This window comes from Lathyrus oleraceus, chromosome 2 (assembly GCF_024323335.1).
Source record: "Lathyrus oleraceus cultivar Zhongwan6 chromosome 2, CAAS_Psat_ZW6_1.0, whole genome shotgun sequence".
Taxonomy (NCBI): domain Eukaryota; kingdom Viridiplantae; phylum Streptophyta; class Magnoliopsida; order Fabales; family Fabaceae; genus Lathyrus; species Lathyrus oleraceus.
In genome coordinates this window covers 269,442,175-269,514,263 of record NC_066580.1, presented here as the reverse complement: position 1 = coordinate 269,514,263, position 72,089 = coordinate 269,442,175, and the positions used below count along the sequence as shown (strand labels likewise).

Genomic DNA, 72,089 nt, shown 5'->3' with positions numbered 1-72,089 from the left:
GATTTGATTGAGATCTGATTGAATTAAGTTTTATTATAATTTTGACTTAGTTTAGAAATAGAAATTAGGTTTAAATTGTAACTGAAATACGTGATGTATGTAGTCTGGATTGCTATGTAATTCATAATTTGAATGTGAATGGAAAGTTTCGATTGAAAATGAAAATTGTAGGTTTTGATTCAATTTTTTGGTTTTCCATTTTGAAAAATTATGGTTGGGAAATTGGGGAAGAAAGATGAACAGGGATATGGGTAATGGACTCGGGTCTAGATGCCCACAGGTTCTTCTTGACCCAGTCAACTTTTGGGTCATTCACTTGGACCATTTGATTAGGGATGTGGGTTGCCCACTTGACCAATTTTGAATAGGCCTGGACCGGTTTCAAATAAGTGGACCCAAATTAACCTTATTTCTTATGTTAAACATTAATTTAATTAATCTGATTAACATCCAAATCAGCTTAAGTCATATAACCTAAAATAGTCCCATTAATCTAATTTAAATAAAAATGATGATAACTCAATTAAAAACTAATTAGTTTAATAACCCCAAATTAATCAACATTTTATTGATTTAATTACATAAAGAATAATTAAATTTGTCCCTAATATTTAATTAATCCAATTAACCCTATGTTTAAATAACCAAAATAATTAGTAACCAATCTAATTCATATAATAACATTAATTTACTCATAAATTGATGAAGTTCAATTTAACCCCGATAATATCGAATTAATATGAACACCATAGACAATAGAAACTTCAACTAATAGTCTTAATTTGAATAATTTTACTAATGTTAAACAAAGGCCAATTACTGGTTTAGAAAAAGTCAAAATGGTCCTCCTTTGACTTTTCAGGTCATTGGGGTTAATCGGATGATATGTATGGGAATCTCAATATGTTGGTGACTCGCGCCCTAAGTCTCTAGTAAAGATGAATATGGTGGTCAAAATTTGGGGTCCGTCACATAGTATAAAATTTGGAGTATCCCCATGAAATGTCCACTAACTTGGTATTTGTCAAGGTCGGCCTGACCCTTGAAGCCATTTCACGCCATCTCTGTGCATGTTCTTTAAAAGTTTCATTAGATCGTTGGGCTTGATTATGAAGTTGTAACCAGGTAGGGGCAATGTATATATTGTACTTGTACTGGTTCAAAAAAGCATTAGACAAATCCTTCCATGATCTTATCTTCCCTGGCTCTAGATTCATATACCAATCCAGAGATGCCCCAGACACACTGTCTTAGAAATAATGGATTAATAATTCATCATTATCAATGTAAGAGGTCATCTTTCTACAGTATATGGTAATGTGATTGCGCGGACAACTCAAGCCTGTGTACTTGGGTAGATCAGGTACTTTGAAGTTTTTAGGGAGCACAACATTGGGTACCAAACACAGTTCTCTTGCATTCAAACCGAGAGCAGATAAACCTTCAATGACACAGATCTGCTCCTCCAAGAGTTGATATTCAGCAGGCCTAGGATGATCGATCATAGGTACCCTTTGAGTAGCAACTCTAGAAGGAGGTTGAACTGTATTTTGAGCAGGCATTTGTTGCATAAACTAAGGAAACATACGATACGTCATAACCAGGTTCAAAGTTTGGGCAGCTGGAGTGTCTTCTTGAGCAATCTGCCCCCAGGTTGCACATTTGGAGCAAGAGGTGCCATAAAATAAGCACACTGGAGTGCAACATTGTTAAGAAATGGTGGGACCATAACAGTATAAGCATATGGGTTTGGTTGAATAGGTAGAGCAGAGATGTGGAAATTGAGATGAGGACCCCTATACTCAGGTTCCTGGTCTTCAACATTATCAACATTTGCAGTAGGTGTCTCTTATGTTTCAAGCCCTTGAGCTGAATAAGGATTAGGCATTCCCCACGGGAAAGCAACATCATTCACATTGGCAGGAGCAACAGCAAAGGACTGGTATGGCATGAACAAATTTCCAGTAGAAAACTGAGGATTGTAGGTATGAGGCATCCCCCACGGGTAGGAATCAACAAAACTACTAGGAGTAGCTTGAGACAAAGGTTGGCTAACAGCAGCGGGTTGAACAACCAGGTCAATATGATCCATCACAACCAGAGTTGTGTCAGTAGCAGAAGTCACCATAGTAGCATCAGCTTTATTGACAACAACAACATTGTCTCTCTAAGTCTGCAGATGTTCTAGGATGGTACCCATATGTCCTTGGAGAAGATCTAGAGCCTCCCTTTTGCAGCATTCTCTTATTCAAAATCAGACACAATTCTCTGTTTGCGGGATCTGGTGAAGTACTGTTGGGTCATCGCCTTTCTGAAGAGGATGAAGACAGATGTAAGCATTTTGCATTTCGGATAGAAAAGTGAATATGAATGAATGGGATGTTTATGTAAAAATATTTTGGATTATTATTTTCCAAGGAATTTTCAAGTCTTTATTTGTCGTAAGTAATCATAAAGCATAGGAAATAGAGGTGCAAGATAAAACTGATAATGAAACGAACCCTTATATATTCATAATAATGAAACAAAGAGTACAATTATTAGAGCTTCTTCCCCAAGGGATACATCAAGTGTGTTCAACAAGATAATAATGAAACCCCCCCAAAGATGATTAAGCATCCACTAAAATCGGGTTAACCACCACTGTGTATCCTCAAAGGCATAGACTGCATTGGCCTACTGAAAAGTTCTTGTAGCACAACCTTCTTCTGATCCAAGAGACCATGAAAATGATGACTGTTCCTTTCCCATTGTGTAGCTTATTTCTGAAGTTGATCAATATCTTTTCTACTTTGATGTGCCTGATCCTTAAACCCTTAAATCTCTTCAAACTGCTTGTTCAGTTTTGTTTGGTGTTGAGATAAAGAAACATCCAACTACTTAGTACAAATCTTTTCTTCCTTCAACTCCTTCTTGATATCCTCTAACTATTCTCAAAGCTTCTTGAGTTGGGCGTTGGTGAGTTGTTTCTTCTTGATAAACAAACTTTCAATGGTCCCATTCAAAGCGTCACCTGTTTTCCTCCACTTGAAATGCTCCTCTTGGGCTTCCTCCACTACTTGGGATGTCATGGCTCTCTTTTGGTTGAGGTTAAGCTCCAAGTCTCCCTTCTCCATTATAAGCCTACCAAGATTAGATCTAAGATCAACATTCACTTTCTCTAAGCTCTTGATAGTCTCCTAGAGTTGCCCAACCTCATAGGTAGGAACAACTTCAAGCACAGGCTGTAGGATGTTCATAGATGGCTCAAACAAAAACGATAATAGAATGTCGTCAACCCTGTCCTTAACCCATTACGTGTAGACTTCCTTGGCAATACAATTCTTCTTCCCTAACTCAGATCTTCCTTGACGAAAAACTTTTCTCCAAGATCTAATAATCTTCCTTGGCAACTCCGGATTGTCAACCCTTTCACACAAAACAAACTCCTCCACATGCTCGGAATCTGGCTTGTATAACAACGGATAACCCAACTGACGTAAAGCTAACTTTGGATTGTAGTTGACTCCACCCTTTGTACTTATGAGGGGTACATTGGGGAAACTTCCACAATTCAGGATAACCTTGACATCATCATAAGTTGTAGCGTGCCACAAAATATCATAAGTGGTCAGAGACATGATAATCTGAGACCACTTGAGATTGTCCTTGTTCTCGATGAAAGGACCTTTAATGGGTAGGTGCAAAATAATCTACCTATACAACAGAGGAACACATCATACAATAATACCCTTCTTCTTCTGAGTCCTCATATGAATAAAGTAATAAGTGTCAGCAAGCAGCGTAGGAACCAAATTCTTGGACAGGAAGATGTGAATAGATGCAAGGTCCACAAAGTCTTCCATACTAGGAAACAACATACTCATATAGATGAGCAAAGCGAAAACAACATTGAAAGCTATCCAACTCCTAACATCAGTAAACCTAATGGCCTTCTCAACCAAAAACTTCAGAGTAAAACCATGAGTTCCACCCTTAGGCTTAAGGTTAAGCTTCATTTTCTTCTTCTCCAAATACAAAGCTTCGGCTAAAATATGAGACTTTGGTAGTTTCTTGATAAAGAAAAAAGGAACCTAATCCTTAATTCCGACCTCTAAGATATATAAGTATTCCTCAAATGTTGGTGCCAACTAATAATCCCGGAAAGTGAAACACCTCAAAGGAGGATCATAGAACTGCACCAAGGTATGGAATTCTGTAACATTCACTTCAGTGTTGAGAATACCTAGGAGATTCCCAATAGGCTTTCTTGAAATCCTCTCCATGATCTAGATCCAAACGAGTTCCCAGACCCTTCAAAGCTTTCAACTTGGGTTCCACAAACTTGTAACTGAACACACTTCTTCTACCCGGATTCATGCGATCTCTGGGTACTCGACAACAAACTAGGCTCTGGGATTCCATGGAAATGCATATGCAAAAAGAGTTACATGATGTAAATGATGTTTTATGATATGCAACAACATGGCCACATTCTGGATAATTTGAACATTTTGCTTGAAGTAGTATCAAAAGATTGACATTACAAGAGAATAAAGGGTATGTAGGAGCTTGGTTTCCTGTAAAAACCCAATATCCCACTCACGGGTATGAAATAGTCTTCAAAAGGTGATCCTAAAAGGATTCCCAGAGTCATGGAATCAAGTGAAATTACTTTAACATAGTGAATTCTCACAGGACAAAAGTACCCCCAAGTGAAACTAGTTTGAGTGTTGGTCTTGGGCCATCCCAACATACGAAATGCAGGTCATCACGACTATTCATGAGTTTATCCTATGTATATACTCAAGCTCAGGTATAGAGCTTCTATGAAATAACATCATCCCCAATCCAACAACAACAAAAATAAGATAATCTAGAATGGGTTAGTAAAAATGCAAAATATAAAGCAATAAAACATGCAACAAACATAAAATATAGAAATAGGAAAACATGAAGATAAACACCCAAGCAAACAAGAAACAAACAAAACTAAGCTCGACTCTTTCTAGCAACTAGGTTTCCGCCCCCAGCAGAGTCGCTAGCTGAAGCTAGCTAAAATATGTCCACGAACGTATCGCACATTCGAAGGTACAACAAAGTCTCCACCGAACTTTATTTATCCCAAAAGAGGGAATGGATAACATTGAGAAAACCTAAGGGGGAAAGAAAACATAGAAAAGGTAAGGGAATCGATTATGCAAGGGGAAGGTATTAGCACACCCTCACATCCATGGTACTCCATGGGAACCGTCTTGAATGCTCTTGCTTGGATGGGTGTTACTATATTCATGTACCTGCAAAATAGAAAAGGGTTAGAAAAAGGGTGCTTGAGGAGGATTGTGGCTCTCATGCTTACGTATTTTCATAGTGCAATGAGAAATTCAGAGCCTCATAGTTTGGAGAATAAAGACTGAAAAAAGAGGGGAACAGGAAGAAGTATGGAGGAAGGTGCTCACCAAGGACTCGCATCCTCATGCCTACGTATCCTTATAGTGAAATAAGGAAGTCAGAGCTTCATAGTTCGAAGGACAAAGACTAAGAAAAGGATAAGATTGGGGGTGGTGTTTAAACCAAAGGAAATGGATAGGGGGTTAATTGTAAAGGTGTGTTCCAAAGGAAAAGGAATTACAATGGTGTTTAAACCAACAGAAAGGAAACTTGTTAAAGCCAGAGACTCACATGACATGGGTCTTACCAAAGCACTAGGTATAACATGGTAATGAAGGAAAGTAGGAACTTGTCAAAGTCGAAGACTCGCATGGCAAAGGTATTACCAAAGAACTAGGTCTAACATGGTAATGGAAAGGTTTTTAAAACAAGAGAGAGGAATAACCATGAAGGTGTCAACCTAGGGAATAACCATGAGGGTGTCAACCCTAAAAAAGGAAATTGAAATGGTGTTTAATCCAAAAGGAAGGAATAAACATGAAGGTGTCAACCCAGGGAATAACCTTGAAGGTGTCAACCCTAAAAAGGAAAAGGGTGGGAATAACCATAAAGGTGTCAACCCAGGGAATAACCATAAAGGTGTCAACCCTAAAAGAAGGAAATTGTGTCGCTGTTTAAACCAAAAGGATCTGAAAAGAGGAGCCACGGGGAAAGGTGCAGACCCGATAGTGAATTAACTACAATTTCACTAAAGCCTATGAATAGAGGCAAATAATATGAACAACTGTTTCATTCATCCCGTACTCAGAGATATTCTAGACAAGTGTAGGTAAAATCCCCTATTAATAGTCTCTATTGCTTGAGGCTCATGGCATGCAAGCCGAGTCAATGACTTACACGTTGTTTGAGCAGGTTCCAAAAGATGCTTATGGGGATGAGTCAGATGAATGATTATTGATGAAAGTTATAGTCCATTGAAGGTCTCGAACTTCTTGAGAGGTTGATGCTCCAAAGTAACAGAGGCAAGTCCTATCAAGTGACCAAGGGACCTATGGTCACTTGACAAAGACAAAAGGGAAGTGTAACAGATGAAGGGATTTAGCTGATCAAATGGGAATTCGATCAAGAAAAAAAAGGGAGTAGGATTGATGAACAAACAAAGATGCACGATCATACAACATTAGCCTAAGGTCTCATTGTTAGGTAGCCCAAGTGAAAGCCATATGGGTGTATGACTGTGCTACACCTAAGCAGGTGAATGAATTAGGTAAGAGTCATAAAGCACATGAAATAACACATAAACCCAAGGGTTCAAGAAGAGCTAAAGCAAGTCAATGTGTCCATAAGGTATCAGGGCTAAGGTTACTCCAAGTCAAGCAAAGGTCCTAAATCCTAAGTCAAAGTCCAAAGTCCAAAAGTTCTTCAATACTCCAAATCAAGCATAGGATTAAGATTAGGCACAAGTTGCTTTATGATGTTTTTATTCATTAAGATTAATAAGCAAGCAATCAAACAAGATAAGAGCAACAGATGAATATGGTAAGATGAGTAGAGTATGAAGTGATATGATGATATTAGAACATAAAGTTAAAGTGCATTAAGCAAATGACATAAACTTAAATGACTTGAATTAAATGGCAATAATGTAAAGAACAAGAATTAATGTTAGGAGTTAATGGTTAGTCAATTGTGTCAGGATAATCTAGTGTTATGTTAAGCAATCGTAAGTAGGCTTATGTAAAAGTCATGCCTATCCGAGGCCGATCAATAACAATGTATGTGTCAGACAAGTTAGAGAATTAACACAAACTTAATCTCAAGATACATGTCACACTATGATCAAAGTAAAAGAAAGAGATGAAGATGGAAAGAAGTGAAAGGGAGAATCAAGGCAATTACATAGGGATCATTTTATCCTCAAATCAAAGGACTAAAAATATGGTGCATCGAGGGTTAACCTATCATTGATGAAAAGTATTGAAGATGATTCACAATTATCTACCAATAGTTTTGGATCAAAGAATGTTGATCAACCTTAAGTCCATCTATCAATGATTTGAGATGAGAAAGATCTCGCCAACCAAGCAACCAAGTTACCTCAAAACATCAAGTGATCAACAAAAATAAAAATAAAATGACTTAAAAATGATTTAATATTGATTAAATAAATAAAATAAAAGGAAAAATAACAAAGAGGGGTTAAAGCATCAAATAAAAGCCTAATAAAAATGTGGAAGGTCAACAAAAATATGGTAAATTTGACCTCAAAAGCTGGGGTCAAAAATGTTTTAAAATGATTAAAAGAAAATTGCAAAAATAAAATTAAATGAAGCATAAAAGAAAATATGCAATAAATGCAAAAATGATTTTAAAAAAATGCAAAAAACTGGTATGTGATGGAAAATAGTTTTATGGAATTATAGAAAAAATTTGGAATAAAAGGAGCTATTTAAAATTAATTTTAAAAGAAAAGGAAATAAAATGAAATAAAAAATAAAATAAAAACAATTTGAATGTAACAGGTAGTTAGGTGGCGCGCGCTGATTGGTTGGGACATTTGAATTTCGCTCCAACGTATGCGAAGAACTTCATCTTCAACCTCTGGATTTGTGATTTTTCAACTTCATCAACTCGTGTTTTCAACATAAACCAAGCATGGATTATGTTACTAAATACTTCATCGTTCATGTCTTCCTGCATTAGAGCCCTTGATTTGCTCTGAGAAGGGAGAGTTTGCTCAAAAACCCGAAGAACCCTAGCTTTTCAAAGTGAAATTAAATGGTGAATACTGAAAATAAATGACAAGTAGGTTATGGCTTTTGAATAGTGGAACCACAGGAAGAGAATGGAAACTTGTTTGCTCAAGGTTGTAACTCGTATCTACCTGTTCGAAGGAAGCTTTAGAAGTCAACAATGGTGGATCTGGAAGCTAAGTTACAGAAGGATTTAGACCAAAGAAAAGCTTCAAACACCTCTAGAGGATGCCGATGAAGGATTTTGGGCAAAAAATTGGAAGGAAAAGAGGTTGAATCGAAAAGTAGCTTGATTGGTTATTTCAGGTATCAAACTTCAATGGTGGAAGGGTTTCTTTGGATTTAAAATCTTGAAAATGATGGAAAAAGCTTCCTCTATTTATATGGAATATGTTGGGATTCAAATACGTGTGAATTGGGTATGAATTCGTGTGAATTGACTTGGAAAATTTGAGATCCCGATCATGTGAAACTTTGGTGCCAAACTCGTGATTTTTTAGTTTCTCAAGTCTTTTCAAGTTGTATTCATATGATTTTGGTCATGGGTAATTAGTTTACACGCGTGAAAAGTGGTCCCAATTTCATTTGTGCATGATTCAACATTATAGGTCACATACCAAAATAGAGTTCAGGTCACCATGTTCAAACTTAGGCCAAATCCAATCCACTCATGCATTTTATGATTTTATTTGATCCAAATGATCACTTCATGGATTAGAACAATATGAAAAAAGAATAAATCCAATATGAGGTTTGAGGTGAAAGTTGTAGGCTTGTGAAGTTAAGGTTGTGACCTGAAAATTGGGTCGGGCAATTGGTCAAGCACTTTGCATAATGTTTGGTCATTTTGAGGTCCCATGTTCATGATGTCATAACTTTTGATTCCCTCATGCATAATCTTAATTATTTTTTACATAAGCTTAACAAAATGCAAAAGAAATGGGATCAAAAGAGTGCTTGAGTTGAAAATGGTAAGGGTGGAAAGTAGGGGTCATGGCAAGGTTTTGGCCCATCTTGGAAACTTCGCCCTTTGTACAAATGAAGTCCTTAATGAATGAATTTTGGTTAAAACTTGAAAAAAAAGTTGTATAGTATCCCAAAAGGCACATTTTACTCAAAGGAACATGGAATTTGGATGAAAAATGAAGAAGTTACAAAGTTTGGACCAAAGGCATGGCAATAAGTCAAACCAACTTGCCCCCTTTGTGCACACTTGAGGTTTGCTTGCATTTCAAGCTATGATGATGATGGAATAAGCATCCCTTTATGAAATCGTGATTAGGGCATAAGTGACTTTGAAGATAGCTTGAAGATTGAGTGATATAGCATGAATATAAACACATGAACCACCTTTGAATCAAAATGAACAAACTTGCATTTGCTTTGGTAAAAATATATTTGTCTTGCCTTGATTTTAAGCATGAACACCTACATGAGTAACAAGAACAAACAAGTACCCACTCTTCATGAAATTAGGGTTAGTTAGAAAGTAAAATAAAATAAAACCCTAGTGTTAAGAAACAAACCAACAATGTGGCCATGCTTGAGATGCCATGACCAAATGCAATGGTCATGCATCATATGATTAGATGTATGCAAGTTGGATACACAAAAAGGAAAAAGGAGGGTAAATTTTGGGGTATGACAAGTAGTAGTGAAGAATCTTCAAAGGAGGAATAAATGAGACTGTTTGTTATGCATTGCAATAGAAACACGAGGAAAAATGGTCTTAAGCAGTATAACAAGAATCTAATGAAGTTTAGAAATTATAATCCATTGAATAAGTTGGAAGACAAGAAAATGGAGTAAAGGAAATTAACATGATATGAATATAGTAAACTGAGACACTACAAGAGTGAATGTCCAAGTTTGTTGAAGTGCAAAATATAATAGTTGTTCCACAATAATAAGGGAAATAATGCCAAAGGTTTTAGAGCATACATCGCTTGGGAAGAAGATGGTGATTCCTCTACTTCTTATAGCAACTCACATTGAAGATGAATAAGCACATGTATGTCTGATAGCGCGTCATAAAAATATATATTTAGAGGAAAGTGATTGTGATTCACATTTCATACCTTCTTATAATGAGATATCAAATTATTTCCATGAAATTAATGAAGAGGACTTAAATTATTTTAAGAAAATCTTCTCCCAAAAGAAAAATATTTTGGAACATGGGTAAGAAATCTTAAAACGTAAGGACGCTCTAGAATTCTTGAAAGAGGATCATGCATCTCTTATTAGTGATCAGTTGTGTTCTCCTCATACTTTAGAATAAAATATATATTTAATTGAGTGTGATACTTGTCCTAGTTTAAAAGTTGAAATTAAAAACTTGAAAGGACAAATAACACAACTCTCCAAACTCCTACTATAATTTTTATTTGTCCAAGTGATGAAAGAAAAAGTTTTTGAAACATTTTAAGAAAGTTTCCCATGTCACTAGGAAGAATACAAATAATACTTCTTCTCAAGTGATTTATCACTATTGTAGTGAAAAAGACATATTAGGACTCAATGCCAAAATAGAAATAACTCCTATAAATAATATCTATCATTATTATTACTATTGCATTGTTATTTATATTAGGTTGGCCCTTTGAATTGGATGCATTTAGCAAAACAACAACTTGGACAAATGTCAAGATTGGTTTAACTTGCTAAAGTTTTATAAAGCTGCAAAAAAGACACGTTCGGGGTGCAATCCTCCAGCATGTTGGTACGACATCTTGGACTTGTGCAAAAGGCACCAATTGTTTTGTTTTAACCAAATCTTTTTAGAAGATTTGTTAAAGATTTCATTGTTATTGATTTAACAATATGATTAGGTGATTTGTTTGATAGTTGGATGAAAATTTATTCGGATTTAAATGAAGATTTAAATTTGAATTTAAGGTAAAACAAATCATATCTTGTTGGAGATATTCAAGGAACAAATCAAATATCCAACAAATTCTGCATTATTTCAGAACGAAATTGAAGATGCTATCCAAGGAGGAAAGCCCATAGTTATCTTTCTATAAAAGGAGCTTAAACCTACATTAGAAAGCAAGCGGTCCAATTGAAGACCTTAGAGTGTTAGGGTTTACAAGAGTCCTTGTTATTTTTATGTTCACCTCTATGTTTTAGTAACTTGGATAGAAGGTTTATCTAGTTGAGTTGTAAATTCAACATTGTTATGTACACCTCTATATTTAAGTAACTTTGCATAGAAGGTTTGTCTAGTTTAGTTGTATTATTCAGCATTCTTTCATCTTATTAAGATTGAAATTGATCACTTGGGTTTAGTGGTTGGTTGCCTATGCAACTGGTTTTGTGGCAGAGAAGAAAGTGAGTCAGTTTTCATGTTTAGGGGGGAGGCTATAAATAGAAAGTCATCGGGTAGTGTTAGGAAAAGGCATTGGAAAACTTATGGTTTATCTTTTATTGTAATACTAATTATACCAAACTACTAATAAGTGATTTTCCTTTCTTGGTCAAATTTAGCATGTGGGGAATACTCTAGCACTAATGGGAGAGTATACAACCAACCAACCATTGGTCCCTCATGACATTGGATCGAAATAATAAGTCTTTCCCCATTTTGTCTCAATCAGTCCCTTATTTCTATTGTTTTGGTCATGATTTATATTTGGGCCCGATTGACACTCCTAGCTCGTGCCCTTGTCATAGGATCTCCTAATTGGTCAAAATTGCTTCTTAATCAATTAAACACTTGCCATAATTGGTTTTTAGAAGAAATATAAAATAGATGGAGATTTAAAAGACTTTAGTGTGTTTGTGTATCACATAAGTACGTTAAGACTTACTTTGTTCGCTAGGGCTCAAAAAGTTTAGGAGAACACTAAAAGTGAACCAGAGCTAACATAATGATTTTTGAAAATAAGGGTGTCATTATTTTTCGTCTCAGTTGGAATTTATAAGTGACGAAATAGCTAATTTAAATTTTAATAAATAAATAGAAATTATGCTGACTTAAACGAAATATAAACATAAAACATTAGTTGCATGGAGTCGAAGCTTGACCCTTAGTGACTTTTTCCCTCAATTTTCAGCCTAACCGAGGCAACATATATCTTCTATTGTAGACACATAAAAAAGAGGAACAATAAGAAATATCATTTACAACTTCTTATCATTGACCATTTTATTTTTGAGATGCAATATATTCTAAGAATGATTAGAAGTAGGTTATTTAATATTGTCATTCAAGGAAAGAAATAAATTGTTGAATATATGTCTTAATGACAATATTGAGAAATTATTCCAAAGAAAAAAACAACAAAAACAACAATACAACAATACAACAACATCAACATCAACAAAACAACAGTAACAATAACTAAATTAACAACATAAATAACAACATAAAATAGAGTTTTGTTTGGGGGAGAAATATGAAGTTTTAAGGCAAGAGTGAGAACGTGGTGCTTTACATATAAATTTAGAGTAACCTTTTCCCTCAATTTTTCCAAAGAAACGAGGGGAAATATTCTTTATTTTTTATATTAAAATTAGAAGAAAAAACAATATGGCATTATAATTATCCTGGGACGTGCAAAGACTGTCATACCCTAATTTTACCACTAAGATTCCACTTGTCATATCATTTGCATTTCAACCAAGATCACAAGCACGGTATCCTTCCAACCTTCACCTCTTTGGGTTTGCCTTTGTGGGAGATCATCAAGCATCCTTTGTGTTTTATTTTACCTTTTCGCTTGCTTGCATTCTAACTTTGCTAACTTTATTAAAAATACAAAAAAATATGTGTTTTCTCCTTTTTCTTATTGTACAAGGTAGGGACTTACAATCAAAGGATCAAGCTTGGTTTCTAAATTAGGGTTTTTATTCCCAAAGTCAAAGGTTGGTCAACAAGTGGTCCACAAGAGCTTTTACTTCAAGGCATGACCTATAATATTAGGTCATATTCATGTCAAGCTTCATTTAACATCATTTGATCAAGATAAGGTCAAGTTGGGTCCATAATTTCAAAGTATATTCAAGTATGGTTCATGTGTTTATTTCCATGTCATCTCCATCCAATTTTCAAGAAATCATCAAGATTATTAAAGGGACAATCAAGTTTCCTTCATTTGGTATTCAAGTGTTCATCATTGGGCCTTTGGATGTAAGAAATGGCAAGAAAACACAAGTTCGTACATGTTTGGTTGACCTAAAATCAAGTATGGCATGTCATTTGGTCCAAACACCATAACTCTCTCATTTATCAACATTTTTGGAATCTACTTCGAGCCAAATGTCACATTTTAACTCCTTAACAACTTTTCTTTAAGGGTCAAACATCAATTTTACCTCTAAGTCCATCCATTTTGGAATTTCTAAGATGCCCATGTGTGCACAAAACTAGGGCCCAAGACCTGGTTGACCTAATGCATGGCCTAGAATTTCAGGTCACGACCCCAACTTTCCATCCATGCCATTTTCAACTCAAGCATCCTTTTGATTTGATTCTTTTTGCATTTGATTCTTCACCATAAGCAGGTCATTTGGCACAAACAATATCTCAAAACGCATGAGTGGATTTCATTTGAGTGGTCTTTTTCCTCTTCTTCAAACTTCTAAAAAGACAAAACGCATGAGTGGTCTTTTTCCTCTTCTTCAAACTTCCACTTCTTCAATTTTCAAAACGTCTCTCTATTTCAAAAACCTCTTGTTTTCAAAATTCACATTTTCTTAATAAACCTAGACTTTGTCAAGTGATCCAAAATAATTTTTCTCAATAAATGCTAAAACAACTAAGCATACTTAAACTATATTTTTTCTTCAAACTTCTAAAAAGACAAACCTCATCAAACTTCTTTATGTGTCTTTGTGCACTTTCCGTTAAGATCCCTTTTTTTGAAAAGATTGGATATTAGTCCATTCCTGAAGGATGCAAACCATTATACATCTACGATATGTTGAGAAATGATTGACATTTTCCACTTGAATGTTGAGACGTGCCTGTGAGAAAGTCCAAGTAAAAGTTCTCCATATCAAGATGATGCAAATTCTCAATTCCTCATACTTGTGGGTAGTAAGTTGAGTTTTTCCACCCGAATACGACAAAATGTCTTTTCAAATTAAAATCAATCAACAAACAACCCAGGTTTTGCATAAACACATATTTTCAAGTGATTCATATGGAGTACCATAGATGTAAGGGGATCTAATACCTCCCCCTTGCATAACAAACCCTCGTATCCATATTTCTCTTTTGTTTTACCTTTTTGTGGATTTTGTTCGACCTTTTTCCCATTCCCTTTGGAAACAATAAAGTTCGGTGGCGACTCTTTCTTTTCTGAGTTAAGTTAACCAATAGCTTAATCTCAAATTTTTCCCTCCGCGAAAAGGCCCAGATGTTTGAGGCCCAAATCAATGTAAATCCACTCCACATGACCTAAGGTATAATAGTCATCTCACACAAAACTCAAGGGACACTTTTTGATTTCCACCTTTCACTACAATCATCTCGAACTGACATGGGTGTTGGAGTGCTAACCTTGTAGGTCTGCCCTGCGCCACCGTATCGAAGATCAATACCACTGGTTCATTATTCTGCATCAACTGATTACATCTTATTCCAGTTCCACAAAGTGTGAAGACATGACTTCTCAAATGTTTTTATGACGACAAACTTCTCTACAAGTCTAAGATTGATTAACAAAAAGGATTGATCAAGATTCAAGCTCATGGAGGAAGTTTTCAACTAAATGATCAAGTCTCGATGAAACTCATGAAGATTTGTATTTCAAATGAATAGGTATAACACTTGACCTCTAGATGATTATACAAGTGTTCAAAACATGTCTCATTCATGCCATAATCATTGGAAGTAAATTTATGCATCAAAGAAATCATAACACTTCATTTTTAAGCTATTTTTCAAATCTGGGATGAAGTAATCGATTATCCATTTTAAGGTAATCGATTACTCTGTGAAAAATTCAAATATTTTTGCACGTTGGAGGCAAGTAACCGATTACCCATATTAAGGTAATCGATTACCACTGAACTAGAGGAAAAAATCAGTGCATCTCTTCATGGAAACTTTTCTATTTTCTTTACCATGAACCATGGCATCCTTTGGGTAATTGCATCCATTTGAGGAGGTGTTTAGACAACATATATACATCATTTTTTTCAGATTTTAAATTCACCTCCTTGCAAAAATTTCAAATCAATTACTCATATTCTTTCAAACATTTTTTAAGTGTTCTTCCAAATTTTCTTAAGAGTGAAACCTTGCATAAACCTTATTTTTAAGCATCATAGTTTCATTCCATACAAAGAAAACTTGTATAATTATTGTGAGAATTAAGTGTTACAAAGGAGAAGATCAATTGATAAATTGATATACTTCAAATTTTCAACTATTTCATCTTCTACAAAAATTCAGAATTGTATCTCTTGATTACAACTTATTTTTAGGATTGTTAAGAATAAGTTTGTAAGGTTTTATCCTTGCTATCCGGTGTATGGATGCAAGATGTCCTTTTGTGAGAATTTGAGTCTCGATTGGACTTTAAACATTGTAAATCCAAGAGGATTGTTCTTGGTGTGTTAGAATTAGATAGAAAGGCCTTAAGGTGTCTTGTCTAGGAATCTAACATTATAGTGAATTCTCTTTCGTGTTGAAAGTGGAATGGAGTACTCTCGATCTGTGAGGGGAACCACTATACATCATGGTGTTCTTTACTTTCCGCATTTTACCGCTTTTCATCATATAAGCATCTCAAGAAGTAAAAATCAATAAACCGTAAAAAAATCCAGAAAATCGTCTAAGTGCCTCATTCACAATTGGCATCAAAGTAGGTTATAGGTACTCCTTAAACTTACAATTGGCATCAGAGCAGGTTATAGGTAACCTGTTCCTAAAAGATCCGCATGGCTTCCGCAAGCATGAATCTGGTTTTCAAAGACGATGGAAGTAGTAACAAACCACCACTTTTCTCTGGAGAATATTTTGATTTTTGGAAGATCCGCATGAAGGCACATCTAGAAGCCCAAGGAGAAGGCATATGGGAAGTCGTTGAAGATGGTCCGCATAATCCTATGAGTGTGGTCAATGGCATTGGTACTCCAAAGATAAAGAGTTCGTATGATGAAGATGATAAGAAAAAAAATCTTAAGAAAGCAATAAACATTCTTCAAAGTGCTTTAAGAATGGACAAGTTCTTCCGCATATCTCAATGCAAATCGGCGAAACAAATATGGGATACCTTAGTGGAGACACATGAAGGCACCGCCGAAGTAAAGAGATCAAGGTTGAACACATTAAGTCAAGAATATGAGATGTTTAGAATGCTGCCCGAAGAATCCATCGTGGCGCTACAAAAGAGATTTGTTCACTTGACTAACCACTTGATTGCTCTCGGAAAAACATTTACAAATGACGATCTCAATCTTAAAGTACTAAGATCATTGACTCGAGAATGGAAACCGAAGGTGACGGCTATCTCCGAAAAGAAAAGTCTTTCAAGAATGACGTCCGCATCACTCTTTGGCAAACTTTAAGAACATGAGTTAGAACTTGGTAGGCTTGAGAAACATGAAAGACAAGAAAAGAAATCTAAAGGAATTGCCTTGAAGGTAGACTCAAAAGAAGATAAAGATGATGACGCATTGGAGGAAGATGAGAATTTCATGCTCCTTGTTAAAAGGCATGGTAAGTTCTTTAACAAAAATGATAAATTCTTTAACGCTAAAAAGAATAGACATTTCAGGAAAAAGTAAACCACCATATCTACGCAAGATATAACATGCTACGAATGTGGAAAGCAAGGCCACATAAAGCCATAATGTCCTAAACTTTCAAAGAAAGGCGGATTCAAGAGCAAGAAGGATTTCACGAACAAAAAGGCATATGTTGCATGGGAGGACAACGAAATTAGTTCTTCATCCGGATCGGATAGCGAGGAATGTGCAAACTTGGCGCTAATGGCTTCTCATCATTCCGATGAAGAAGAAGAGGTTAGTAATGATTTTTCTCTTTTTGATGATGATGCACAAGGTGCAATTAATGAATTGTTAAATGAATGCAAAATTCTTTATAAAACTATATCATCTCAAAAGAAACAAATTTCTTCCTTGGAAGAAAAGATTGAAATTTTTGAAAAAGATTTTGAAAATGAAAAATAAAAGATGATTAGTGAAAATAAGAATTTTGTATGTCTAAAGTGTGAGTCTCTCTCTTTCTAAATTTTCCAACTTAAAAGAGTCCTTGAAAGGTATGAAAAAGGACAAATTGGTTTGGAAAGGGTTCTTAGCCAACAAAGGTACTCAAATGACAAAAGTGGACTTGGTTACTTCAAATTTTCTAAACCAAGTTCAAATAAAACTATCTTTGTTAGGCCTAAGGATCAATCTCCAAAAGAAAGAGTCAACACACCAAAAGTTGTGCATCAACGTCCTAAAAATAAAAGGTTTACAAATAAAAAGTCTTATGTTCCTAGATATAAAAGCAATTTTGAACCAACTTGTTTTTATTGTGGTATTATTGGTCATACACCTAATGCTTTCTATGTTAGAAACTTTAGTATAACAAAGGGGCATTATGTATGGGTTGAGAAAGGTACTAATTATGAAGGACCCAGAGCAATTTGGGTACCTAACAAAACTTAATTTTGTTTTGTAGGTATGCTTGAAGTCCACATCAAATCTTTGGTATTTGGATAGTGGGTGCTCCAAGCATATGACTGGTGATGTGCACAAATTTTCAGATCTAGTGCTTAAGGCCAAGCATAACAACAAAGGAAGAATTCTTGGCATAGACAAAGTAGGTGCACCAAATTTCATATCCATCAAAGATGTGCTATATGTCGAAGGGAAGCACAGCCTCTTAAGCATAAGCCAACTTTGTGACAAAGGATTCAAAATAAGGTTCACAAAAGATGAATGTTTAATTGAAGACGAATTCACACAAGAGGTAATGCTTATAGGTAAGCGAATTAATAATATTTTCATGATTTCCCTTGATGATGTTTCTTTGAAGGTTAAGTGTCTTGTGGAAAATAACAACGACTCATGGTTATGGCATAAGAGATTTGCTCACATTCACATGGAGAACTTGAATAAGTTAGTAAAAAATGACCTTGTCATTGGATTGCCAAAGATAAAATTCATCAAAGATAGACTTTGCGATGCTTGTCAAAAGGGGAAGCAAACCAAATCAACTTTCACATCCAAGAATGTAGTGTCCACTTCTAGGCCACTACAATTGTTACATATGGACTTATTTGGTCCATCAAGAACAAGAAGCTTCGGAGGTAACTTATATGCTTTAGTTATTGTTGATGATTATTCTAGATATACTTGGACATTCTTTTTAGTGCAGAAAAGTGATGCATTCAAAGCGTTCAAGAAGTATGCAAAGCAAATTCAAAATGAGAAATCATTAACAATTGCCTCCATAAGAAGCGATCATGGTGGAGAATTCCAGAATACTTCTTTTGAAGACTTTTGTGAAGATCAAGGAATATTTCACAACTTCTCGACTCCAAGGACTCCTCAACAAAATGGATTAGTTGAAAGAAAGAATAGGTCATTGGTGGAACTTGCAAGAACAATTCTTAGCGACTCAAATCTTCCTAAGTATTTTTGGGCAGATGCGGTTAGCACGGCATGTTTTGTAAGTAATAGAGTTAACATAAGACCTATCCTAAAGAAGACTCCATATGAACTCTTCAAAGGAAGGAAACCCAACATTGCTTTCTTTCATATCTTTGGATGCAAGTGCTTTGTCCTTAACAATGACAAAGACAACCTTGGTAAGTTCGACAAAAATCGGATGAAGGTATTTTTCTTGGTTATTCTCTTACAAGTAAAGAATATAGAATTTATAATAAAATAACTTTAAATATAGAAGAATCCATGCATGTTAAGTTTGACGAATCTAACCCCTCGAAAGAGGAAATTTTTGTTTATGATGATGATGATGATGATTTTGTACAAATTCCTAAAGAAGATACTTCAAACAAGAATCAAGAAGAACCGATTCAACAAGAGTCAAAGGAAAATGATATACCTAAGGAATGGAGGACTCATAAAGATCATCCTATTGATAAAGTAATTGGTGACATTAGTCAAGGTGTTGCTACAAGATTTAATCTCAAGGATGCACGCTTAAACATGGCGTTCATTTCGCAAATAGAATCCTCTAAAATTGATGAAGCTCTAGGAGATGATCAATGGATTGTTGCTATGCAAGAAGAATTAAACTAATTCGAGAGAAATCAAGTTTGGGAACTTGTTTCTAGACCAAGTGGTAAGCACATCATTGGACCAAGATGGGTGTTTAAGAACAAACTTGATAAGAATGGAATAATTGTTCGAAACAAAGCAAGATTGGTCGCTCAAGGGTATAATCAAGAAGAAGGAATCGACTTTGAAGAAACTTTCCCTCCGCTTGCAAGGTTAGAATCTATTCGTTTATTACTTGATTACGCATGTTCAATGAATTTTCAGTTATTTCAAATGGACGTCAAAAGCGCCTTCTTGAACGGCTACATCAACGAAGAAGTCTATGTCAAACAACCCTCGGGCTTTGAAGACTTCAAGCATCCTTCACATGTATACAAATTGAAGAAAGCGCTATATGGATTAAAACAAGCACCAAGGGCATGGTATGATCGTCTAAGTAATTTTCTATGTGAAAAAGGTTTTTAAAAAGGCAAAGTAGACAAGACTTTATTTATCAAGAATATAAAAGGGAACACCTTAATTGTTCAAGTCTACGTAGATGACATAATCTTCGGTTCAACCAATAAAGAACTATGTGAAGAATTTGCGTTGATAATGTAAGGTGAATTTGAAATGTCTATGATGGGAAAGATGAACTACTTCCTTCGATTGCAAATCAAGCAACTAAAAGACGAAATCTTTATCAACCAATCAAAGTATTGCAAAGAGTTGTTAAAGAGATTTGAAATGGATGGTTGTAAAGCAATGTCAACACCAATGGGCTTCGGAACCTATGTTGATCAAGACGAATCGGGTGTGTCAATTGATATTACGAAGTATCGAGGTATGATTTGTTCTTTATTATATTTAACGGAAAGCCATCCTGACATAATGTTTAGCGTGTGTTTATGTGCTAGCTTCCAAGCAAATCCAAAGGAGTCACATCTCACGGCGGTCAAAAGAATCATGAAGTATCTCAAAGGAACAACCAGTGTTGGCTATGGTATCCTAAAGGTAGTGTTTGTAAGTTAATTGGTTATTCTGACACGGATTATGCAGGTTGTAAAATAGATAGAAAAAGTACTAGTGTAACATGTCACATCCTTGGTAATGCATTAGTCTCATGGTCATGTAAGAAACAAGCGTGTGTTACTCTTAGTAAGGCTGAAGCAGAATACATAGTAGTGGGTAGTTGTTGTGCACAGAATCTTTGGCTAAAGCAACAATTAAGTGACTATGGAATCGATCTTGGATGCATACCACTCCGATGCGACAACACAAGTGTGATTAATATTACAAAGAATCATGTCATGCACTCAAGGACCAAACACATAGACATTCGACACCATTTCCTTCCTGACCATGTGCTTAAAGGCGATGTTGAAATTACCTTTGTCGATACTCATAATCAACTAGCGGACATTTTCACAAAACCACTCGCAAAAGAACCATTTTATAAGATTCGAAGAGAACTTGGCATTTTGGATGAAGGTGATAGATAAATCTTCCATAATTATTCACTATACATTATAATGAGGCAAAGGTACACAAGTTTTTAATTTTTTTTATTTGTGAAATTTCTCTTTAAAATGTGTATATGAAATTTTTTGCCTTTTGTTCATTTTATATTAGGTAAATTTAATTTTTTGATAAAATTTTTTTTACTCAAAATTGCATTAGTATGTATATTACCTTGTCAAACTTAAAAGTTTTGAAAATCCTTCATATTTTGGGTTGTGCAAAGCTACTGTTTTTTCACTTTTTTCTTAGAGTAATCGGTTACTCCAAATTGGATAATCGATTACCCTGCCTGTTTTTGCCTTCCTCACGCGTTTTTCATCTATATAACTGATTACCCTTTTTAGAGTAATCGATTACCACTGTTTCTTCCAGAATTTTTTTAAAAAATTTTAACACACGTGAGTTTTTGTCATAAAGAGTATTTTTGGTCTTAAGTGTTTTTTCTTGTTTTTTTGCTTAAGTCAATCACTTCAGCATTGGTACTCTATATCTCTCTCTTTCCAACCTTCACATTCATCTCACTCTTCCATCTTCTTTCTCCTCCATTAACTCTATTAACTCCATTCAAAGCAAAATTAAAACCCCACTCACATTATCACTCTCCATAAACTCCATATCTTTTGTTTCATTCTTGTGTTATGTGGTGTTTGGTGTATGTTGTTTGCATATTGTTACTTATTTCACCCTTTTTGTTAATGACAAAGGGGAAGAAGAGATTGTTATTGTGTTATTTCTTTATTTTCAGTTTCTCTCTAACAAAATGTAGATTTCAAAAGACTCCTTAAATCATAAATTAAGGGGGAGCATCAATTAAGGGGGAGCATTTGCTAGAGAAACATGCTTGGATCGAACTTTCATTTTTTTTTGTCATCATCAAAAAGGGGGAGATTATGAAGACATGACTTCTCAAATGTTTTGATGACAACAAACTTTTCTACAAGTCTAAGATTGATTAACAAAAAGGATTGATCGAGATTCAAGCTCATGAAGGAAGTTTTCAACTAAATGATCAAGTCTCGATGAAACTCATGAAGATTCGTATTTCAAATTAATAGGTATAACACTTGACCTATAGATGATTATACAAGTGTTCAAAACATGTCTCATTCATGCCATAATCATTGGAAGTAATTTTATGCATCAAAGAAATCATAACACTTCATTTTTTAAGCTATTTTTCAAATCTGGGATGAAGTAATCAATTATCCATTTTAAGGTAATTGATTACTCTGTGAAAAATTCAAATATTTTTGCACGTTGGAGGCAAGTAACCGATTACCCATATTAAGGTAATCGATTACCACTGAACCAGAGGTAAAAATCAGTGCATCTCTTCATGGAAACTTTTCTATTTTCTTTACCATGAACCATGGCATCCTTTGGGCAATTGCATCCATTTGAGGAGGTGTTTAGACAACATATATACATCATTTTTTTCAGATTTCAAATTCACCTCCTTGCGAAAATTTCAAATCAATTACTCATATTCTTTCAAACATTTTTTAAGTGTTCTTCCAAATTTCTTAAGAGTGAAACCTTGCATAAACCTTCTTTTTAAGCATCATAGTTTCATTCCATACAAAGAACACTTGTATAATTATTGTGAGAATTAAGTGTTACAAAGGAGAAGATCAATTGATAAATTGATATACTTCAAATTTTCAACTATTTCATCTTCTACAAAAATTCAGAATTGTATCTCTTGATTACAACTTATTTTTAGGATTGTTAAGAATAAGTTTGTAAGGTTTTATCCTTGCTATCCGGTGTGTGGATGCAAGAGGTCCTTTTGTGAGAATTTGAGTCTCGATTGGACTTTAAACATTGTAAATCCAAGAGGATTGTTCTTGGTGTGTTAGAATTAGATAGAGAGACCTTAAGGTGTCTTGTCTAGGAATCTAACATTATAGTGAATTCTCTTTCGTTTTGAAAGGGGAGTGGAGTACTCTCGTTCTGTAAGGGGAATCACTATACATTGTGGTGTTCTTTACTTTCCTCACTTTACCGCTTTTCATCACATACGCATCTCAAGAAAGTAAAAATCAATAAACCGTAAAAAATCCGGAAAATCGTCTAAGTGCCTCATTCACCCCCCCCCCCCCCCCCTCTAAAGCACTCCTTAAACTTAGACAAAGGACCAATAATTATAAAAAAACACAAAATTGTATTTGTTGGGAATTAAATCTTGTCCTTGATATATTTTTTCCCTCAGTTTTTCTCTGAACCGAGGGAATATGTGGCATATTTTTTAAGACTAAAATTAAAATTAAGACATGTAATAAAATTGATTTTATCTTGGTTTGTTGGTTAATCAATATAAACTTTTGTTAGGAAATGTAGTATTTGTAGTAGTGATATTGTTTGTCATCTCATTGCAAATATTTTCATCTTTTGGTTTTAGACATTTTTTTATATTTATGACCTTCAAAGAATTAAGTTAACTTATGATTTTTTTCCTCATTGACAACACTAACACTCTATATACCACAAAAAAACAAATAACCCCTCATCCAAAATGAAGACTCACATTCCAAGGATGTTGTATCTTTACTCTTCATTTTCTTCTTGTACTATTGATACATAGCCCCTATTCTGATCTGGAACTAGATGATGATCAAAAAGAATAGATTTACGGTATGTTGTGGTTCCTGGTTTTCAATATGGTGAAGAGAGGGATGAACGACAAGATTATCACTCTAACTCTTAAGTTAGTAAAATAATGAAAACTGTAAATTGAATGGGAAGGATTTGAATACCTGAAAAATGGCGAGTTTTCCTCTTTAAATATGACAGATGGTTGGTGAGTTGCATGTGTGGGATGCAACCAACTGTTGGATTGATCTAAGAGACTGGCATGGTATCCTCGTGATGGTAATTCTATGACAGAAAGCAAAAAGAGTCTACCTATTATTTTGTGGTAACTTATTACTTTGCTAATGGGTTTCCTCTCTTTGGGCCTTGTGGCCGGTATAAAATAGTTTCCCCACAAGCCATTATCATTGCTTTGTATGACGAGGATTTGTGACATATTTTGTTATCCAACCATGGTAACCGCAGACTCAGACATCCTAGAGGGGACATTGTTTCTCCAGGGAATAGGATCGTTAAGTCTTACTTTTCGACATTGTAACACCTCGCTAGGAGAGAAAGAAACATATTTATGGTCTATCTTTAACATTTCTCCTTCTTTAGAATGCTAGAACGTTTCTGGAATATTTTTTAGAAGATCTCCATCGTATGTCCCTAAGCATCTGAATATGGTATAAAGGATTTCTTGAACTATTCTTTTACCTTTTTTTTCTATGAGCTATCTGTGAAGAGAGTGTTTTTTTCTTCTATTATTGTTTATTGAGAGAATTTTGTTCTATCCTTGAATAAAACTCATATGATATAGTTTATTGATGTTGGTTTCGTATATTATATTGATCCTTATTTTGAGCTCGAAGTTCGTGTTTCCTTTTGTTATTGCGCTCTTCATTGGGGCATAGAGATCGCTCAAGCTCTCTTACTTTGTCGTACTTGCATCAATTTTGATTACAACATACTTTAAACATGGCGACAATGTAAATTTCAACCAAGAATGTTGATACGGATATTTTAGGGGATTGGGTGGATTCCAACATATTATGGATTATTTGCGTCTTTGCTTGTGAAGGTACATTTGATTAAGCATTGACATACGTGGGTCTCGTGAGCGATTGAGGGGTATTTCCCCAGGATGAAGATAAAAGGATTTACAGCCAACATGGGGATGTGATATCCCTTTCCTTGAATGTTTGGTTTCCATCATAGGCTACTGTCTTCCCTTTAACGAATTTGAAGTTGGAATGTTAAATCATTTGTTGATCACCGCCTCACAATTACATCTTGTAAGCTGGGAGTTCATTAAATTCTTTTAACATTAGTGCGAGTATAAGGGGGTAACCCGATTGTGACGAAGTTTTTTCATATATTTAAGATTCTGAACAGTCTCGGCTATGCAAATAGTTCTAGTTTTATCTCTTTAAGATATCATATATGGTACTTTGAAGCTTATTAAGAAAACATGATGGATTTTAACGACTGTTTCTACCTAGTTACTCCTCTGAACGAGGAGGCGCATAGGAAGGTGTGTTGCTTGGATCCTGGCCCTACTATGCTTGTTCGGTTACCTTTCATATATATTGGACTCAAATCCACTACTTGACTGAAGTTGGTTCATATAATTATAAGGAGGAATACATGTCTCTAGAGGATTTATATTTGAAAACTAAATTGGTATCTTTCTGTAAGGAGCTTAATTATGCTAGTGGTGCTTCCAGGCCCTGCCAAAGAAATGCATTCACACCCGCTAGTTAGTCTATCCCACGTCGAATTAGGGGAGGAAAAGGATTTTTGGCAAGTCGTGTTTGGGCCATATTTTGCTCGTGTCTTATTCTTTAGCCTTTCATAATGCTTACTTACTGGATCGTGTAGATACGATGAAGAGCGAGGATGCCATGCAATAATTGTGAAAGGAAATTCTGGTGGTTGCTATTTTGATTGGAACTTTAATTACCCTTTATGTCGGGGGACCCTCTACCTCAGGTACACCCAATAGAACACCTTCTAGTCCAATCGCCATGAGGGTTATTCAGATAATTACTCCTCATCCTCGTGTAGAAATTTGAGATTTCCCCGCCTGAATCACGATATGGAAGTTATCATACACTCCGGAGATGGAAGAAATTAAGGTATATAATCCTGTTTATAAATGTCTTAGGCTCATTACTATGGAATGGAAAGCCTCTACTCAAATGGAGTCATATTCAATGATTTAGCCCCCCCTGGTCCAATGATGGATTGAGAGTTCAAGACTTTAATTTTTGGCGAAGATTATTCTTATTTATCAGGTCTTTCTAAATAAGCTCAACAAAGGGAATTGGCCAAATTAGTTTTTCATGCTTTTTAGGCGTCATCTATTTTGGTGTTCGAAGTTGTTGACCAAGTAAAAGTTTTCTTTGTTGGCTGCCTCCGACAAGAGAGGGAAAGGCTCAAAGAACAGGCCAATGATCTAACGATCGAGCACAATTGGTACTTGAATGATGTTCGAGGAGATTTAAAAAAATTCTTGGACATAGAGGCTGATGTGGAACATTTCGAATATCCTAGTACTCTGATAGAAAAGGTGCGATGACTTGACTGAGAGGTAGCAGAGAAGAATGATGTTCCGGCCTCTGCTTTGGCAGAGGCCACTCAAGGAGAAGTGAACCAATTCTCAGATATTTCTCAAAGAAGGATATACTAGTTGGATAAGCTTCTGGAAGAATCTTGGGGAAATCAGAAGAAGGCCGAGGGCAGACTTCGTGGGATGCACCAACAAAAACTTAATCAAACCATTGAGGACGGTAAAGTGGTTTTTTTGACGAACTAGCTTCTCCACCTCCTTTTTTGTGTGTGTCCTCGTACTCGGCACATTTGATGCTTTTTCATTTTCATCCAACAATGTATATGTACACTTCAATTTATTTATTTATTCATATTTTACCTGATTTGTGGTGTTACTTCTAGTCATGAGTTCATTTTTCTAGGAGTCAACCTTTCCTCAGGGTTTTGCTCGAAGTTTATTGGATGTCTCTGGGGATAGTACTTGGCCAAGGGTTGGTACCCCTTACCATGCCCCTAGCTGAAAACCTAGTTTTGGGTTGACGCATTGGTGGACCCACCACTACCTCTAAAGTGGCTAGCTACCTAGAAAGGGGGAGTGAACCGATTATTTTCCATTTTTGAGGCTTTCTTTCTTTGTTGTGTTAGTTGGCATCATATGGTTTTGATTTCTTTAGTCGTACGCATGTGACATTTGTGACACTATCCTAGAGTCTTTGGATGGGGCTTTGATATTTTGGTAGTTTCTCAGACTCGTCGTTACCTTTCATAATCACAAAGGTGAGAGATAGTTTAGTTAGGGGAAATTCCTTTCTTGTTTAATTGAATGATTGTAATACATCTTGATATTACAAAAAAGGAAACTGAATTTAACATTATTGGGTGACTTAACCATCACTTAATGATAACGGGGTTTGTGACAGTTGTTGTTCGGATCAGTCAGAGTCATACACTTCTTCTTGTCAGGCTCATACAACTTTATTTACTCAGATGATGCTTGATGGCCATATCTTTCAATTGTTCGATCAAGAGGCCATGTTTATTTCCATGGACTTAGCTTTACCATCTTTATGATCTTGATGCATGGCGTTATAGATCTTATTGGCTCCCAAAATATCAACATTGTTCATTGTCGGCTCATCGTGCACGTTGTGGCACTTCAGCTTGAGGTGAATCGGGGAAGCCAACGCATTTATATTTGATGAAAAGGTCCACCCGATGATGAAGTTGAAAATGATCCTACAAAGAATGACTAGGAATTAAGAGTCGACAATCCTGGTATTTATTATCTCCCCCAATGTAACCATCAGCTCATGTACCCCCAGGGGAGGGTTGTAGTGTCGTTGAAGGCCTGCAAATCAGGCCCTTTATATGGCCACACCATTTCTTTATTTAATCTAATCTTCTCTAAGAGATATGAGTACATAATATCACAAGAACTTTCGTCATCAATCAATATGCTAGATATCTTGAATTTGAAGATTGCGGCCATTATGACCAGAGGAAAGATTTTGTTAGGATCTCCTATAACCTTCTCGATATCTTAGAACCCTAGAATATGTCTCTTTGGCCCCTTGGTAGAGGTACTCCATTCCTTCTTATTGATATCCATCAGCTCAACGATCTTTCTCTTTACCTTACTTTTGGACGAATTGCTTACTCTTGGGGAGTCTCTTGTAATGGAAGCATTTTACTAGCAATTCCCCTGGTGTCTGTCATCTTCTCTGCTGCTTGCCCCCTTTCCTTTGTTCCTAGTTACAACCTCAAAAACTTTCTTTTAGGATTGATTCCTCTTAGGGGAATCTTCTTGACCCCTTTTGCAGTCTTTGGTGTACTAAAAAATTGGCCCCTTGATATGTCTTTCAATTGCATCCTTCAGTTGGATGCAATCGTTGGTATTGTGGTCGTGACTCTTGTGGAAATGAAAATACTTGGACTTGTCGGTCCGTGCAAACTCCTTAACCGGTTATCGATTCCTTATTCCACTTTCCTTTAACTCAGTGTTAGCACACTCCTTCAAGTTCATTTCCTGCTAAGTTCTCAAACGAGTATAAGAGCGAACCTATAACAGGGTAGGCGTTCACTCTTCTCTTTGGATAGTCTATAATCCTTGTTTGAAGCCTGACTAGATTAAGTATTTTGCGTTACTCGGCTACCTCTATTGGCCAATAATTTTTCTTCATATTTGATGTATTGATACACCCTACTCAATAAATCTTTCGGGTTATGGGCCTCTTTGGGCCCTAACTTCTTTCGGAATACTTGTACCTCCAACAGCTACCACCACCTTGATGAAGCGATCCAAATATGTGTGTAGGGTATTTTTCCACCATGGGTGACTCTACCGAGAATAGCCATAGTGGTTGATTGTCTTTTTATGGAAGTGAAATGGGAGTTAAAAGCCTCACACAAGTTTGACCATGAATCGATGCTTGATTCCGGGAGGGACTTGTACCAGGCTAGGTCAACCTCAATTAGGGTTAGTGCAAAGAGCTTGCATTTTACATCTTCATTGGCATGTTAGTATTCTAGATGGTCATCTTCATGCTTAATGTTATTATACGGGTCCACAATCCCGTCATATCTATAGAGCTAGGGAGGCTTCTCTAGCGACCTCGAGATTCGGCTTTCTAAGACGTTAGTGGATATAGGGGTTAACTTCTTCTACATTCCTTTCTCTCCTCCTCGGCCAAAAAACTTTGAAAGGAGTATGGTTTCCCCTTCCTCCTTTGGGATTAGGGGAAGGGTTATGAAGAATGAGTCGTCAGCGACTTAGAGATTTTTGGACCTTTTCTAGATCTATTCTTCGCTCAGGGGAGGAGGTTTTATGCAAAGCAACCTCTTGCATAGTGTTTTTCTTCGGATTGGATTCGTGCAAACTTTCTTCAATCTGAGTTAGTTTTTATGGAAAAGCGTGAGAGTTTTGTTGTTCAACCATCTTGTACACGTTATTCAAGAGTTCATTGGCTCCTTGCAGGCCAAGATTAGCTTGCAAAAGCTGAAACCCGTGGAGGGCTTCGCATTCGGTCACGACAGGTTATAGCATAGGTCTGAAAAAAGAGTCTCCTAGGTGGAATTGCACAGTAGATCCTAGGAATGAAGGAAGCTAAGAAGTTCCTTGATATGCCCTATGTTGGACAAAACCTTATGGTGGAGGAATGGTTGTAGCCGTCGTTACAACTTGATGGACCGTCTCTTGAGGATGAGGTGGAAGATTCCTAGAAGCTTCACTGACTTGCCATTTGATGGAAGTTCCAGTGGCATTGGAGGTCTCCATCTGAAAAATCTGATGGTGGAGATTTTGAATATGAATTCTACTGAATTGATTGAGGAACAAAGATCCCCACTTCAGTTGAAGAAGATCTGAAATTATGCAGGAATCAATTTTGTTGAATTGAGAAATAATGGATCGTTGAGATCACAAAAATCATAAGTTGATTCCCATAGACGATGTTAATGTTATGCAATGGAAATAGATGATTACTGTAAAGAGTGGATTTATGATATGTTACATTAGTTCGTTGTTTCTGATGCGGTGGAAAGGGGGATGGTCTACAAGGTTAACTCAAACAATCAAGTCATTCAGATAGTGAAAAAATGGAAATTTAATGGGAAGGTTATGAATACTTTGAGAGTGGTGGAGTTTCCTCTTTAAATAGAGGAGATGGTTGGTAACGGCATGCGTACGTGACGCGGCCAAACGTTGGATTGATCAAGGATATTGGCATGGTATCCTCGTGATAGTCTCATTGTGACGCGAAGGAAACAGAGTTTACCTACACTTCATGTGGTATCTTCTTACTTCATTATTGGGCTTCCTCTCCATTGGCCTTGCAGACGACCCAAAACACCTCTTTTTCACATTTCAACTGAAGAAATAAAGTTCCATTTTTCCCACCTGAATCTGAACTTGAAATAACAATAGTAAATCTTAACTCCTCTCCTCTGCCTCTTAGTCATTTCAACAACTCATCTCATAAATTAAATTTTCTCTTTATTGTTAATTGTAGACGATAATCAATATTATATGCATATGGAGGTACAGTGTCAATTTTTACATCAATGATTTTTGTATCTAGAACTTGAGATACAATGTCAACTTTCACATAAGCAACATGCACGACATGATGTTCATCGACAACGTTGATATTTAAAACAATGCATACCAATTTAATTTAAAAATAGAGTTGCTTTTGGAAACATTCAATTTTGATTATTGATTCTGAGTGCATAATAGGGGTTTGTCATTTGTTAAGATTGTACAATCCGAACTAACATCATATACATTTTTGAATTCTACAATTTGAAGTAAATCAGCACAAACTCACCAACATGAATGAAACATACACTCTATAAAATAACATGAGGAAGTCAAATTACCTTCGCATTCGGACGAAAAATAAAATGTCAGGAGGTCATTGATGATTTGAATATTCTTTAAAATATATCTTTAGTAGGTTTTAGTAGGATTTGAAAAGAATGAGAGAAAATGATGATAATGTGTTTATAGTTCTGAATATATTGAATTATTTCGAAGTCTAAAATCTCGAAGACATCTTTGTCATTTCTAAGAATTTCAAAAAGGTTTAAGAGATGAAAAACAAAGTTCTCCAAAGTGTTTCTAATATATAAACAAATAGACTTATAGACTTGTTTAATGAGGTTGTTGAATAGGTCACAACAAAATCTAATTCTTAAAAGTCGAATGTATAATCAAAATTTTCTACCTAAGTATGAAGATCACACAAAATAGAATATGAATATTACAAGCCTATGCATTCTTTCTTTTCGCATGTACCATACACAATCATTCTCATTTTCTACTTAAATGATGATAGTGTTTGCAAGCCTATGTCCACACAATGGTTCCATCCTATCTCTTTATTACAAGAGTCAACCAAATTAATACATACCAAAAAAATTGAATATGAATACCAAAAGCCTATGCATTATTTTCTTTCTCATGTAGGAGACAAATTCATTCCCATTTGCTTCTTAATTGATGATAATGTTTGAAAACATAGGTCAATACTATGCTCCCATCCAATCTCTTCAACACAAAAGTCTCAACCAGCACATAACATCCAAATTTCTTCCATCCATTATTACTCCCTTCAAATTCATCCACTTTGTTAACTCTAAACTCCTTTTCTTTTCCACCAAGCCACCCAACCCTTTCTTTCTCCCACTTCATTCTCTCAACTATTTCCATGCTCAATCCTATACTGTTCTTTTCTCCAACATTATTCATACTATTAAACCAAGCAAAACTCTCAGCTACATCCATCTTATTATTATCCATCATAGCTTCCCAACCAGCAATTACAACCACTTCCTTTTGAAGAACAGCATCAACACTTACAGTGTTTCCCATCTTATCATCATTATTATCACATGAAAACACTTGTTCCCATTTTTGCTCTAGTGTCATCTCATAAAACATTGATTTCCTCATTTCTTCTTTCAATGTTCTGTGAGTTCCTTCCTTGATAAACGTAAAGGGACAATACCATTTTCCCACAACATCACTTTCTGAAAATCTGTTTGTTATAGAGAATTTGAATTCTGGTTTGCTTGAACGGAGGGAATCATGTACACCTAATGCTTCTCCAAGACTTGAATCACTTGATGTTGAAGCACTCACTTTCCACCTTCTACTTAAAAACCTTGGAGAGTATCCATCTTGAGCAACAGATTTAGCTGAGAAACCACTCCTTAATGTAACTTTGCTTCTACGAGGATAGATCTCAAACTCTTGATATGTGTCACTGATATCTAGAGGATGTAGTGGTTCTTCGGAAACAGAATTGTAGAAACAGAATGTGTCCATATCTTCCTCCTTAGAGTTAATGTATACTTCCCTGCAGAAGAAAAAAAAATTACATCAGAGTAGTCTTTGATGGCGTGCATGTCATGTGCCAAAATTCAAGACGTCTAAACCGTGGCTACAAAGGGTCTGCTAAATATTTGTAACAGTTAAACTATAACATAATAGGGCCTCTATTTGATGGGTAACACTTAAACTTTGGTTAACCTACATAGTGTCTTTGAAAACTTAAATACTTAATTACATAATTTTGTGTAAAGAATGTTAAGAAATTTTCCTTTTTCACAGAAGAAAGACTTACCCTCTTTTCTGTTGGTGATTTTAGTATCATCAATGTATTTTAGTAGTAATGTGATTTACTATAGGCCGATGCAATTATGCGTTAAAGCTTGGAAACGAGTTAGGGGTAGTGCGGAGTGCACGCTCGTCAAGCCAACGTATAATTGAATGCGAATAATTGAAACGGGGTTCCAAGGGGTGCGGGGCAGCGCCCCGTTCGAATTTTTTTTTTTGAATTTCGAATCCTTTCCCAACCGACGTAACCATTTCTAAATAGTTGCGTCTTTTCGGTTTCTGTTATTGATCTCCTATATAAGGAGTCATTTGGCCTCAGTTTAAAAGGATAACGAAACCAAACTTTCTCTCTACATTCCTGAACATTTCTCATTGCCAGAAACAAATTGTTCTTCAAGAATTATCCCCACAAAGATTTCGTGAACCCAGGCAAGAATAGGGTCGAAATACTTTGTTCGGAAAGTGTACGAACACGATTCTTCGAAGTTATCCAGGATTATCATACCCGATTCTCTAACAAACGAACAAAGTATTTTCTGATAATCATGGCTGGAGGAAGCATCGTCAAGGAGATGACTACAAACTTCGGAAAATTGGACAAGTTTCAAGGACAAGACTTCAGGCGTTGGCAGAAGAAGATGCATTTCATGTTGACAACGTTGAAGGTGGTGCACGTCCTGTCTACACCGATTCCAGAACTTCTGGAGGAAGACACGGTTGAAAATCTGAGACGCAGATCAAAATGGGAGAACGACGACTACATATGCAGAGGGCACATTCTTAACGGTATGTCTGATCCCTTATTTGATATTTATCAAAACATAGAATCTGCAAAGGAATTGTGGGATTGTCTCGAATCCAAGTACATGGCAGAGGACTCATCCAGTAAAAAGTTCCTGGTAACCGATTTTAACAATTACAAAATGGTTGAATCGAGGTCTGTCATGGAACAATTCAATGAACTCCTCCGAATCCTTGGACAGTTCACACAACACGGATTGAAGATGGATGAAACAATATCTGTCTCAAGCATCATAGACAAGTTGCCTCCTTCGTGGAAGGATTTCAAACACAATCTGAAGCATGGAAAAGACGAACTGTCTTTGATCCAACTTGGAAGTCACTTGCGCATAGAAGAATCTCTAAGAGCGCAGGAGGATGACAAAGGAAAAGGCAAAGAAATTGCTGGACCCTCGGTTAATATGGTCGAAGAGGGTGGTAAGAACGGTAACAACAAAAACAAAGGAAAGAAGCGTGCTTTCAAGAACAATAAGGGCAGTTTCGGTGCTAACAAGAAACCGAAACTTGAATGCTGGAAGTGTGGCAAAACAGGCCACTTCAAGAAGGATTGTCGTTCCGGCAAAAAGCATGATAACGCGAATGCAAGTGGTTCAGGAAAGGGGTCTAAGGACCAATCCGAAAACCAAGGTCATAAATCAATTCGTGATTTGAATAGTTTGATTAAACATTCGGTTTCACTAAATTCTGAAGCATTCTATATGCAGGATGATGCTATCGCGTGGTGGATTGATTCTGGCGCTACAACACATGTTTGCAAGGATCGTTTCTGGTTCAAGACTCTTGTTCCAGTGGAAGATGGTTCTTTCCTCTACATGGGAGATGATCACTTCGCTCCCGTTGAAGGCAAAGGAAATGTGGTGCTAGAATTCAGTTCTGGAAAGACTATTACTTTGTTTAATGTTTTGTATGTTCCTAAACTACGTAAGAATTTAATTTCTGGTCCTGTATTAAATAAGCTTGGATACAAGCAAGTGTGTGAATCCGATAAATATGTTTTATCGAAGTCTGGTGTGTTTGTAGGATTTGGATATTATAATAATGGTATGTTTATGATGAATTTGAATGGAGTTCCTAATGATTCTGGTTCTGTATTTATGTCCTCTTCGAATGTTATCAATTCATCGTTATGGCATGCTCGTCTAGGACACGTACATTATAAAATAATGCATGAAATGTCTAAAGATGATTTAATTCCTATTTTTGATAAAAATGTAGAAAATTGTAAAACTTGCATGTTAACAAAGATCACTAGGCAACCTTTTAAGATAACAAGGAAATCTGTCATTCTTGAGTTGATACATAGTGATTTATGTGATTTGCATGCTACTCCATCATTAGGACATAAAAAATATTTTGTCACTTTCATAGATGATGCATCTAGATTCTGCTATGTTTATTTGCTGCACGCTAAGGACGAATCCTTAGATAAATTCAAAATTTATAAAACTGAAGTTGAAGTGCAACAGAATGTGTTAATTAAAACATTACGTACAGATAGAGGTGGTGAATATTATGATCCTGTATTTTTCCAATCCGTAGGAATCATTCATGAGACTACGGCACCTTATACACCTCAACAAAATGGTGTGGCTGAAAGGAAAAATAGAGTGCTTAAGGAAATGGTGAATGCCATGTTATCTTACTCTGGTTTGAGTGAAGGGTTTTGGGGAGAAGCTATGTTAACGGCTTGCTATTTGTTAAATAGGGTTCCTAATAAAAGGAACAAGACTACCCCATATGAACTTTGGTATAAGAAACGACCCAACTTAACATTTCTACGTGTTTGGGGTTGTAGGGCCGTGGTTAGACTCCCGGACCCAAAAAGGAAAACTTTGGGTGAAAAGGGTGTAGCTTGCATCTTTGTTGGATATGCTGAGCACTCTAAGGCCTATAGGTTTTATGTTATAGAACCTAATGACTCGATTTCTATTAACCCGATTATAGAATCGAGAGATGCCATATTTGATGAGAATTGTTTCTCTTCTATACCTAGACCAAAGGACTCTATACCTAATTCATATGAATCTCTAAGAGATGATCATTCAAATGATGTGCCAAGTGAGACACTTGAACCCCGTAGGAGAAAAAGAGCTAGAAAATCTAGATCTTATGGATCTGATTTTCAAATATATTTAGTTGAGGGATCAAAGGATCAGATTGACACTCAATACTATTATTTCTATAGTATAGAGGAGGATCCAAGAACGTATGATGAAGCTGTGAAATCTCGAGATTCTGCTTTTTGGAAAGAAGCAATTGACGAAGAGATTGGTTCTATCATGGAAAATAATACTTGGGTATTATCTGATTTACCACCAGGTTGCAAACCATTGGGTTGCAAATGGATCTTCAAAAAGAAGATGAAAGTCGATGGTACAATTGACAAGTTTAAAGCTAGATTAGTTATCCAAGGCTTCAGACAAAAGGAAGGGATTGATTATTTCGATACTTATGCTCCTGTTGCCCGTATCACTACTATTAGATTGTTGATTGCCTTGGCGGCTATTCATAATCTAGTGATTCATTAAATGGATGTCAAAACAGCATTTCTGAATGGTGATTTGGAGGAAGAAGTGTATATGAAGCAACCTGAAGGATTTGTAATGCCTGGTAATGAGCATAAGGTGTGTAAGCTAGTTAAGTCGTTGTATGGGCTGAAACAAGCTCCGAAGCAGTGGCATCAAAAGTTTGATGAGGTTGTTTTGTCTAATGGTTTCATTCTAAACCAAGCTGACAAATGTGTATATAGCAAATTTGATACTTCCGGTAAAGGAGTTTTCATTTGTTTATATGTTGATGACATGTTGATCTTTGGCACCGACCAAAATCAAGTTGATAAAACGAAGAATTTCTTGTCATCAAAGTTCTCCATGAAGGATATGGGAGAAGCGAACGTTATTCTTGGTATTAAGATTAAACGGGAGAGTAAGGGGATTGTAATTACGCAATCTCATTACATTGAGAAAATACTCAAGAAGTTCAATTATGAAAGTTGTTCTCCAGTAAGTACTCCCATGGATCCGGGAGAAAAGCTTATGCCAAATACAGGTAAACCTGTGGATCAACTTGAATATTCAAAAGCTATAGGCTCTTTGATGTATGCTATGATTAGCACTAGACCGGATATTGCTTATGCGGTTGGAAAGTTGAGCAGATTTACTAGTAATCCTAGTAGACATCATTGGCATGCGATAATTAGGGTATTCAAGTACTTGAAGGGTACAATAAATTATGGATTGTCATATATGGGATTTCCTTCGGTGTTAGAGGGTTATTCGGATGCTAGTTGGATAAATAATGCTGAAGATTCATCCTCTACAAGTGGATGGGTATTCTTGCTTGGGGGAGGTGCCATCTCATGGGCTTCCAAGAAGCAAACATGTATAACTGGTTCCACAATGGAATATGAGTTTGTAGCATTAGCTGCTGCTGGTAAAGAAGCGGAATGGCTAAGGAATTTGGTATATGAGATTCCGATATGGCCTAAACCGATATCACCAATTTCTATCTGTTGTGATAGTACTGCCACATTGGCTAAAGCTTATAGTCAAATATACAATGGAAAGTCTAGACATTTGGGTGTTAGACATAGTATGATTAGGGAATTAATCATGAATGGGGTGATATCTATTGAGTTTGTTCGGTCGCAACAAAACTTAGCTGACCACTTGACGAAGGGGTTAGCTAGAGACTTAGTGAAGAAGTCGGTAATTGGGATGGGATTAAAGTCCATTTAAATCTATTAGCTATGGTATACTCAATTCCCTTCTAATACAACATTAGAAGCAGAATTCAATGTGGAAAGATCGTAGTTAGAGATTGGAGCAATTGTGTTTATCTTCCTAAGGTATGTGCTCAGACCTGCAAGTGATGGCTAGGTTGAATTATATCTTCTTAATGGTTCTTTTGGAAAATTGCAAATGCAGGTGCAAGATTAAAAGAATCACCTATGTGAGCATGAAGTTTTGCCGCTTCAAGAAGCTTGGACTTGGCTTCCTATATGCTTATTAATGGATAAGGACACATGGCTTGTAAAGTGTCAAGTATGAATAGTAGAGTATTGTAAGAAACATATGTGTACTATATCTTCAGACACTCAAATGGATTGACGGGTTCAATCGCTATGACACCCCGATTTTCGAGTATTTGGAATGTGTATTTGTACTAAGATGAAAATTCAATCGCAAGACATTTTCATTTATGCATTTGTTTGATCGTTATACCTGTGTTATACCCTTGTATATATTATTGTATATATTGAGTAAATCAAGGATTACACTAAAATGGGGGGGATTTGTTGGTGATTTTAGTATCATCAATGTATTTTAGTAGTAATTTGATTTACTATAGGCCGATGCAATTATGCGTTAAAGCTTGGAAACGAGTTAGGGGTAGTGCGGAGTGCACGCTCGTCGAGCCAACGTATAATTGAATGCGAATAATTTAAACGGGGTTCCAAGGGGTGCGGGGCAGCGCCCCGTTCGATTTTTTTTTTTTGAATTTCGAATCCTTTCCCAACTGACGTAACCGTTTCTAAACAGTTGCGTCTTTTCGGTTTCTGTTATTGATCTCCTATATAAGGAGTCATTTGGCCTCAGTTTAAAAGGATAACGAAACCAAACTTTCTCTCTACATTCCTGAACATTTCTCATTGCCAGAAACAAATTGTTCTTCAAGAATTATCCCCACAAAGTTTTCGTGAACCCAGGCAAGAATAGGGTCGAAATACTTTGTTCGAAAAGTGTACGAACACGATTCTTCGAAGTTATCCAGGATTATCATACCCGATTCTCTAACATTTTCTTGCCATGAAGATGCATCACATAGTATTTATAGGAAGACTGTGGCTGATTAAGAACAGGAATGAATGCAACATGATGGTAACCAATAGTTCTGTTGAGTGAAATGCCTGATCTATAGAACAACTCAAGGTTCATGTTTTGAGGGAAAGGTAACCCCTTAACTTGATGGTACTTTCCCAAGCCAAAACAAGAGGTTGGTTCCAAATCATTATCTTGAATGACCAGAATACCAGAATTAGGACCTTCCGGTGGAGGCAATGAGAGAGCCTCTTCAGACTTGTTGTACAAAGAAAGAGGCCTAGTCACATACATGTTCTAAATTCTATTTTTTTTCTATCTTTATATCAAAGAATAACTTTTTTAATGTTGATCTTAATGGATGAATCAGAATATGCAGTTATATATATGAGATGAAGTTTTATTTTGACATGGTCAATCAATAATAGTTTAACCAAAACGTGTATAAATGCTCGAGTTTGACTGAAGTTAGTGAAGAAAAATAAAAAAAATTCCAATGACCAACTACAGTACTACTACTAATCTGTGGATTTTAAAATATGGTCCCCACATGACAATCAAAGAGTCCATTTTGGTTAGCATTGTTTGTTGGAATGTTTCAACCAAAAAGAGGAGAGAGATTGATTTTGGGATTAGTGTAGGATGCAGAGCTGTCATGTTGAATAGATTGGACCAAGCATGCAAAAGAAAAAACAAAAAATGTTGGGATGTTTTGTAGATGGGGTTCAAGTAGTTCAGAATTTTAACTTTAACAAATCATTTTATGGTTGTTGTCCAAATAGTCCACTTTTCTAATGATGCTTTTTGTGGACAACTCTACACTCATAATTCTCAATAAACATGTGTTGTTCCTCCATTAACTAAAATGACTGTTGTTTTAGTTAAAAAAATATTTTCAAATGAACAATCTTCTCACTTTTCAATGATTACTATTATTTTCTAAATTATATATTTTAATTAGTATTATTTTGTATATTACTTTCAAAATATTTATAAAATTAATTTAATAAAAATATAATGTTTTAGAACAATATTATTATATTTTTTAATTTGAATACAAAAATCTTATACAACAATCATTTTAAAAAGGAGAATAATTATTTGTATTTGTGAAAGTTACAATACAAAGAAGAGTGAAAACCCCCCATCTCACTTTCCAGACACTTTCTTTCATGTAGATGCTACTAATAAGTAAAGCTTCAATTTTGACAAGGGACTTTCCAAGAAATGTGAAGTTCTATCTATTGGATTTACTCAAAATAACATTACTAGACAAAGAAAAATAATAACATGTCTAATGAACAACTACGGACAATTTAAACCACAAACTAAAACTACATTGGAAGTTTTTTTTTTTTTTCATTGTGTTTTATGAAATTTGATCATGTTTTGAACATATGGTCTTGATCTCTTTTCCTTGAATGATATTTGAAAATCCATCTCCAACCATTGATGCTTTTTCTTCTTCCACTTTTCATTCCTCTGTCATTCACACTGATCCTACAAGATGAACCTCCATCTCCAACATTTATGCTTCCAAAACCTGAGCCTGAGAGTGTATTATTATTATCAGACATCTTTGCATTGTTGAAATCATGCTGCTTATATTCTGATGAATAATCAAGCTTCAAGTCAATAAAAGTTGATTCATCCATGCCTTTGAAATCACTCTCTCTAAGGGAAAAAACACGTCTGTTTATGTAGCTTCCATCAACTTCCATTACTCCACTCTTTCTACCATTCTCATATTCATAAAAGAAGTCACTTCTTCTTGGCTCTGCTTCACTATAACCACTTCTCCTACCAGATTCTAGCATCAAACCACCATTCACGCCAGAACTTCTAGCTGCAGAAATAGAACTTCTAGCACCTGATAAAACTGAATCACCACCATCTTCAGATCCAAATATAGCACCACCCCTGAAACTGCAAAGAGATCTTGACCTTGATACACCCCCATGAGGATGATGATCCACCATCCACATCTCACTCTTATTGTCATCAAACCCAACAACACTTGTCCCACAATCCTTCTTCTTGTTCTTCCTAAATAGTTTCCCGATTCTCCAAAAACCATGCCTTTTTATATCAACACAGCTGCTGCTGCTTCTTCTCAGCACCACAACCTCTTCTTCTTTCTCATTCATCTTGGCCTTGGAACTCAAATGCTGTATTAGGTTTGTCTGATTCTTCTCATTCTCAATAAGAAAAGAAACCCTGCCAACACTTCCCACCTCAACAGAACATGAGTTTCTATTTGAAGTGATCTCATCAGAACAAGAACAAGAAGAAAGCCTTTGTTCCCCACAATCTGAACACACAAGCTTCACCAAACGCTCCTTAAGACAGTAAGCACAAATACCACCAGCAGCAGCACCAGAAGAAGAAGAAGAAGGATGTTTCTTACATGGAAGAAAATCAGAAGTAGAGTAGTAACAATCCATGTGATTGGTATAAGCTTCAACACCTTTGTTTCTGTCCATCATGGCCTCACTCTAGATGCAGTTTTTCAAAAGTAAAGTGAAAAAAGAGTGGTGTGAAAGAAGGAACCGAATACTACTTTACTTAGCTTGAAGAAGCAGACTCTAGGTATGAGTATGAGTAATAAAAAGTTGAATATATGAATGAATGAATGAATAAAGGAGAGTATAGAGAGGCGTTTCCTTTACGTTTTGTTTGCAGGAAAAGAAATAAAGCAGTAACTAGCTCCTGCAGGCATTATTGTGTAGGGAAGAGAGTAAAGTCTTTTATGAGTCCATTAATTAGAATGGCATGCATATATGTTGATGATAAGTACTAAGAATGTGCACATCACATACCTACCATGCCAAAGTTGTGAACAAACCCATCAATCTTTGAATGAACTGTCAACAACATTTCCTCCTTTGAATTAGTGGGTTTGAGAAAGCACGCATACTCATTTGTCCACTCTCTTTTTAGCATCAATCCTTGAAACCAAGACATAGACATATAGTAGTCTATGTCCCTTTACTTGTGCCTCATCCACGTGTCTTACCGACACATCTCTCTCATTTTCAATATAACATCACTAGCTCCACCTTTAGTATTCTACTTCATCATGCCCTTATCAATTATAATTGTTCCTTCCAATTCATTAATCTTTTTTATATTCTTATTATTGCATATAAACTTACTTTATCAACTTTTGTTACATTTCTTTATTTGTTGGGATGTATTATTTAAATACAAAACTTATAAATAGTGTCTATTACACCGTATAACACTATAACTCTCCCTCTCAATTGTTTTCTTCATTTTGTACAACTTCCATAAATACCGGACAGTGGGATTTCCTTGATGGGGACGGACTATCATTTTTTTTTAATATGTATATCACTTCTGATGAAATCTTTCATTTTTTTTTAGACATGGAGAGTATATAACTCGTTTGGGAACGGATAAACATGCTAATGGATCCTCTCCGTTCTACTTTCCACTAAATGTTGATCTTGTCGACTGTCATAAATATCGTACTTCAATGCTCATGTGTCACAAACAATGTTGACTCAATGTGTTATGATCACGTGGAGCACGTGATAGATCCTAAATGTGAAGCAATTAAATGAACATCTGCTCAACACATGGATAATGTTGGCGCTTCACGTGTGATCTTTAGAAAGAGGCAACCTTTCACAATCCCTGGTGAAGCGAGGTCAGATTAATTGAAAGTGAGGAAGAGCATGAAAGAAGATAGGATTTTATCTAGGTCTTTAGGTTATAAATACATACCTATAGAGTTAGGTCAAGTATTACATTCACAAATTGCTGACTAAAGACCTCTTCCTTGGTGTATTGTCGGAAGGGTTCATATAATTGAACTCACCGTAAGTATAGTGGGAGGCCACCATCAGTCCGGTAAAAGGTCTACGGGTCACACCTTCTCAACAATAGCTTTCACTTAATCTGCCACCGTTCATCAATGGTGGTGACTCGCGTTTCAAAGTTCTATGGAGCCAATCAAGAAGCCTTGCAAAAAAGGCATGTCACAATGGATGAATTATGTCGCCATAACAAAACCCTACAATCAACCGTCCAAACGATCCAACAACAATTGAAAAAAATATGTTGTGAAGGGGTAGAGCTTGAAGATAACTAACCTCTCTCGGTCGAAGTTTAGGACTCCAGAGTTGTCGTACCCCAAAATTTACCCAATCCTTCACAATGTTCATCTAAGTCACTAACCTTAATTCATATGCATATCTTCATGATCAATCATCTCACTTGCATTAGCATTGTTCAAGACAAGAGGACATTAATCTTAGGTTCAAAGCATAGTTGTGTGTACCTAGTGAAAGCTAGGGTTTCCTAGCAACTCGAGGTTGTATAACCAAGCTAAACCTTAATTTTGGCTATCATTCATTATGTGTGCATCTAACCCTATTTTCATTTGTTTCACTATCATCCATTATGCATGTTTCAAATGCTTGATCAAGATACATTCACGGCCCACTTGTTCTTGGTCTATCACGAAGTTTCATTGGTTTAATTCATTGCAAAGCTTTGCATGTTCATCTTTTGTTTGTTTACTTTCAGTGGCTCAATCTCATCCCATATCCACTATAAGATCCATTAGGGTATGGGGAATCAAATCCCTAACTTAAGCCTTCTTTTTCCTCTATTCCCTGAGGTGATCATTTAATTTATCTTTTGGTGATTAGGGTTCGTGCGCAAGTTTGAATCGATTTAGGCTTTATGGTGTGAATTAGGTAAAATTGGTATCAAGTTTGGATAGTGGAGGTAGAGACGAGGATATTGGTTTGTTGTATTGGTGGTTTTTCTCTCCACCGCCATCGGAAGCTACCTCCAGCGCAGCGGAGGAAGGTGTTTTCAGGCCAGGTGTAGAGAAAAGTCTTTGAGCATGTTTTCCTTTTTCAGTTTGAATCTAAATTTGACTAGCCATCTCTTCCCTCTCACATGTGTGTGTTCGTGGGCCTCAGTCCATTCTTTTCCACTTTTTGCACACACAGAACTATTAACATACCTCCATAACTCAAGACAATGAGAAATTGGGCTTCAACAATGGGACTGCGCCCTAGATTGATTTTTACACCCTATTTGCAGGTCTTACCCCCTCCCTGGTTTTTCTATTTTCCTACTCTCTTTTTTGTAGCGTTTCTTACTTATTTCCTTGTTAATTGTTTTAACTTATTTTTTTGAAATTATAATGATTAGCTATTAGCATGTTTAATTTGAATCTCCATTAGGTTTTAATTGAATCATTTTTTACATTGAGTTTTAATTACCTTTGAAATAACATGATTAACATATGATTACTCTAGGTTCTTGATTAGGGTAAAATTCATTGATTCATTTCCAAATTCCATGATTCCCCACGATAGCATTTTGTTCCTTGTATGCTAATTTTCAATTGGTTTGGTAGTTAATTTTGTATTTAATCTCCCACTAGAATTTAATTCTTTTTTATTGAATATCATGTGATCATATAATTCCATTCACTTTTATTTGTCTACTTTGACCATATATAAATTTAGACCTAGCTTCTAATATGCGTCTTTGTTGCATTTCTCATTTGTATTGTGTGTTTATACTTAAGGATATTGTTGATATTTGTAAATATATAGTGTTGAGAATATTTGTATATAGAATAGTCTCACATCGACTATATCATGTAATTAGTTGTAATTTCTCTATATATAATAAAGTCTCTGTAGTGCTTTTCAAAACACACTGTTTAACCTAAATGTCTCTTAGTCTCTCCTAATTCAATATGGTATCTAGAGCCTCCTAAGAGACAACTCTTCGTCGTGCTTTACCCAGTTGATCCACTGTCTTCCGGTGAGAATATTTTTTGCAAATTGTGTCATCACTCTAGTTTGCCTCTCACTTCTCAAAATTCTCAGGTAAAACCACTTTGCCTCTCACTTCATCAAACAGTCTCGATTTTGTTTCTTTAAGCCATGTGAGATGTTGATTCCGTCTTATTTACTCAAGTTCCACTTATCCCATGTGAAAAATTAATCAGATCAACCAACTACAACATATGGGATCGTGTTGTCGATATGTGGTTTCATGGTCAGTGATATGAAGATCACCTAACCACAAAATTGGATGATGTTGCCGCCGCAAAACTCGCTAAATGGAAGAAAACGGATGCCTCTCTATGTACTGTGTTATGGTTTTCCATCGCATCTAACCTCCAAGCGTAGTATCAAGCCTTCTCTACTTGCAATGAGGTTTGGGAAAAGGCTAAGAAAGTCTTCTCCAACGACGTTCATTGTCTATATAGTGTCATCCTCAAACTCGACACATTGAAGCTGCAAGATATGGATATGCAAGCCTATCTGAGTAAGCGTAATGCATTGAAAGCGAGTTACGCAACCCTCTTGCCTTATGCAAAAGATGTAACTGCTCATTCCGAACAACAAAGTAAATTTTTCATGGTCATGGCACTTAAGGGACTACCACCAGAACTCGAGTCCGTTCATAACCAGATTTTATCAGGTACTACTGTTCCTAACTATGATACAGTTAGTGAAGAACCGTTGCGCTTGGTTGCACCTCATGCATTTGGTCTGGTTTCCCCTCCATCTATTGTTGCTCATACTCCAGGTAACACTGCTACCCTTGCATCTCTTGGCAATAATCAGAATCTCCTTTGAGGAGGGTCATCCAACTCCAAACCTCGTCCCAAGTGTTACCATTGTAACCGGCTTGGACATACTATCGGCCGTTGTTGGAAGTTACATGGCAGACCTCCATGCCAGGTAAATGCAGCTCAAATTGATAATCCAAACACTATGCAAACTTTACCTTCTCTTCAGAGCCCTACGCCAAGTAGCGAGGATTTTCTCAAGTGGTGTCAGAGTAATCAGACCTCTGGTTCCACGGCTTCAGTTGCACACACTGGTAATTCATCTGGTTACTTCTCTCTATCATATCCTATTGGTCCTTGGGTCCTCGATTCTGGTGCATCTGATCATGTTACCGGTAATAAAGGTCTTTTTTCTTCCCTCTCTACATTTGGTTTCTTACCGAGTATAACTTCCGCAAATGGTTTTCAAACCCGATCCCAAGGGATTGGTACTGTTCAAATTCTACCATCTCTTTCTGTGACTTCTGTCCTATATGTACCTAATTTCCCATTTAATTTACTGTCATCCAGTCGTTTAACTCGTTCCCTTAATTATTCTATCACCTTTACTAATAGTAATGTTACTCTGCAGGATCGGAGTTCGGGACAGACGATTAGTGTCGGATGTGAGTCCCAAGGCCTCTACTACTTCTCTATGTCATCTGTCACATGCTCCACCATAGATTCTCCACTCATCGTACATGCGCAGTTAGGTCATCCAGGTATTCCCAAGCTACAAACGTTGGTGCCTAATTTATCTAAGTTATCCATTTTACATTGTGAGTCTTGTCAGTTAGGGAAACATACTCGTAGTCATTTTCCCAATGATAAACGAGTTGCATTCCCTTTTGCTTTAGTTCACTCCGATGTTTAGGGTCCCTCATATACCGTGTCTACATTTGAGTCTAGATATTTTGTAACTTTTATTGATGATTTTTCACGTTCAACATGAATATTTTTAATGAAGAACAGGTCTGAATTGTTTTCTATTTTTGAACAATTTTATCGAGAAATAAGAACCCAGCTTGCTTTGTCTATTCGTACCTTAAGAAGTGACAATGCACATGAATATTTATCCCAACAATTTCAAACCTTTATGTCATCCAATGGTATTTTACACCAAATATCTTGCCCTCATACACCCCAATAAAACAGGTAGCCGAACGCAAAAATCGGGATCTTGTAGAAACCACTCGGACCCTACTTCTTCATGGTAATATTCCTCTCCGTTTTTGGGGGGATGCGGCGCACGACATGTTACCTCATAAATCGCATGCCCTCATCTATCCTTAATAATAAAATCCCTCATTCAATCTTGTTTCCAAACTCTCCTCTCCGCCTAATTCCTCCTCGAGTATTCGGGTCTACGTGTTTTGTACACAATCTCTCCCCTGCTCTTGATAAACTAGAAGCTCGATCACTAAAGTGTGTCTTTCTTGGTTATCATCGTTCCCAAAAGGGTTATCGTTGCTACTCTCATATTATACAACTATACCTCGTATCGGCCGATGTCACCTTCTTCGAGTTTGTTCCATATTTCGAGTCCAACCAAGTATCTCCGGAACCTCTTCAAGAAAGTAATCCCACACCTTTTCCGGCGGTTATTAATGTCCCTCCTACCATTATCCCCCACCAGTCTATGGCTCCTGACCCCCCCCCCCCCCCCCCCCACTTCTCGACCACTTCAAACATATCAACATCGTCACCCAATGTCTGTCATTCCTGCCCTTGAGGCCATACTTGTCCCTGAGCTCATTGCAGACTCTCCTCCGACACCTCTGCCATCACGGGATCTGATCCTGCAACCTGAGTCTGATCTTCTGATTTCCCTTCGAAAAGGTATACGTCAAACACGAAATCCTTCTCCACATTATATTGATTTATGTTATCATTGTCTTTCCCCTTTGTAGTATACTTGTTTGTCTTCTTTGTCTTCTATTTCTATTCCTAAAACTCCAAGTGAAACATTATCTCACCCTGAGTGGAGGCAAGTAATGATTGATGAAATGTATGCTCTTGAAAGCAATGGTACCTGGGAACTGGTTCCTCTACCCCCTGGGAAATATTTAGTAGGTTGTCGTTGGCTTTATATAGTGAAGGTTGGTCTAGATGGTAAGATTGATCGATTTAAAGCTCGCTTGATAGCCAAAGGATACACTCAGATTTTCGGATTGGATTATAGTGATACCTTCCCGCCTGTAGCCAAGATGGCATTTGTTAGACTTCTTCTAGCCATCGCAACCATTCGACATTGGCCTATTCATCAACTTGACATCAAAAATGATTTTTTACATGGTGATCTTGAAAAGGAAGTATATATGGAGCAACCACCTGGATTTTTTTCTCAGGGGGAGTCATTAAATATGGTGTAGGTTACACGAGTCTCTTTATGGTCTTAAGCAATCTCCGAGAGCTTGGTTTGGCAGATTCAACACTGTAGTACAACAGTTTGGTATGGTCCGTAATGAAGCTGACCATTCTGTTTTTTATCGTCACTCAGCTCAAGGGTGTATTTATCTTATTGTGTACGTAGATGATATTGTCATAACTGGTAGTGATCACCAGGGCATACTCCAGTTAAAACAACATCTCTCAAATCAATTTCAGACAAAAGATCTTGGTAAACTCCATTATTTCTTGGGTATTGAAGTAGCCCAATCTAAAGATGGTTTGGTGATTTCTCAGCGGAAATATGCTATGGATATTTTGGAAGAAACAGGTTTGTTGAATTCTAAAACAGCGGATACTCCTATGGATCCAAGTGTGAAACTACTACCTAATCAGGGGGAGCCTCTATCTGACTCAAGAAGGTATAGGAGATTAGTTGGAAAGTTGAATTATCTCATAGTCACCGTCCAGACATTTCTTTTGCAGTTAGTATGGTAAGTCAGTTCTTAAATTCCCCTTGTCAGGAACACATGGATGCTGTTATCCTGATTCTGAGATACATCAAATGTGCTCCAGGAAAAGGTTTAGTGTATGAAGATAATAAAGAATATACTCAGATAATTGGATACTCTGATGCTGATTGGGCAGGGTCACCCATTAATAGACGATCCACCTCTGGGTATTGTGTACTCGTTGGAGGAAACCTTATATCCTGGAAAAGTAAGAAACAAAATGTAGTTGCAAGATCAAGCGCCGAGGCAGAGTATAGGGTCATGGCAATGGCAACATGTGAACTTATTTTGTTAAAATAGTTGCTCAAGGAACTTCAAATTGAAGAAGCAAGACCAATGACACTTATTTGTGATAATCAAGTTGCATTGCACATTACTTCAAATTCAGTCTTCCATGAGAGTACCAAACATATTGAGATAGACTGTCACATTGTTAGAGAGAATATTGAGTCAGGTGACTGTTGGTGTAAGCCCTAGAGGCCAATACTTTTGGTACTTGTATCGAATTATTTATTAATAATAAAAGGCTTTTTCTTTATTACGTTTGTTTAATAAAGTCCCTAGAATAGCTAGTCTGTTTAATGTATCAAGTATGACTTAATCATGAGATCACATTAAACATAAGGACACTATTCTTAAAGTATCCGTAGTCGAGCTTTATTGTGAAGTGGGATGACATTAAAGCATTAAGACTATTATGTATATAGACTGATGATCACATCTCATGGATCATGGATAAGGAGTTATCAAGTCTTAAACATAGGTATGAATATTAAGAGTAATATTTATACCGGATTGACCCGCTATGAGAATACTATATAAAAAGTTATGCAAAGTGTCATAAGTTATTCTCATGGTGATAATGGTGTATACCACTCTTCGACCTGAAACCACTATGGACCCTAGATGTAGAGTCGAGTGCTTTATTGCTGATCAAACGTTGTCCATAACTGGATAACCATAAAGACAGTTGATGGGTACTCCATGAAGCATGCTGAGGGACATGAGTGACCTAGATGGAATTTGTCCATCCTGCATAACAGGATAAATGTCTATGGGCCCAATATTGAACTGGACAAGGATGACACGGTCTATTCCTTGTGTTCAATATAGACATAAGGGCAAAATGGTAATTATACACATAAGTATTATCACAAAAGGAATTGTCAGATCACATGACATTTTCGTGTCTTGGGTAGCAGTGATGTGTTGCTAGATACCGCTCACTGTTTATTATGTTAAATACATGATTTAATATAATTGCCAATCCCGCGAAAACCTACAGGGTCACACGCAAAGGACGGATTGATGAGAGATAGAGTAACTAAGGAACACCGTAAGGTACGGTGCCCTTAAGTGAATTGTAGAACATCGTAAAGGTACGGTGTACTTAAGTAGAATACGAAATATGGTAAGGTACCATGAGCTTAAGTGATTTTGGGCATATTATAAGATATGGGCCAAAATACACTTAAGTGGGCTTTTTAGCTTGAAGCCCACACAAGTGGTTCTATAAATAGAACCCTTGTGCAGAAGCATAAATTGCGGTTGCATTATTTTCTTTTTCTCTCTCTCTCTCTCACTCAAAGCCTTCACTCGTACCAGCTAGCACTGAGATTGAAGGAATCCGTTCGTGTGGACTGAGTAGAGACGTTGTCATCGTTCAACGTTCGTGATCGCTCTGTGGATCTGCATCAAAGGTTTTGATCGTCACAAGAGATCTGCACCAAAGATTTCAATCGTCACAAGAGGTAAATATTCTATCACTGATCATGACCATTCGTAAGGATCTCTAAAGGAGAAAATTTTAATTTCCGTTGCATTTTGGATCGCAATTCTCCTTCAGTGACATCGTCACAAACTTTGTCAACTCTAATGATCAATTGGAATATGTGTTTACAAAATCTCTATGAAGTCCCAGAACTAATTATATATGTAACAAGCTTGGTGCATTTAACTTATATGCTCAAGCTTGAGGGGGAGTGTTGATATTTGTAAATATATAGTGTTGAGAATATTTGTATATAGAATAGTCTCACATCAAATATATCATGTAATTAGTTGTAATCTCTCTCTATATAATAAAGTCTTCGTAGTGTTTTTCAAAACACACGGTTTAACCTAAATGTCTATTAGTCTTTCCTAATTCAATAGATACCATGGTCACTTTATTGTTTTAGGCATGGTATTTATTTGTAACTTGTATAATTCCATTTCCCATTCCTTGTATTGTTTGGTATCATCCCCCTATTGTGGATAACATGTCCCCCATTCCAATGAACATGTAATATCTTAGGTTTATCTTTCCTTTAAATGTTTTCCAATGCATGCTAACTAAAAAGATAAAATTAAACGATAAAAAGACTTTTTCAAAAGACAAAGAGCACACTTGGTCCAACGTCAAGTGTTTTTTCTAAATAAAACTCACTCCAAAGAAACATGAGTATTTCATCTAACGACAAGTATCTCACCATCATTATCCATTCCATTCTTTCATTCTCTCATTCTCTTTTCACTTCTTATTTTGTTCTCCCATCTATCACTTCTTAATCAATTTCAATCTCATTCTTCACACAATATTTCCATAATAAATTCCAAACACATGATCTAACACCGAGACCCTTTTCAAAAAAAAATCACAATAAATTGGAATGAAAAAGTGGGGTGTACGTACTTGTGTACAACACTCAATTACTTGGGTTGTCGGCCACATCTAGCTTATGTCCTGATTACTTGACTTCTTACCTAAAAACACTTAACAATAAAACGAATTCAATATGGTGCTCTGAGAGCGAAAAAGAGTGGTTAAGATGCCACTGTCCTTCTTAACTCCCAAGTATTCTGATTGTTGGTTGTACTTAGCCAAGAGTTAAATGCTTGTCTCCCTCTAAGTACAATGATTAAACTCGCCAAAACATTTCATAATCAAAACTCTTTTGGATGAAAAAGATGGGTTAGGATGCAACTGTCCTCTCAACTCCCAAGTATTTAAATTGTCGACCGTACCTAACTTGTGGTCTGATACTAGTCTCCGTACTAAAATCAACCACATCTAATCAAATCCAATTTTCCACCTTAGGGATTCCAAATTTTTTTTTCAGAAAGGGCATGTTACTTTCGTTATGTCGTGGTAAGAACAAATCTTAAGCCTTCCAGGCGCGAGCATACAAGTAATATTTAACTGCTAGAATGTGATCCAAGCGCATTTGTTCTACCGCAAACAAAGAAACATTTAAGCCTCTCATGTCGTGAGCATACAAGCAAAGTCAACCGCTGGAACATGAATGTTAACAATGTTCGTAAAAAACAATCAACAAGTACTATATTTTGTGATCGGAACTACAGAGCTCTGACTTCCTTATTGCACGATGAGGATATGTAGGCATAAGGGTTCGAAACCTTGACGAGCACACTAATAATTTATTTCCCTTTTCTTCACATTAATTATTATTTTCTTTCTTCCTTACATTAATAATTATTTCTTTCTTTTTTCTCATCTTATTTTTCACTCATTAACCGATAGCAAGTAACCTTCAGATTACAACATCCATACGCACGAAGAGTAAGAAAGTGGTTCCCGTTGAGTACAACGGATGTGAGGGGTGCTAATATCTTTCCCTTGCATAACCGACTTCCGAATTCGCTCTTGGTTTCAAAAACCATTCTTTTGGAGTTTTATCGTTATTTTCCCTTTCCATTGGAATAAATAAAATACGGTGGCGACTCTCTATTTTTTGTGGCGCGACAGCTAGCGACTATGTTGGGAATTGTCTAAGTGAGTCAAGCCTAGTTATGTATGTATCCTTTTTGTCTTGGATGTTTATTTCTGTATTACTTGCCTTTATCTATTTCTGTTATATATTCCTCTATATATAATTGATGTGCTCTTGTGGGTTGGTTTCAGTTGCTTAAGTGAAAAGACCAATACAAAGGCTTAGAGAGTACACCTAAGATAGGAGGGAGCTTCGTATTGACTCGTCGAACGTAGTTGTCTTGGTGGGAAGGTACGAAGACCCCATTTGAAGTAGATTCTTATTGGAGTTACGCTGGCACGTAAGTCATTATGCTTTGACAAACATTCTTCCAAAGAGGGTCTGTGACTCTAAGGACCTTTAGAAAACCCGTGGGTTTTGAAGTTGAGGATAGCCTCACTTAGAGTAGATCATCCCAAAGGTATTGTTGACTCACAAGTTATCTTTTGGTGACAACGATATTTTTGCATCAGGATCCGTTACTGTAAGCATCTTCATAAAGTCTTAGTATTCACCTTGTGAGGGGATATGGGTCTCTTGCCAGGAAACTAAACCTCCAACATACATTGAATCTGCTACAGTCATATCCTCTTGTATCATGAACATACAAAACATTTATATTGCATGCCATTGCATCCTTTGAACTGAAAAAAATGCATTGCATAACATTGCAAAGCACTTCATTCTTCCAAATAAGAAAAAGCCTCATATCACCTCTCATTTATGAACAACTAGTTGATTACCCGACAATCGTTATTGAACTAGAAGCATGTCTTAGATCACCATGGAAGAAATTCAGAGAGGTCAAGAAGCATTGAGGGTGGAAGTTCACCAATTGAAGACTCAGATGAGCCTGATCACTGAGATTCTGCAAACACTTTTGAGGAAGGAAGGCAATCTCGCACCAAATACCGTACCATAAGTGGTCACTCCTGTGCATCTGTCTGACATCACCTCACATCAGGAGCGGTCTCATGGATATCATCCCCAACCTCGACTTCGAAGGCCTCCCTGTTAACAACCATTTCCTATTCCCCGACTAAGGTAGAGGAACCCAGTACATAATCATAATCAGTATCCAAATCAACAGCGGAACTATGCTGAACAGAGACCAAGGAGGCCAGAGACACATTTTGATCTAGTTCTTATGCCATACATTCGACTTCTCCCTCTCTTTCTCATTAGCTCAGTGGTTCAACTAAGGGAATTGGGACCTTCTCCAACACCTCTTCCTTAGGGCTACGACGCAAATGTCAGATGTGTATACCACTCATGGGCACCTGGGCACATGATCGAAGATTGTAGAGCTTTGAAGTACAAGGTGCAACATCTGATCGATTAAAAGGCTATCACTTTCACACCAAATGGCCTGAGCATACTATATAATCCCATGCCTCCACATGCAGGCACAACTCCAATGCCATAACCGATACAAATGGAAGCCAGGGTATATCTGAAGAGGTATTTATGGGTTGAAGATTGTCATGTCACTTTGTAACACCCCGATAAAAATATGATAATTATTTAATTTAAGTTAATAATATATTTATTAATTAAATTAAATAATTGGATTATTATTATTGGAATAAAAGTTGGAATTAGAAAAAAGTCCCATTTGGTAAAAAGAGGTTTTCACGTGAAAACAGAGAAACGACTCAAAAGTGGAAAAGGGAAAAGGGCAAAGAGCAAGAGAACAAGGGTTGAAGAAAGGAAAAGCTTGAAGCTGAAGGATTGCCGGATTAACTCAAGTAAGGGGGGTTTATCATCGTTTAATGGGTATTATGGGATAACATGTAATGGGTAGTGATAAACCATTGATTTGACTCTAATTAGAATGATGCATGATGAAATTGTGAAATTTTGGATGAATGAGATCTGAGTATAATTGAAGAAATTCGTAGGGATTAGATGTAATAAGGGTAGGAATTGTGAAATTGAATGTGTACGATCTGTGTTTGATAGTATGAACGAATGTTGTGTAAGAATTGGACTGTGGAAGGTTGGATCTGAGGAATCTCGTAGCAGAGAAAACCATAGCAGATCTGGAAATTGGTTTCTGGTCATACGCATATGGCACTAGGCAATACGCGTATGAGATGGTCTGGTACGCGTATGGCATTAGGCAATACGCGTATGGATGAAGAAGATGACGTTTTTAACGTAGTTTTGTCTCTGTTGGTACGCGTATGAGGAAGTGTTACGCGTAGCATACGCGTATGAGATGGTGTTACGCGTATGGGATTTGGTCAGGAGATGGGCCATACGCGTATGGGCATGGGGCATACGCGTATGAGCAGAATTGTGATTTTTCTGAGCTGTTGTTGTGCAGTTTTTGGTCGTTTCAGCTGAGTGATGTAATTTAGCTGATGTATGATATAGTAGGGATCATTTCCCGTTGTTTTGAGCAGTATAGGTATTAGTAGAGTGTGCTAATACTGTGAGTTATTATTTGGCATGATATGATATGATTCTGTGATGAATATGCTGATAATGTATGATGGTATGCATGATGTTGTGAATATATCTATTATGTATGCAATTGTGGATGGACTGTTTTATGGCTTAGAGTGTGAGCATATGTCTATCTTGAATTGTTGTTGATGTTTGCATGCTAGGTGATTTAGCGTGTATAGCATGGCCTTTATGGTGGTAGCTAATTCCCATGGTGAGGAATTAGTGAGTGAATTGTTGTGGATTGTTGTTGATGTTTGCATGCTAGGTGATTTAGCGTGCATAGCATAGCCCTTGGGGTGGTAGCTAATTCCCATGGTGAGGAATTAGTGATGTGAGTCACTAGGTCTCAAATGAGTGGGACTAGTGAGCTTGGTAGCCGTATCTGGATTTGATCGGTGAGGTTGAACTATATGTTCACGAATAGTCGGTACCGCATGCATGGAGTCTCATTGCATAATGTATGTATGGCGTTTAATATGAATGGATGTATTCCAATATTATGCGTGCTGTTTGTGATTGGGTTGAGTATGATTTTGGAGTTGATATTGCCGTTACTGATTGTGTGATCTGATTAGGGTGATTGAATGTGTTAACTTACTTAACATTACATGATAATTTATAATGCTTATTATATCGATTGAGGAACTCACCCTTCCAACTATGTTTCAGGTAACGAGCAGTGATTGAGTAGGAGCTAGTCCTTGGAGTCTAGTGTAGTTCCTTAGTGGGTCATGCTCTGGTATATGTAACATCGGGATGGGATGTTTACTTTGTTTTCATTTTTGGTTGTTGAACAACTTTACATGTGACGTGTTACATGTTTGAATGTTGTTAGATTTTTATCCGCTGCGAGTTATGCAATGGTTTGTTTTGATTAAATAAATGAGCATGACAGGATATTTTGATGATTGGTGTGAAGTGTCAAGTGTGACACCCTTAAATTGCATATTTACTCTGATTTTTATTTTGTTGTTTTAATTAATTTTGGGGTATTTTAGAAGGGTGTTACACACTTCCTGTAAGAAATAAATCCATTATATGGATCGAAATAAGGCTAATTACGTCGATGATCATTTTGTCATTCAATCATTTTGCATTTGTAATTTTCTTGTTTGTCATTTATGATAATCACTTGTAAAAACTCATTTGTTTTCGAATAATAATGAAATTGAAATGAATATGCATGTTTTGATTAAATCCATTTGTTCCCACTCATATTTTACTCATCGAAATCAAACTTTTATCTAAAAGAAATTAAAAGGAGAATGATGAAACTGAAATACACAAAATCATTGCACGTATGCTTTTGAATAAAGCCTTGCTGACAATCTAAGGCATTATTTCAAATCCCCTAACACTTGAGGTATAAGGAAGATAATCCCTAGTCAACCCCTTCGAGGCAAGAAGTAGGAGTTTCTTTCTGAACATAAAACCCTCAATCTTAACCTTGGGCAGGGTAGTCGTCAGTTAGTTTGACCATTTGTTCAAACTTCAAAAGAGGAGTGTCTTATTTGAGGATCAACCATATCTTATCCCTCAAGAGAGGTAGGAAACCACAAATCAGTAACGGTTGTCCCTCACCAACAGAGGCATGAGGCAATCTCAACCCCTTCAAGTCAAGTGAATAGATGTCACACGATTTGTTCCAACAAAAGAAAAAGAAACGAGGAATCCAAAAGTCAAAAGAAAAAGAAAGAAAGCCCGCTAAGTCAAAAACTCAAAAATGAGTGACTTAGGCAAAAATTAGGGCATCCTGTGGATTGCAAATTGGAATCAGTCCAACAAAAACTAGGGAAATAAAAAAATGAAGAAGCAAAAGAGGAATAAAAAAATCCTCAGCAAGAACAGACTCGTGTGGCTGCAAACCAAACAAAAGGTGGGTGACTGCCACTGTGAAAACCTCGTTAGTTTTTTAACCATCACCTTTACCATTCCATAATCCCTTTTGGAAAATGGGCGCTTGTGTTGAACTAGCTTAATGTAGAACTGGAGAACATCAAGGAGAATGGGTGGGTTAGAATAGGTTTCGAGCCACAAATCTCTTTTTCTCAAACTATGAACCAGACCAAGTTACAACCTTCAAAATACCTAATTGAAGCATGGTTATTTCGAAAGTGTATTGCATTATGATCGTGTTAAAAATGACTCCCTAACAATTTGCTTATAATTTATGTTGGTATCGATATGAAATTCTTATTAGTGATTCATTCACTATATGTCATAATTCCAGTGGACAAACTTGGACTTCAAAACTGACATAAATATAACATTGCAATTATCATTTCAATAATGAATATTTTTACTCGTGAGTAAGCATTTGACATCAAGAAAGTTTCCATAATCAGCATGATAAAGGAGCTTGATGACATCAAAATACAAAATTCTTGAGAACTCCGTTGAGCAGAGGCAAGTAACTTCAGATGATCCCACCAAAGGACAAAATGCCTGAAGACTTTGTTGAGCAGAAAGTAAGTCGCTTCAAGATTCAGTCAATTTAGGGCAATCATGTTGAGAATTCTCTACAAGATTCAATCAATATGGGGCAATCACATCGAGATTCAACAAATCTCTCTGAAGATCAGTTACTCTGGGGAATTCCCTCAAAGATCAGTCATCTAGAGGCAAAGTTACTTCAAGGCTCGTACTGGGGAAAACCACCCCAATAGCACAAGAAGTCAATCTCTCTAAGATGGTTAATCAAAGGTATACAGTTCCAAAGCACTAGGTCAGGTTATATCGAGATCATTTTATGACAAAGTTGCTTCATAACTTGTGATTAGAGCAATCCATGCAGATACCCAACAAACTAGGGAAAAATTGACCATAGGTTGAGGAATATCCCCTTCATGCTTTTAGAGCATCTCAGATCAATCATGGGGCATCAAGAGACCCAGATCAGGCTCGTGACTCTCCAACAATATCAAGAAATGGTATGTTGGGAAGTCATGCTAGACATATCCCATAACCTATTAACCAGAAGCCTTGTAACCAAGCAAATTTCTCTCGGTGTCCACCACACCGGACTTAAACTTGGGGAATCTATAAACCCTCCACACCATTGCATAAATTGTCATGCATTATTCATATCACTCCACTTATGCATATCATAACATGAAGCTCTCTAATAAGAAAGAAGCAAAACCAAATTTACTTGGCCCACTCTCAAATACAAATTCCGTTGGCACCTTTTCAAAGCCCAAAACTCGTTGGCATCCTAAAAGATAGATTGACTTCATTTGGATCCTTGTAAAACTCCTAGTTGGCATTCCCAACGGGGTTTCCCAAGGTGTTTCCTTTGTACTTACCTTTTGTAAGCCCTCGTTGCCTCTCGCTTGAGAAATCCATATTTTTCAAAACTTTTCCTTTTGATTTGTTTCGAAATACTCGATGTAGGTTTGGTGAGTCCCGGGATGGGTAGCCATGTTTCGAAAACTTCATCCATGTCATTGTGCATGTGGGACATCATGAAGGTTTCGTGCCTACAACAAAGTTCCCATTTTGACATAGCATGCTAAAGCCCAAATCCTGTTGAATTTGGCATATCTTCTCCAACAAGCCCAAATCCTATTAAATTTGGCACTCCATATCCATAAAGCCCAAGTCCTGTTGAATTTTTCATTTCTTCTCCTTCCAGCCAAAATCTTGTTGAATTTGACACATCATATCCATAAAGCCCAAATCCTGTTGAATGTGGCATTTCTTCTCTAGCCAACCCATATCCTTTTGAATTTGGCACTCCATATCCATAAATCCCAAATCCTGTTGAATTTGGTATTTCTTCTCCATCTAGTCCAAATCCTGTTAAATTTGGCACTCCATATTCATAAAGCCCAATACTTGTTGAATTTGGAATTTCTTCTCCAGCTAGCCCAAATCATGTGGAATTTGGCACTCCATATCCATAAAGCCCAAATCCTGTTGAATTTGGCCCTTATTCTCTAGCCAGCCCAAATCTTGTTGAATCTGGCACTCCATATTCATAAAGCCCAAATCTTGTTGAATTTGGCCTTTCATAACCAGTAAGAGCCCAAATCCTGTTGAATTTGGCCCTTTGATCGGGAAAATAGAAAGTGTACTATTTTTCCAATGTAGTAATAATAGGGACGTTTCCCAAATATCGATCTCGAGGACTATGCATCAATATGAGTTTAAATTGTGATTCAATTAAACAAAGCAAATAATTGAGGGTTTGTAATAAGTCACCATATAATGGAATGAGAAATGAAATAGAATAAATCTTTTAACAATTTATAATGTTATGCCAAGGATGATGTATGAATATCTCTTGTAATGATCTTTAATGTATATCTTCTTAAACAATTCAAAATTGCAATTACCAGATCTTAAAATTGTTTCCTCATAAAACCACAGAGGGAAACCTTTGGTCATTCATTCTAATCTCTAAGTCCTTAGGCGATTAAAATGAAACCAAGCCTTTTGAAATAACAAGATATAACCGGTAACCATAGGGTATCACTAGTCCTAGGTGATATCTACTACCGTTTCACTGTGCAAAAACCTTAACAATTGCAATCCCGCAAATTGTTAACCATATAACAATCCTTATTTTTCTGATAATGAAAGCATTAAAAACATTGCACAATGAAATTGACAAACAAACATAATATTAAGAAAATTATCAATTCATAGTCATTACACGATCAATTCAGGGACACCCCCTGGCATTGGGGGGTTTAGCCACTCATATTTTTCAAATAAGATACAATATAAAATTTAGACATTACAAGAATAAGAGAATCTCGTTGATCTTCAATCGTATCCGCTCTTGAAGGACCTCCGTTCTCTGCAACTCTTGATCGTTCAATCTCGACCGTACCAATTCTTTATCCTGTAAAAAGTCCCCATTCTCAGTATCCAAAAGTTCCCTAAATAGTTACTAGTCAAATATTTGATGTAGCAAATGTCCACAATGCCCTCTGGGATCAGCAATGCCAAAACACAGGAAAAAATAGAATATGAGGTGTCCAAGCCAACACTGGCCATGTCAGGCAACACGACCGGGCGTGTTGGCTTACTGATGCCCACTTTTCAACACGCCCCTTCCAGGGTTGCTGACACGCGCTGTGTCAGTTGACACGGGCACCCGTGTCATCTCCCTATTTTAGCATCTGGCCATTCTTCCCCTGACACGGGCCGTGTTAGGCAACACGGGTGGCCGTGTCAGGGCTATTGTAACTTCAGAAATCTACTTCCGACGAGCCCAGAACGCCCGATTCCCTTGGCGAGTCTTTGGGTATTCTTTCTTACACCTGAAACCAATCAAACTACCACAAGGAGACATAAAATGGAGTACATTGACGAAAACCAAAGATAATAATCAAAACCGAATGGAAATGCAACCATCTAATTCACTAAACAAAATAACATAAACATGTAGAATAATGTGTTACCGACTTCGTGAATTTATGCCGAATGAGTGTCAAAAAACAAGTAGAATTGGAGACTGGTCACAACCCCAAACTTATCTCATCGCTTGTCCTCAAGTGATGCCCGGGACAGCAGGACGGTCACCCCCAAATTCTTCCAAATAACTTCCCGCAATTCTATTGTGATCTTTCGCGACTCCCTTTTTACTTTTCATTCACTGTTCTACTATTCCCCGACTTCGACATTCTGCTACACTTTCACATTGAAGCACCTTTTTACTTGTAGCTTTTCACACTCTCACCAAATCTCTCAGGGTCAAAGTGTTTTCACTCAAAAAACAGAGCATGCAAAGTCAACTCTTAGGTTTGAATAACAGATATCTTCATATTAAAAACATATAACACACACTATTCAAGGGCATTTTAGATTGTGATGGGACTAAGGTGCAAGGTGGGAAAAATAAACAAAAGGGGGAACTAGTGGTTTAGGCTCAGAGTTCGTATTGTTATCCTCATCACTTTGTTCAATCGTTCAATTAAGAGGTTTTTATTTTGGACACCGTTCTTGTTAGGATTCATTGTCTCTTATTTTTCTCTTTTTTTTTCTCATGCGCTCTTTTGAGCATGCTTTTTGCCAACCTCAATATTTCTACATAAGTGCTTTATTTTACTTCTCATTTTTTTTTCAATTCTTTTTTTCGAAGTTTCACACTTTTCTATTTTTTTTTCAACTGCACTTATCTAGTTCTCACCTGTGTCCAACCCCAAACTTAGGATTTTCCACAGATCAGCAATCAACAACACTTATCTGAGCAAGGTAAGGTAGTGTTTTGCCTTATATTTATTTACATAATTTATAACAAACAAAAAAAAAGGTTATGGCTCGAATTGGGTAAACGAAGGGTAATAATGACGGGTTGACTGGAAAGGCTCGGGGTTAAAACAAAAAAATTGCCTCAGTGTGTACACGTGTGTTATGAAATTCCAATATCTACTTACGCAAACTCAGAGTTACAGAGACATACCTGAAAAGCTCTCATGATGATACATGTTTGGCTTTTTGTAATTCTCACCATGTTTGGTATAGCATACAGGTTTCCAAGATACCTCTCAGTGTGATGTAGCTTCGTCTTCACTTCGGGTACAGAGTATTCTTGTATAGTCCAGTGACAGAAAATCATGTCCGATTATTTAGTTCAGCAACATCAACTTTCGGGGGTTTCCGAAAGAGCAAGTAGGGGGGTGTCTTTCATCCAATCTCTTCAAGCCTCATCATTCAACCGACATGAATATCCTCTATCTGTAACACACAAAATACCACACAACTAATTATTTAAACAAAAATAATATAATGCTGAAAATAATAAGAACAAATAATATAAAAAAACCACACTTGAACCAAACATCGTCCGCAATGTTTAATCCAAGATAGAGGGGGGACTCACACAACCTCACTACGGTCGAGGAAATTGCAACATCAGTCGTTACATTATCGTATGCATTTCATCCATAACAGTCCCTTGATAAGCTTGCTCTATTCCTTGGCATGTTTGCTCCACTCGAAGATCGTCGATCCCAGTCTGTACCCACGACCATTGGTTCGGTGTCATAAATGACGACCCGACACCTGTAGGCGTGGTGTCCTCATGCGGAGGGACAAACTGCTCCTACTCCTGCTCCTGTATATATTCCTATTGTTGGTCACCTGCAACAAACGGGTCAGCATTGTGCTTGTCCATATCGTCATGGACGACACTCTCATATAGCCAATTAGCAGTGTTGGCAATGCTTATCCTCGCGCGGGTCAGGAAGTGCCATGATAAACTGACTAGAACTCATCAAAGCATAATAATCAGAGATTTGGGATATCATACCTTGTTGAACTAGCGCGTTCATGTACAACTTATTCTTACTTGACACTGGTGTCTCATTTAGTACAGCAAGGTCATAACCGAAATGGTGGGCAATCTGTGTGATTATTCCCCCAATGGAAATTCCCCCCTGAGCCGTTCTGCCCACTCTACCAAGGTAGTCCGCTGCAAATGCTGCAATGCTCATAGCAACTCTGTTTTCCATGGCAAATAGAAAGAAAAGCTCCCTCTTGGTAGCCACACTTGTACTATCACCCATACTGAAGAGCATGAAAGCCAATACCTTCTAAGCATACCTGAAACATGGGTTCTGAATTCCAGATGCTTTAGCCCTCTTTGCCACATAATCGATTCGAACCGTGATGGCCAACTAAAAAGTTTTAGCATCAAAGCTATCTGGAATGGCTCTGGGGCCATACAGGGGTAAGCGGAGGATCTCACCCAGCTGCTCAACTGTCAACTCGTGGTCGACATTATATAACATGAAATGCATAGTCCCACCATAGTACATTGTGGTACCTGTCCATCCTTTCTTCAGCTTGAATTCAATAGTGCTCAAAAATTCTAAAGTAATGCGCTCATATGTAGGCGCCTCACAAGGCACAAATTCAAGCATGCCTAGCACATGAAACATCCTATCCAATTCTTCAAACATATCCAATTGAGCTAAAGTGTTAGAGAAAAATACCTCGTTAGCGTTATCTTACGCTTGACGTGATATGAGTAACGCCTTTCGTGCTCCGGGTTGTCAAAAATTATGTCGTGAGAATTTGGATGATGGATTGTCCTTTTCCGAGGCCTTGACGGCTCAGCTTCCGTTTGCTTTCCCTTAGCAATTTGTTTAGGCGACATGATTGGTTCCTACAAAAATTTATGAACAAAAATAAAGTATGGAATAAGGAGAAAATATTACCGTGTACTTGTAGAGGACGGAGAATGAAGCAACTTTCGTGAAGTGAGTCGACGATTTGGACGATGTAAGGTGGTAAAGAAATGAGCTTTGGTATAGGAGGTTATGGAGAAAAATGGAAAGTGAATGAAGGAAGAAGGAGGGTTTAGTGAAAATGGGAGAGAGAAGTGATAAAAACCTGATTAATGGGATTGAATATGAGTTAAAAGGGTTTTAATTGGTGAAAAATCTGAGTGGGGACCACAAAAATTACAATTTGAATTTCAAAAAATCTCCACAGCGTTGCCTGACACGGGAGGTTGTGTCAGGTCTCTGTAAAACCCCTCCTTGTAAAGTAGAGCTGACATGGGCCGTGTCAGCTGACATGGGTCGTGTCAGCGGACACGGGCGGCCGTGTCAGCCTACTGGAAAATTCCTGGACTCTGATGGCATTGCCTGACACGGGCCATGTCAGGTGACACAGGCACCCGTGTTAGGACCTTGTTTTCGACCCGAAAATTCAGTTTTTTCATTTGTTTCTCCTTGCTCTTCTACCAAAATACCTTCTATAGGTTGGGCTCAAACCTCTCCTTCTGTCCTGTGCAATTTATTCTGCTAACCTACAAACAAAAATTTTTGAACCACACTAACACAACTGAAATCGTTAGAATTAAACAGTGTGGGTTGCCTCCCATGAAGTTTTGCGTTTAACATCGCATGGCTCGACGGTCGTCCCTCTTATCCTCTGAGATGAACATTTTCAATCAAACTGTTATCCTGCCCTTTGTAGTAATGTTTCAATCTTTGTCCATTCACCTTAAATGTATCCTCGTTACTTGGATTTTTAAGTTCTATTTCTCCATGGGGAAATACTCTGTGAACCAATAACGGACCTGACTGGAAGACCCCAATTTTGACCCTAAGATCCCTCATGATATCTCATCATATGCATTGGGATCACACCTTGGCATCCTCCTTACCCCCTCATTCATTAGGTTTGCATTGGGAGAGATCACTAAGCACTTTAGATTGTATCATACTTTATTTTTCATTATTTACTAACCAAAATACCAAAAATATGTCAATGTATAGTTTGTTGCTTTTGTAGATAGTGTTATGCTCACCTATGCTCTATCAAGCTCATACCTAGGGTTTAAGACCCTCAATACAAGGAGCTCAATCAATAATTGGTTTACATTGGCTCTAAGTGTCATATATGGATCCCCATGATCTTCACATGTCATTTTGATCAAGAAATCATCAAGAGTTTGGAGTTTGTTTGCCTTGGAACCCCTAGTTCATCTGGGTATCTTGTGTGACTTCTTCAGCAAGTTTCTTCAACAATTGATCAAATATTTCAAAATATACTTCACATTACATCATCTTATGCATATATTATCCTCCATGAGTCCCAAAAGTCGAGATAATGTCAAGCTAGCAAGTTGGTTCATGATGGTTGATCAGAGAAAGTCAACTGGTCAAAACCGGGGTTCCCTAGACCCTATCTCCTACAATTTTTGTCATATGAAAATGATTCCAAGAGAAACGTTACTATAAATGACATTCAAAATAACTTTAATGTTTAGGTCTAGAGCTAGTTTTTCTTGGAAAGTCAATGTTTATGGTGAAAGATTATAGGTCATTTTGTCTAAACCCTAGTTTGGAGGTCAACTTTCCAAGGCCATAACTTGCTCAATTTTTATTAGATGAAAGCATTTAAAATTCCATGATTAATTTAAATATGTCTACTTCAACTTTGATGTTTGGAGGAAGTGCAAATTCAACTTGCAAATGTATGTGCCAAGAGGAAACATTATAGGTCTTTTGGGCCAATATCATTGAACAAGTGGTTTTCCTTAAATTCTAAAATGCATAACTCCTTCACGCCAAATCCAAATGAGGTCAAATGTTTGACTAAATTGAATAGGTTTGAAAGATATACAATTTTGATGAAGGAGCGTTTCTCATTTGAAGTCCATAGAAAAAGTTATTCAAGGTGGAAGAAGTGAACATTTGACTTGGGACTTAGAAAATTTTCAAACATGTTTGATTTCCCAAACTTCCACCTCAAAATTAATCATGATTCACGCTTCAAATGAAAAAGTGTTCAATATGAAAGTTTTTCCCCTTGATCTCACATTTCCAAAACATCTAAGATAATCTCATTTGGATTAAAATTGAGGGACTTGCACATGGGTGTAAGTTAAGATATCATTTGGATAATTTCAAGTTCCACTTTTCATATACATTTGCATGAGCTTCTAACATGATTTGAGCATGAAGTACATTGGATTATGGGTCAGAATACATCATCTCATGGGCCTAATGCACGACCATGCATCCATGCAAGGGAGAATTTGAAAATTTTCCAAATTTGGAAGTGTGCAAATATCATTCACATTGGTTATAAATAGAACCCTTGATGATCAGAATTGGGATCCCTCATGCCCAAGCTTCGACCCTCTCCTCCCTCAAACCCCATTGAAAGTATAATCTTGAAGGTTTCTTGAGAAACCGAGTTTCAATTCTCCTTCTGTTTTAGGATTGAAACTCCAAGAGTCCAAGCCTTCTAACCATTCAAATCATCTTCTGCAAGCTTCTAGAGTCAAGCCAAGCCAAATTGGAAGTCAGATCAAGCAATTCTGAAGCTCCTCGAAGGTGAGATTTCAGCAACTTCTTCTCTTTGATTCTCTCTCAATTCTCCACTATTCTTGTTGATTTTTGGTTAGCTGAAGTCCTACCAATGTAGGTAACAAGATTGAGTTGCTTTGAGGTCAAATTGAAGCAACTCAGTTCATGATCCTCAAAATTTAACTCCCTGTATCTTTTCATATACTTGGAATTGGACAAAATTGAGGCCAGATTCGAGCTCCTGAGTATTTTTTCTTTAAATCCGTGTCTTGCTTTTTCATTTTGGTGATGGTTGAAGGTGGACCAGTCCGGTGAGGTCCATTGGAGAAGAAGATCGGAGCTTTGGTTCCGGCGATGTGTTGGCAAGCATGTCAACTACAGGATCCATTTAAATTGTTTTAATCTTCGGTGTTGCTTTTGATTACCATGCGTGTGTCTCAGTTGACCAAGGCATATGTGGAACGCACATTAATCACCATCTGATCTGCCACCTCAATTAATGAGGGAGATCAGATGGTCCACGATTTTTTGAATTTCTGAATATTCCATTTAATTGCTTGTTTTTAATTAATTCATATTAATTTCATTATTGATCCAAAAAATATGGGACTTTCACAAAAAAAAATCAAATATTTTTCTTTCATTTTCTGAATTAAAATTATTTTTGGGATCAATATTGATATTTTTCATGATTTAATTATTTTTGTGCATATTATTAATTGTTTAAAAATACTTCTGACTTTTCAAAAATAATGAATTTTTTTCTCCAAGGTCCTTTGACCTTGTTTGACCCATGACAAATCTCTTGGCCATTTATTTGGTGTTTTAAAGAGATTTTAGGTTTTTGATAAAACATAATTTAGTTTAATGCATTTTAATTTGATTTTTAATTGTTTAATTGTGTAAAAAATATGTTGAGCCATTTTTATTGACTTGTGAAGTTTGACTATGTGTTTGGACCTTGGTCAAGGTTGATTTGACTTTTGTTGGATTAAAATCATTGATGAAATGTACATTTCATCTCCCAAAATGAATGAATGATTTTAATTTGATGAAATTCCTCTCATGACCAATTTGTGTTTGTCTCATTTCCCCTCCCTCTTCATCTTCAATCCCATTCTATCCCGTACCTCTCATTGACCAATGACATCTCAATATCCTAAGGCTAATTGGTTCATCAATAACTTTGTGCTAGATGAACCAATATAAGTATGGATGAGATTAGGTCCATCCTTTGATCATTTTTCTTTTTGTGTGTGGTATGTTTTAGGAGTGTGGTTCATTATACCATATCTCTAACATGCATTAACAACAAAATTTCTATTGTCCGACCTCAGATAGTTGTGACTTTTACATAAGTCCAATTATGATTGCTTAACATAGCGCTAAATTTTGACCCAAAGGCATAGCATTCTAGTAAGTGAGATTGTAAGTCTCCCCCCTCTCATGGTATTGTGTGGAAACTTGGCATTTTTTCCTTCCTTTGGAAGATGTCTTGGTTCAAGGATCCATGCGTGTGAATAGAGGGTTGAGTGTTCTCCAAAGAATGACTTAAACAATTGAAAAGCAAAACCTCACTAACATCTAATCAACTAACATTTGACTAACTCTTATTATTAATTTCTTTTAATTTTAAGTCATTTACTTTATGCCATTTAAATTCAAGCCACTTATCATTTGCCATTATACATATCATTTAACTTGTTTATTTTTAATGTCCTTTTCCCTTTGCTCACTTGAGCTATATATTGTGATTGTATATGTTTGTTTGTGTTTGTGATCTTAGGACCTTAAAATACTTAATAAATAACAAAAACCCCTAAAAAATGTTTGTGTGAACTGTTGGATTTGATCTGAGCTTTGGACTTAGAATTAGGAAACATTCCCTATGCAAAGGGACTTGGCCAATGCCAACATTTCTGAAACCAAGTTCTTGTGATTTGAATGTTCATCTGATGCAAGTATTGAGATCCACTTGAGTTCATCTGCTACATGGTCTTGATGCAAATGTTACTTTGAACCTGTGTCTAATACCTTATTCTGAGCCATTCAAGGAGTATGTCATTTGATGCATGGGAAGATTATGAAGAAGACTACGAATTTGCTAGCTTGGATGTGGCTATCTTTATTTGATGCCTTGCTCTTCATTGTACTACTTGCTTAATGATATTGCTTGATTTAAAGTCCAAAGGAAAAATGGGTTTCTATATGACATTCTTGTCTATTGGATTGCATCCCATTAGTCAGATCTTTTTAACTCTTAACATTTAAATTATTGCTTAGGATTAGTCTCTTCATCTCCTCCAACTTCTTAAATTTCAAATCTCTCCCCCTTTTTAAAACCTTCTTTGCTTGTGATTTCAAACTTAGACCTTATTGCAAACTAGAAACTTTGGCCTTATGCCATTGCATTTTTTAAACTCTTTTTTTTAATCAAACTTGTAAATGAACTTAATCATCTTGACTTAAAATTTCAAAAAGGCAAAAAGAACTAACACTCATTCAAACTGTTTTAAGCCTTTTGTGCCTCTTCTAAACTTAATTTTTTGTTAAAAAAGCAATTCACTCACTTTGAAATTGATACCATGAACTACGAGGTTTTGATCCCTCATTTTTATGATGATACGTAGGCATAAGTCCGAAGGTCTTGTCAAACACAAAAATATAATTAATGAATTCTTTTCTCATCCCCACACTCTATTTATTGTAAACATCTTTTATACCAAAACACATAAAAAAAGGGCTCCCTATGAGTACCTAGGACACTTTGGGTGTTAACACATTCCCTCTGTGTAACCAACCCCCTTGCCTTCGATCTCTGGCATTTTATTAGTTTTGATTTGAAAACTTATTATCTTTGGGTTTTGTTCGTACTTTCCCCTTTTCCGTTGGAAACAATAAAAGCGCGGTGGCGAATCTAGTTTTATCGATGTTAAGTTTATCCATAGCTTAATGGTCATGAATTTACCGCTACACTGACCACCTAAATTTCAACTTTCCTGGAAAGAGTTTTAATCTGGAATTGAACAAGAGTACCAACTGCCCCTCCACAAACTCCTTTCTCTGTAGCTTCTGATCATGCCATTTTTTTGTCTTCTCCTTATAGAGTTTGACATTCTCATAGGCTTGATTCCTAAACCCTTCTAGCTAATGAAGTTGAAGAATTCGGGATTCACCAGCTTTGGCCAGATCATAATTTAAGAATTTGGAAGCCCAAAACGCTTTGTGTTCCAACTCAAGTGGAAAGTGACAAGCTTTACCGTAAACCAATTGATAGGGGGACATACCTATAGGCGTTTTGAATGCCGTTCTGTACGCCCATAATGCATCTTCTAACTTCACTGCCCAGTCTTTTCGAGATGCGCAAACCGTCTTTTCCAGTATTTGCTTTATCTGCCTATTGGACACTTCGACCTGACCACTCGTTTGAGGGTGATATGGAGTGGAAATATTGTGTTTAACATTATATTTCTTCAGCAGATTCTCCATCATGTTGTTTAAAAAATAGTACCTTCATCACTGATAAGTGCTCTCGGCACTCCAAATCTCGAAAAAATATTATTCTTCAGAAAAGTCACTACCACCTTAGAATCACTAGTGGGTAATGCCACCGCTTCCACCCACTTTGAAACGTAGTCCACTACTACCAAGATGTAATTCTTTCCAAATGAGGGTGGAAACGGTCCCATGAAGTCTATTCCCCACACGTCAAACAATTCGACTTCCAGCATAGCATTTTGTGGCATTTGATTTCTCTTAGAAATATTGCCCGTTCTTTGACATCTGTCGCACTCCTTGACTATGTCTTGGGCATCTTTGAACAGTGTGGCCAATATAGACCCGACTGAAGGACTTTAGCTATTGTTCTGTCACCACTGAAGTGTCCTCCATAATTCGAGTCATGATAAGCTCTAAGCACATCCATTTGTTCTTCCTCCGGGACGCATCTTCTGACTAGCCCATTTACTCCTCTCTTGTATAGGAATGGGTCATCCCACAAGTAGAACCTGCAATCATGAACAAACTTTTTCTTCTCGTTAGAATCAAAATCATTAGGGATTACACCACCTACCAAATAATTCGCATAGTCTGTGAACCACATGATACCAATGACAACTAGGATGTGCTCATCAGCAAACTCATCCTTTATAGGTCTCTTGTCTTTCGTTTCTTCAATTAGTGACATTCAGGACAAATGATCGGCCACGGTGTTTTCACATCCCCTTTTGTCCCTAATCCCCACATCAAATTCTTGGAGGAGTAAGATCCACCTTAAAAGCCTCAGCTTAGAATCCTATTTAGCAAACAAGTATTTCAAAGCAACATGGTCAGTATAAACGACAACCTTCGATCCTAACAGGTATTGTCAGAGTTTGTCAAATGCATAAACCATGGCCAATAAATCCTTCTCAATAGTTGCATAGTTCATATGTGCAGGGTTTAGCACATGAATAGCATAGTAAATGACATGTAGCAATTTCTCTCTCTGTTGTCCTAGAACTGCCCCTACAACAGTATCATTAGCATCACACATGATCTCGAACGAAAGAGACCAATCTGGGGCAATAACAATCGGTGCTGAAATTAATTTGTTTTTCAATACCTCAAAAGAAATGGTGCATTCTTCGTCGAACATAAAAGCCTTATCCTTGACCAATAGAGTGGTCAGCGATTTTGCGATTTTAGAGAAATCTCTTATGAACCTGCGGTAAAAACCCGCGTGTCCTAAGGAACTCCTGATACCTTTCTCGTTTACCGGAGCCGAGAGTTTAGATATCACTTCCACTTTTGATTGGTCGACTTCAATTCCCTTGTAGGAAATTTTGTGACCCAAGACTATTCCTTCTCGCACCATGAAATGACATTTCTCCCAATTCAGAGTTAAATTCGTTTTCTGGCACATGTCTAAAACAAGAGAAAGGTTAGTTAAACAGTTATCAAACGATGATCCAAAGACCGAAAAGTCATCCATGAACACCTCCATATGCTTTTCAAGCATGTCAGCAAAGATGTAAGTCATGCAACATTGGAAAGTGGTTGGAGCATTACACAACCCGAATGGCATTCTTATATAAGAAAACATGCCATAAGGGCATATGAATGTTGTCTTCTCTTGGTCTTCCAGAGCAACAACAATCTGATTATACCCGGAGTATCCATCTAGAAAACATTAGTAATCATGACCGGCTAGCCTTTCCAACATTTGATCAATGAATGGCAATGGGGAGTGGTCCTTCCTAGTTGCTATGTTTAGCCTCCTGTAGTCAATACACACGCGCCAACCTGTAACTATCCTTGTAGGGATTAACTCATTCTTATGGTTTCTTATGACGGTGGTCCCTCCCTTTTTTGGGACCACATGCACCGGACTCACCCATGGGCTGTCAGAAATAGGATAGATAAGACATGCGTCTAACAATTTCACCACTTCTTTCCGAACTACTTCTTTCATTGTTGGGTTGAGTCTTCTTTGAGGTTGGACCACCGGTTTGTGGTCGTCTTCCATGAGAATTTTATGCATGCACACTGTAGGGCTTATACCTTTCAAGTCCTCAATTGCCCATCCAATAGCATTTTTGTACTTTTTTAGGACTTGGATGAGTTTCTCTTCTTGGATATTCTTGAGGCTCAAATTTATTATAGCTGGGAACTTACCTTCAGAATCAAGAAAGACATATTTGAGATTCTCAGGAAGTTGTTTCAACTTCGTTCCCTTCTTGGGCTCTTTATTCTCCTCACTGGTTTGAGGTAATCGTAAATCTTCCTACCAATGTGGTCGAGATCCTTTCCAAAGGGGTTGTGCACCCATCATGGCCAGCACTTCGTATTCCCCGTTGTCCACTTCTTTATCACCATCGAAAATGGGCAAACTCAACACTCTTTCCAAAGGTAATTGCGGTGCACTCAAAGGACTATCATACGTAATCACTTGATCCAGAACCTCTATAGTATGACTGGTGCAAATATCATCTTTGTATTTCATGGTGTTTCGAACATCAATCTTTAATTCCTCATCATAAACCTTCAAATTCATAGTCCCTTCTTCTATGTTGATCAAGCATCTCCCGTCTCTAAAAAGGGTCTCCCAAGAATGAGAGGAATCTCTTCATCTTCAAGCATTTCTAGAATCACGAAATCCACTAGGAATACAAACTTGTCAATTTTCACTAGAACATCTTCAACAATACGATAAGGTTTCTTAACCGAATGATCGGTGAATTGGAGTGTCATCCTGGTATCTTCAACAACCCCTATACCCAAATTCTTGTAAATGGATAGCGGCATGAGACTCACACTTGCTCCTATACCCAAATTCTTGAATGACTTATCTCTTATGGTACAAGGAATAGTGACCACTCCTCGATCTTTCTTCTTCATTGAGATCTTTATACCCTGAAAAATAGCACTTCAAGTTTCGATCAGAATAATCGGGTTGGTGTCGATGGTACGCCTCTTAGAAATGATGTCCTTCATGAACTTGGCATAAGTAGGCGTTTGTTCAAGTGCTTCCAAAAGCGGAATGTTAATTTCTAGCTTCTTGAACAACTCTAGGAACTTCTCAAAGTTTTTCTCATGTTGCCCCTTTTTCTTGTTTCTGGTGGGAAAAGGAAGCTTAATGACTGGCTTAGGCTCAATGGCTTTTTCTTTCACCACTTGTTTCGCTGCAACCAATTCTTTCCTCACGGCTTCATTTTCTTTGATCTCAAGATCCATTTCGATCAATTGATCTTCCTCTTCAGCTGTCTCCTCAAGTACTTCATGAGATTTACCATTTCTTGTTGTCACCACGCTCACATTATTATGCTCTCTAGGATTTGTCACAGTTGCACTAGGTTGAGCACACTGTGCTTGAGAACTCGAGGCCAATTGTTGTGCTATTTGACCCATATGGACTTCAAGATTTTTTATGGATGCGGTGGTGTTTTTCTAATTGTTTCGGGTTTCTTCTTGGAATTGAACATTATGAGCTGCCATTATTTCAATGAAGATCTCCCAATCAGCTTTCTTAGGGGCTTGTTATTGCTGTTGTTATTGATATTGAGTTTGGTATTATCCTTGTTGAGGAGCATTCCCTTTCTGGTCTTTCCATGAGAAATTGGGATGATTCTTCCAACCCGGATTGTACGTGTTGGAATAGGGATTATTCTGCTTTAAAAATTTGATTTCCTCAACTTGTTGAGGAGTTGTAAAATAATACACCGTTTGGTGCAGACCATTACAAATCTCACAACAGACAATAAGAGCAGGTTGGACTTGTACCACCTATTGGGTACCTATATTCATAGCCTTCAACTTCTTCTCAACTTCAGCAGCTATAGTATCTTCGATACGAATTTTATTGGTTTCCAGCTTTAAATCGACAACCCCTTCCGGTTTACTTACACATTTATCGTACAACTTCAAGTGCTCATTAGCAGCAATAGCTTCAATGATCTTTTTTATACCGGTAGTTGTTGAGAAATTAGTAGAGCCACTGGTTGCGGTATCAATCAACTGTTTGGTCTTTATTTTGAGACCATTCACAAACATCTGCATCTATTCTGTTGGGTCCATATTATGAGTTGGGTAGGCTACCAGGACTCTCTTGAATCTCTTGTAGGCGTCTCCCAAGGATTCCACGTCCTTCTGCTTAAAATTCAGAATTTCATACCTCTTCCTCAGAAAAACCGGCGCTGGAAAATCATTCAGGAAGGCTTTTTCCATCTCTTCCCAAGATGTAATGCTACCGACTGGGAGAGAATAGAACCATTCTTCGGCTTCTTCCGCTAAGGTGAACGGGAACATTCTCAACTTCTTAGCTTCTTCGACAAAAGGAAAATCAACTGAGGCCTTACCTCGCATACAAATATCAGACACAAATTAGTGGATATTGAACGAAATAAATGATTAAAATA

The 72,089-nt window shown here is 36.9% G+C and overlaps 3 protein-coding genes across 4 annotated transcripts; all 3 read right to left on the bottom strand.

The window, feature by feature from the left end:
* Nucleotides 1-3,293: 3,293 nt before the first annotated feature.
* On the bottom strand, nucleotides 3,294-3,998 carry LOC127122849 (uncharacterized). Its single transcript, XM_051053124.1, has 2 exons — nucleotides 3,731-3,998; nucleotides 3,294-3,667 (listed from the first exon to the last, which is right to left on the bottom strand). Exons 1-2 carry the CDS (start codon nucleotides 3,996-3,998, stop codon nucleotides 3,294-3,296), a joined length of 642 nt encoding a protein of 213 aa, XP_050909081.1.
* Nucleotides 3,999-30,933: 26,935 nt separating this feature from the next.
* LOC127121341 (uncharacterized) lies at nucleotides 30,934-38,029 on the bottom strand. Its single transcript, XM_051051862.1, has 3 exons — nucleotides 37,675-38,029; nucleotides 32,084-32,086; nucleotides 30,934-31,816 (listed from the first exon to the last, which is right to left on the bottom strand). Exons 1-3 carry the CDS (start codon nucleotides 37,989-37,991, stop codon nucleotides 30,934-30,936), a joined length of 1,203 nt encoding a protein of 400 aa, XP_050907819.1. The 5' UTR covers nucleotides 37,992-38,029.
* A 747-nt stretch (nucleotides 38,030-38,776) lies between these two features.
* Nucleotides 38,777-40,746, bottom strand: LOC127119118 (uncharacterized). 2 transcript variants are annotated; one of them, XM_051049312.1, is made up of 2 exons: nucleotides 40,521-40,746; nucleotides 38,777-40,192 (listed from the first exon to the last, which is right to left on the bottom strand). In XM_051049312.1, the coding sequence occupies exons 1-2, from the start codon at nucleotides 40,665-40,667 to the stop codon at nucleotides 39,080-39,082; spliced, it is 1,260 nt and encodes a 419-aa protein (XP_050905269.1). In that variant the 5' UTR covers nucleotides 40,668-40,746; the 3' UTR covers nucleotides 38,777-39,079. The 2 variants fall into 2 exon arrangements, with proteins under 2 accessions (XP_050905269.1, XP_050905270.1); XM_051049313.1 differs by having other exon boundaries at nucleotides 40,517-40,657.
* Nucleotides 40,747-72,089: the final 31,343 nt, after the last annotated feature.

Coding starts and splice junctions, on each gene's coding strand:
- LOC127122849 (XM_051053124.1), bottom strand. CDS start 3,998: ATGAAGCTTAACCTTAAGCCTAAGGGTGGAACTCATGGTTTTACTCTG. Junction 3,668..3,730: donor GAGGACTCAGAAGAAGAAGG/GTATTATTGTAT, acceptor TACCCATTAAAG/GTCCTTTCATCGAGAACAAG.
- LOC127121341 (XM_051051862.1), bottom strand. CDS start 37,991: ATGTATGTGACTAGGCCTCTTTCTTTGTACAACAAGTCTGAAGAGGCT.
- LOC127119118 (XM_051049312.1), bottom strand. CDS start 40,667: ATGTCTATGTCTTGGTTTCAAGGATTGATGCTAAAAAGAGAGTGGACA. Junction 40,193..40,520: donor TTGTTCACAACTTTGGCATG/GTAGGTATGTGA, acceptor AACTGCATCTAG/AGTGAGGCCATGATGGACAG.